Genomic DNA, 72089 nt, shown 5'->3' on the forward strand with positions numbered 1-72089 from the left:
CATTGTTGCGATATCTTGATGAAAACGTTCGCCGTGTTCATCACTAACAATACCACAGTTGCTAGGAAAGAAATCCAAATGGGAATGAAGGAAGTGAATCTTTAGAGACATATTGCAGCCAAGTTTCTTATACTTCATCAACATGTCTTCTACTAGTTCCTTATAGTTTTCTGCCCTAACATTTCCGAGGAAGTTTGTAGAAACTAGGCGAAAAGCATTCCATGCTTGTTTCGCGTCACCTTCCAGCAAGTTGTTGAACCGGTCATCTTTGAAAAGCTCTCGAATCTGAGGACCCACAAAAACTCCCTCTTTAATCTTTGCTTCGCTGAGTCGAGGGAATTTTTCATGCAGGTATCGGAATGCTGGCAAAGTCCGGTCAATGGCTTTCACGAAGTTCTTCATCAAACCTAGTTTGATGTGAAGGGGTGGTAGCAAGATTTTCTGAGCCTCAACCAGAGCTGGGTGTTGGATATTCTTCTCTCCAATGGCTACATTCTGCCTGTGAGTCCATTCCTTCCTCATGTAGTGCATTTCCCTTGCTCGGCTATCCCACTCGCATAAGAAACACATGTATTTTGTATATCCTTGCTGCAGTCCCATTAAAAGGGCAACTACCTTCAAATCACCACAGAGGTGCCAGCTGTACTTGTTATACTCAATGGAATTCAGTAGCTGCCTTAAGTTATCGTATGTCTCTTTCATGTGGACAGCATACGCTACTGGAATAGATGGAAGAATGTTTCCATTGTGCAAAAGCACAGCCTTGAGACTCAGTTTCGAAGAGTCCACAAATAGTCTCCATTCTTGTGGGTCATGAGTGATTTTTAAAGCATTCATGAGGCCCTCAATATCGGAACAGAATATCAGATTACTTTCCTTTCTGAAGAAAGGCTCCAATTGCTGGTGGCGCTTTCGATATGCAGTAATTGTGACATCTTCTTCTAGAAGATTCCATTGTTGGAGTCTTGATCCTAGCAATTCTGCCTTGTTCTTTGATAAGTCCAAATCACGAATCAGGTCATTTAGTTCTTCCTGTGTTATTCTGTGTGGGGTTGATGATGCACCACAGTGAAAATCTGGATCACTGCATGCTGATGGACCAGGAGAAGAACAGGTCGACTCACTTTTGTCTTCGTCAGATGAATCAAGAGAATATTCTGCTGGAGGTTCTGGAATAGGAAGTCCCTCACCATGTGGAACTGGTCTCAATGCAGACGGAATGTTTGGGTAGACTATTCTCGACTTCTTTCGCTTCGTTATTCCGCCGGAAAGAGGAGGAACCAAGCAGAAGTAACAGTCATTTAGGTGGTTGCTTGGCTCTCTCCACACCATTGGGACTGCAAACGGCATTGATGACCTTTTGCAATTCAACCACTGTGAAAGCTGTGTTGTACATGTAGCACAGCATATATGCGGAGCCCAAGGCTTGTCTTGGTCACCAACCTTGCATCCGAAGTAAAGATGATATGCCTTCTTCACTTGAGAATTGATACTTTTCTTCTGGTTGGCAAATGTCACTTCCCCACAAATATAGCAAAAATTGTCCGCGGTATTAACACACTTTCGAGGCATTACTGTTCTTTATTGTACGTAAATGGATAAAATAATAAGTTTTATGTAACAGTAGCTTGAACTGTCTCGCACAACGTCTAAAATATTTTAAATGCTGAACCTATCTGATTGGGCTTTATATAGTACACTGCTTACGTCAGCTTCAGCAGCCGCCTGGCATTAGTATAATAGGCCTACACACGTATAGTACACTGCTGACGTCAACTTACTTCAGCAGCCGCATGGCATTAGTATTGCATTGCATCAGAAAATGATGCAATCAACTGTGGATGATGTGAGCATGATGGTATTATGCAATGTTACATCATTATTCCGGATGTTGCTGCAGTCCTACTGGAGAAATTTACACAGTGAAACATAGAAAACGAGGTATATGAATATCTTCAAAACGAGAGCCAATACAAATTTTTCACGGTTATATTCGTGTTCGGCACACCAAAATACTACAGATTAGGGCCTTTTCAAGTCAGTAATGATTTCACTGTTGACCAGTGTTTTTTATTTCGCCCTCTATGGCTGAGTAAAGAAGCAATCAACACCATAAAATTGAGGTATGAAGTAGTAAGCAATCTAAGATTTGGTTTACGAACGTCTGTAGACCGAATGGGAGTTAAGTTTAACATGCAAAATAAAGATAAACTGAAAACTAAAAGTAGATTTTAAATATTATTTTCAGTTAATCACTTCTTATTATCATATAAACGCTGACTAGTATTTTGTCACACGATGCCGTCAAGTGAATGTTATGAATGAAATTCAAATTGGCGGCTTCCATCCATGGGTCAATCGGAACACAAAGTGCCTTTTCGGTCAAGTCGATAAAGAAACATCGGATGTCATTCATCGCCATAGAGAACAATATTTTGAACTACATTTATTCATATGAAACAATACGTCGGTGGAAGAAGACAAAGTCACAACCAGAACGACCTCGAACTTTGTTGTTGGAACATATGTAGTGCTTTCCGAATCACCAAACACATCCAACTGATGTGCATTCCTAAAACTGCTTCCGAGGTTATTTCACAATCTGACGGAAATATTCGAGTGATGTTCCGATTGATCCTGAAGTTTCTTGTCGCGAAGAAAGTCGAGGATAGTAACGCTGGAAGAAAATGTGCTATTTTTGGCTGCTTATTTATAGTAACAGAATTATAAACACTACCATTAATTGGTTTATGCATATGATATAATGTAAAACGTTTTGCTAAATATTTTTGTCTGATAAAGGGACTAATTTTATTATGGTACACTAAACAAAGAATGCAACCTTATTTTTCTTGCATTTACATAAATTATCGCTAGCATAAGAGAAGTCATTCCAGCGTTTCTGCACATCCAGTATTTTAGGATTCTTTTAGTGTGCAAATACGGAATGAACAGCGTAGACGCTAAAAGCTGTTATAAAATGAGAATTTTCTCCCTCCACCATTTCAAACAGTTAGCTATCATAATTTGTTTCTTTTGCATGAGTGTCAGTTCACCCCACGAAATTAAGCAATAATTCGAATAAATACTATATGCAAAGATCTAAGTTTTATTTTCAAATATAATGATTTTCTTACTACCACCAAACTTCAAAGAGATACTTTACATGAAAATTAGAAAACGTCATGGCCAAGGGCATGGGAGACTATTTGCCTGAAAGCAGTGTATTTTAAGCAACTTTAATTAAAACATACTGGCACACTTAGTTAAATTCTGCATCAGAGCTGTTTTTCATTTTTGTCCATTTCAAATCCTTAACTTAACAAGTTCTTTTTCTGTATACTCTGGTCATTAGATAGATACCAGAACTCTCAAAACCAGAAAGTCCTGCTTATTTGTTACCAGAATTTGGAAGAAAGCCCTTCCTGCATGGTATGTCTCAGACTTGATCACACATGCGCCTAGTGTGTCCTTGATCACGCACATCAAGCATGTCCCGGTCTTGATCATGCGAATAACATGTCCTCGAATTGATTATGTACATAACTTGTCCCAGACTTAGCTAAGTACTCATTGTATAGCTGGACGATACAGGGAATTAATTTTGCCGTGTGTGTGTGTGTGTGTGTGTGTGTCTATATAGAATGTTCCTAACTTGACCAATGTTAAAGTTCATATGTCGACTAGATGCAAAAAAAACCAAAAAAAACAAAGAGAGCATCGTGTTTAATTATCAGTTAAGTTTCGTCAACATCATTAATGCATTTCATTATAAAATGAAGATATAATGTTAACATGAATTGAGAGTCCATCTATATTCTAATTTTCCCTATCTAACCTGTTTGGACAGGTAAGTTGTAGGTCAGTTATTCTAGGATGACAGAGAATCTGTAAATTCATCGTCGTACGCCACGATAAAAATTTCATAACGCTCTGTTTTTCACTCGTTATTGCCAGGCTAATGAATATGCATAGATCCACACACACAGACACACACACACACAAACAACAACATTGTAAGACTAAGTGAAATTTTCTCGGAAGGTTAACCAAACGCAACGTTTCATCCTACCAGAATGTCGACCGCTCCGGTGGTGTAGTGGTTATAGCGCCCGCCTCTGATCCGGGAGGTCGCGGGTTCGAACTCCGACTGAGTCATAGCAGAGACTTATTAAAATGGTAGTAACAGCTGCCTCGATAGGCGCTCAGCATTAAGAGGCTAGTGTTAGGACTGGTCTACCTGGTGTCAGGATAATGTGTCTGGGTGTGACATCATGCTACATGTCTGCGGCATGATGCCCCAGTGCTAGACATCACTATAGACTGCCACAATGCAGACATCATAGTGATATGACTAAAATTGTTAGAGCTCCGTTAAAAATCTAAATCACACACTCACACTACTGCCTGAGTGAGCCATTCAACGCCTATATCCCAGGCAGAGCTACTTATAGACAGGGTCCGTTCGTGATATTAATGACGTATTTTTCTTCATGCAAATACACTCCACTTTATGCATATTCATGTGGAAATCTTGTCGCAGACAGCCACGGGGAAAGAGGAGCGTAGCGTCTTTTTGCTTGCGACGATGAACAAAATATGTTAGATAAAGGACAACACCCCGTGTGCTAGGAAGAAATTGAAAACAAAGAGTTCCATTTTTTATAACAGGTTGAGAATTATTGACCGCGAATAAATTTGTTATTAATCCAAAACTTGGCGATAATAACATAAAGGAAGCTGTATGCACTTGTGTTTGTGTGTGACAGACAGATATAATATAGAGTTTCGTGCAGACATTTTGGCAATATGCAACAGAAACCTAAACATGACACGTGACCCAAAGCATTCCACTCTGTAGTTCATCGATCACTACAGCGATATTAATTTCCTCCTTTTCTGTTTATATATATATATATATATATATATATATATATATATATATATATATATATATATATATATATATATATATATATATATATATTAAAAATGTGCAGTATTATGTTGATACTTTAGTGTTTGTAATTTGTATTTTTTTCAACGTAACTTTAACAATTTTAGTCAGATGGCTACGATGAATGCATTGTGGCGGTTTATAGTGATATCTAGCTCTGGGGCATCATATGAGGCGCCGTAGCGGACAAAATCTGGTCCAATGAGAAAGTTGCAGTTGAAATTTCGATGTCGTATGTCGCGAAATCCAATATGTATCACGTGTTACATCAAATTGCATGTCCTTAAAGTTCCATTTTCTAGATCAAGATTTTAGATTTTATATGCTGAATTATAGAGCGATGGTTTAAAGTTATATTTCCTATATCGATGTTTTACAGTGTATATTTTGAATTACACGGCTGTGGTTGAAATTTCAGTATCATATATCGAGAATCTCTAATTCAGACGTTGAATGTAACTGTGATGAAAGTTCCATTTCATATGGCGAGTATTTAGATTTCACCTGTTGAATTTCACAGCAACGTGAAACAGTCTCCTTGTTTAAAAATAACGCGGTCCGTTCAAGAGAGCGACCTCTAGCGAAGAAATTCATAAAAAAAATTCTCAAACTGTGAATGGAAACTTTCAAACTGTAAATGCATGAAATGTAATGGCGCCTCATAATTGAAAACACTAATGATGTATCTAAATACTCGATATTATTTTGAGTTGTTCAAGGGGACATTGTGTAATGTTACTTTTAACACAAACACATCATTTCACCATATATAAAAATAACAATTCTGACAAGCACAATACAATATGCAATCACCGCTTTGTAATTCAACAGATGCAATCTAAAAACTCAACATACGAAATGGAACTTGCAGCACAGTCAATGTGATTCAATATGTTAAAATGAGAGTCTCGACATATAACATTACAATTTCAACAACCGACGTGCAATTCAGAATATACAATCTAAAACCTCGACATTGGACATCAAATTTTCAACCAACGCTCTGTAATTCAGCAGATGAAATCTTAACACTCAACATATGAAATGGAACTTTCAACATAAAAAAAGCTGTTTGAACCAATAAGAAAATTAGGAACTCTCGACGTATGACATTGAAATTTCAACAACTGCCATGTAATTCAAACGAGACAAACCAAAATGTCGACATAGAAAATATAACTTTCAACCACTACTGTTTAATTCAACAGATACAATTTAAAGTCTAGACCTAGAAAATGGAACTTTAAGGACAAGCATTTTTGATTGAACACGTAAAATTGGAATTCTGGACATAATACATTAATATTTCAACGGCAACGTTCTGATTGGACCAGCTTCTGTCCGCAACGGCGCCTCGTAGCATCATGCCGCAGCCATGTAATATCATGTCCCACCCAGTCACATGATCCTGACACTAGACCAATCAGTCCTAACACTAACCTCTTAATGATGAGCACCAAGCAAGGCAAACCCTTGACCAACAGCGTCCGAGGCGGACGTCTTAGATACTTTATATTTAATATGCTAATAATTAATTGGGCATGCTTGGCTCAGTATAGTTACAGACATATATTGGCAAACATGCTAAATTGTACAGCGATGTTTTTGTCCGTTGTAGCATTTAATACAACATTTAGACATCTCTTTGATTGCAGAGAGAAGATAGCGCTATCTAGCTTACTTATTGCTTATCTAATTAAGTCAAATATTATTATTATTATTAGAAGTAGTAGCAGTAATAGCAGTGGTAGTAGTAGTAGTATTGGTGGTGGTGGTGTTAGTAATAGTAGTAGTAGCAAAAGTAGTAGTAGTGGTGGTGGTGGTGTGTGTGTGATTTGGATTTTTAACGTAACATTAACAATTTTTTAAAGTAGTGGTGGTTGTAGCATTTGTAGCAGTGGTGGTAGCAGTAGTAGTGGTAGTAGTAGTAGTGTCAGTTGTATTATTAGAAGTAGTAGTAGTGGTAGTATTAGTAGCAATAGTAGTGGTGGTAGTAGTAGTAGTGGTAGTAATAGTAGTGGTAGTAGTAGTAGTCCGAGTTTCCTCTGACCCTTGTCACCCCATTTTAGCTATTTGGACAATTATATTTGGGTGTAGGGTCAGAATCCATTGCTTATCGAGAAGTTGGAATTGGCCGACACCATTTGTTGTCGGCATAGGTAGCCGCATTCTAGCCGGCCTAGCAAACTTGAACGACTTTTTATCGAGATTTATCTGCATGAAATCGACAGGAATACGATTCATTTTCTAAAAAATCGCGAGCATATCATTTGTCGTGTCTTTAATCCGCTGACAGAAGAGACGAAATTACATCGTTTGCTTAAATTTGACCTGGATCTCGTCATTTGCATTCCGAGTCACATGACTATACAACTCTCGCAACCTAAATATCAATGACATCAGAGGTCAAGGAGTCACGTGATATTGACAATAAACTTTCCAAAGTTGTTGTACATAGAATTTGAAAATATTACATAGAATTCACGTAATGTTTGTAAATAAATATACTGCACACTTAATTCTCAATATATTTATTCTGTGAACAACGACAAGAAACCTGTCGGTACCGCAACATGGTGGAGAAAACCATTTTCAACCAGTGCTGAGCACGTGTGAGCGATGTTTTTGTTGGTATCACGTGACTACCGCATTGACATGTGCTCTCTGTTTCGTGAATCTGGTTTTCTTCAAGTTGCTGCAACATGTACAGACTTCCGGTCACTGTTCTTAGAATAAATATTTTGAGAAGTCTGTGTTCTTTCACTTTTCTATAAAGATCGCGTGACTTTCATTGATATGTTCGATTTGTTTTCCTACAACAACACTAGCAATGGTTTATTGTTCATATCACGTGACTATATGACCTCTGATGTCATTGACATCTAGGTTGTGAGATTTGTGTAGTCATATGACTAGGAATATTAATGGCGAGATCCAGGTCAAATTTCAGCAACGCTGTAGCTTCGTCTCGATTGTCAGCGGATCAAAGATACAACGAATGCTATGGTCGCGATATTTGTGAAAATAAATCATATCGATATCATTTTCATGCAGGTATATCTCGATGAAAGGTCTTTCAAGTTTGCTAGGCCGGCTAGAAAGCGGCTACCTTATGCCGAGTCCGAACGGTTTCGGCCAATTCCAACTTTTCGATAGGCAATGGACTCTGGCCCTACACACCAGCATAAATGTCCAAATATCAAACATGGGGTGGCAAGGGTCAGGGGAAACTCGGATTATAGTAATAGTAGTAGTGGTAGTAGTAGTATTAGTGGTAGTAGTAATAATAGTAGTGGTAGTAGTAGTGGTGTAATCATTTTCAAGGAATATCAAACTATCGGATATTCATTGAAAGGGTTTGTCATTGACTATCATCATTTTCACACGTGACGGCCAGAACCATCTTATAGAAAGTAATTAATTACTTATATACACATATCAATATATTGCTAACCTTGTTCAATACAATTTTTTTTTACAAACAACTGTGAGTAGTGCAGAAAATATACATTTCCTTGGAAGACCGGACAGTCGATAGACCTTTAAGCTTTAACGCTTCCTCGTTGATGACGTAATATTCGCGACTTTTTCAAAAGTCTAAACCGGAAGTTTCATTTACCTCAAAATGAGTGATGAGCTAATCGAACCACTGGTCCGAATAAGTAGCGGGGGTGTGGCAAGGGCGGTGGTTCAGTTATGGATATCCTAAACACCCACAGATCGAAAACTAGATGCGGAAAGTTTCTTTCGCTATAGCAAGCCCAAAGTTTCAGTTTATTTTGAAAGGAAATAATACACGAAGAAGACACATCTATATATATATTGACGACTCACTGTGTGTGTGTGTGTGTGTGTGTGTGTGTGTGTGTGTGTGTGTGACCTATTTTGAGGAACCCTAGGTTAATATATTTACCCAAATGAAGACATCTTGATCATTCAAAGAAAATAAAGGTTCTCAATGTTTGGACGTAATTCGGTTTTTATCATTATAAGTCTTGCGAAGTAAGAGGGATAAAGGTTGTGCGGTTCTTTGCGGTTTGAGGACGCTGCACAAAGAAGGTTTGATTCTTTAAACACGGTGTTCAGATTTTTCACGAAAACAAAAATAAAAATCTAAAGCAAAATTGGCCAAATGTTTACCCACGCGTGTATAAAAAGGTAATATCAAGAATGCCGGTTCCAAGCGAAACACACGAAAACGGAAATATGCGCAAAAATCGCAATTTCAATAACTAGGGCACTAATTCTCATATAAAATGTACATACTGTCTGTACTCACTTATAAAACGACTCCACCTCCAAACTGCACAGACCCAGATCTGTCCGCGCATCATGCGTCGGCAGATGTGGGCATGTGGAGTTTAGTTAGGAGAGTAGAACAACATAGACTCTGATCTGAACTAAAAACACATTATGCTACGGCATATCAGGATCTTTGTTATTTACAATCGTCTTTTAAGCGGGTATATAAAGATACACTGAATTGTTAGATGTACGCTAACTGTAAACTATGTATGATCCATATATACTATGTCTTGGACTACCATATATACTTATGCATAGGTCTACCATATGTACTTATGCATTGGTCTACCATATTTACTTATGCATTGGTCTACCATGAAAAAAGGATATCACTGGCTTTGCTTAAAGTAAATCAATACATGTCAATGATGAATACTTTATTTAAATTTGAAACGTTTCAAAATTAAGCAAGATGAATCTATCCGTGTCTTTTCTTTGCCTTGATTTTACTGATTATACAGCATAGACAAAGAGATTGGTATCTTCTTTCAAAGAGAATAGTACAGTGACAATGACAAAGAGAACAATGGCTTCTGACAAAGAGAAGGGTGTCTCATGATAAAGAGTATGAAGTCCTCTGACAAAGAGAACAATGTCTTGTGACAAATAGAACATTGTCTTCTAACAAAGAGAAGAGTGTCTCATGATAAAGAGTATGAAGTCTTATGACAATGACAAAGAGAACAATGTCTTACGACAAAGAGAACAGTGTCTTCTAACAAAGAGAACAGTGTCTCATGATAAAGAGTATGAAGTCCTCTGACAAAGATAACGTTGTTATCTGATAACCTGTGATATAATGATAATTCATTATACTAATCCTTCCAAAATTCAACGAATTTAAATGAATTTAATGACAAAAGGGACAACTTAACAACTCCACCCGTCTATGTTTACCTGTTATTTAAACTGGAAACAGTGTAAATAAATAATCCTTCTGCTAAGAGTCCGCACCGTAGAGGGGGAGCGCGGACGGGGTGAGGACTGTCGCTCCTCCTTTTGTTTAGCAAAATTACCAATATTTCTGCGGACGCCTATGGCGCCGTGTTTAGGTCTGCGCGTTGGTTAGGTTATCACTACGTACACGCGTGTGCATTTTGCATCTTATTTATACTCATTTGACCATGTGGTAATTACGTATCCTTACTTTACCAGGTAGGATTTACGTATCCTCATTTGACCAGATGGGATTAAAGTATTCTCATTTGACCATGTGGGATTTACGGATCCTTACTTGACCATGTGAGATTTACGTATCCTTACTTGACCATGTGGGATTTACGGATCCTCATTTGACCACGTGGGATTTACATATCCTTACTTGACCATGTGGGATTTACGTATCCTTACTTGACCAGGTCTGATTTACGTATCCTCGTTAGACCATGTAGGATTTACTTATCATCATTTGACCAGGTGGGATTTACGTATCCTCTTTTGACCAGGTAGGATTTAAGACTCTGCGAAATATAAAAGCTGATGCTGACCTATGATATTCTTTCAGAATAAAAGTTACTTTATAAAATTCGTATCATTACATGATTTTTTCCCTTTTAAATTTTAACAGCTCAAACACACTTGTAATAAAATTGGTCGACAACTAAATATGAAACATTCGTTTTAAATTTCTTGGAGATGAAGATTCCCTAATAAAAACATTTAAAATTGAATCTATACACTTTTGTATCAAATTTCTGTTATATAGACCGCTCCGGTGGCCTACTGGTTAGAGCGTCCGCCTCGGATTCGAGAGGTCGTGGGTTCAATCACCGGCCGAGTCATACCAAAGACATAAAAATGGTACTTAACAGCTGCCTCGATAGGCTCTCAGCACTAAGGGCTTAGTGTTCGGACTGGTCAGCCTGGTGTCAGGATAATGTGACTAGGTGGGACCTCATGCTATATGTTTGCGGCATGATGCCCCAGTGCGAGACATCACTGAAACCTGCCACACTGACTAAAAAATTGTTAAAGCTACGTTAAAAACCAAATCACACACACAGTTTGATATAGTCAAACACGCTACATGTTATCAGTTTAAACGAGTACAAATGTCAGTCATAAGTGGATTTATTTAAAAATATATATACCGATGCGTAATTTTATCTCTCTATATAGTGTAAGTTGAACAGACCGCTGTGTCTTACTTACTATCAACTTAACCGTAGATTAATGTTACTTGACATACTTTGCTATTTTTGAATTTACTACTAATCTTGCTTTTAATTACACATACCAACTACAGTTACTCATTGGTGTCTTTAGGAAACATCGCCTTTTCGTATACTGTCCCTGTGATGTAACATCCACTCTGTACGTACCTAGTGTCTGACTCATTTACGATGACTGTCGATAAAAGAAAGTAGCTCCCCGGTTATAATCACCTACATAAGCCCACTCGATACACCACTGCAATTTCCGCACAACCTATCGTTGATTCGTGTACTAGACACATTTAGGTAAGTACATTTTTCAGGACAATATATTAGATTATGATGTAAATTTTAATTATTTTTCAGAATTATTATGCAGATGAAGTTTTCAGGTTCCATGAGAGAAGTTAAATGATATCTAAACAAACGTTTTAATTAAAGCATACAGAAGATGTCGACGCCATGAAATGAAAATATTTTGTTTCCCCAGTATCATTTAAATTTTGTAAAGCTGCTTTAAAAATCCAAATCATAATCACTTTCCTGATTAAACCTGCGTGTTCCCAATCAGGAAAACGCACATCCAGTTGTGCATGGTGTAATGATTCACTCTCTGTACCGGATGACTGAAGCCATGAATAACCCCAAGGGCACGCATTAACACTTGTCTTCAGCGTAAGACCAATCCAGACAAATAAAAGGAAGCATATCATCGAAATTGCCGAAAACGAGTTTAATATGGGAAATTAATAATCGAGATTTTTGTACCCGGATATTTTAATAGGTTAAATTGCTTGTTGTAGTAAAACCTGTCTTGTGAGAACCACTGCTATGAAACACTACCCGTCTTGAGAGACCAGGTTCTCCATGCACACATTTATTGATGATATAGTAATATGACCAGTCATGAGGGACCACCGGTCTTGAGAGACCATTATTTTTTGGTAGCAGGGGTGGTCTTCCAGTGCATTCTACTGGACTACAATGTGTTTTCACACAACTTAGCAAAAAGGGGTTGTCTTTTTTTGGGTGGGGGTGTTGTTGAGAAGTAATCCATCAAACTGGCGCCCGTCTGTCTGTGCAGTTTGATTGCTTCTTCGTACATGATGGTATCAATGATTATAGGAGAGAATGCCAAAAGACGTTATTAAACTTTAGGGTGGTTGTGCCCATGTCATATGGATTTGTAATGTAATGGGATAACTGGATGAACAAGCACATGAAAGCCTAAGTACAAGTTGTATCGAATCTGCCATGCGCTTGAAAAATTAAAACTTGGACGCATGTTTGTGTCTAAAGAGAGCAAGAGACTGATCAAAAGCAGACGGCACAAAAACATAGAAGAATTAAAAGTCGTAACATGGGTTATGAGGCAGATAGAGTTTCCAATAAGACACAAGTCAAATGACATCTTAATTAAATTTATTAAATTTCATAAGAAATAATAAGTTAATATTCTTTTCATAAATTATGGTCCCATTAATGTAACCAGGTGACCTAAAATACAGTTTATTTGAAATACATAAATAGAAACATATTTCCCACTTCTCCAAATGTTAATTAAATTTGACACCAATAATAAGTTATGGTTGAGACTCTCCAACAATCTGAGGGAAAATAAAGAGCTGCCAAAAATGATAAATTTAAATCAAAATATTCTCCAGCAATGAAATTACACTGTTTCAAGTTGAACTCCTTGGTAATTTATAATTTACCAAGTAACTGTGGAATAAATAACGGAACATTTGAAGTGTGTACTTAATTGATGATATGACATCAGAAAAGATATCAAAATGCAACGGACACTAAATATTTACTTTTCTGAATGGATTTACATGTAAGAGAGTCTCGAGATCAAAACTGCCGATAGATCTATAAGATCACAACAGCATATTGCAACGTGACATATAGTGACTACCTTACAAGTCCCTGAAAAATGAATAACAAGGAAAACACAAAGGCCTAGATTCCTTCCGTCCTCCGAAAATATAAAGTTTTGAATGACAAGTTAATGGAAAAACACTACAATTTTGAATTAAACTTCTCATAATTTTTGTTGATACCGATTCTTAGAGTAACCAATTAATTACAATTTTAAGAAAGGATTACTTTTTTACTTTCCCACAATTTGCATGAAAGGGAAAATTTGCATCCATAATATTTCATCAATCTTTAAAGATTGCTTCAAAATCAAGTTATATACTCCATTTGATAGAGGAGAAAAATAGCTTGATGAAAAATGCGGCAAGATAACTTTGGCAATGTATGAAAGCATTAGGTAAAACTGCAAGTCTTTCATCATTTTAGAAATGTTATAAATGCATTTTTTGGCATACATCTTGCTCTCAGAAGTCAAACAAAAAATACAGTAAAGAAATGATTAAAAAAGGAATAAAACTTCATTTTATTCAGGTAATAGTACACTTAGTGTAACATATACATACATATACACTGAAACAAGCTACTGATTTGCTTGTTAATATCAAAGGTTATTAAATTATTACGAGATCATTACAAAAAAGCCATCATGGATTCTGTTGGTCTACAGCGATGGCATTTACAAGCCATTTCTGCACTTTGTTCAGGGCAAGTGCCTTTCACAAAGATAAGGTCACCCTGCAGATGTGGGTGGGTACTGAACCAGCAACCATCTTATTGTAAAGCCCGACATTAACATTTTTAAACATGACCAAAATTCCTATGCAAACAGAATCCATGTTGCCTATGAAAGTCAGGGGGCACATGAGACTGCATATTCTCTCTTAAATGTCCAGTCCAGCTACAAAGAACAAATCCCAATCTGCAGTCACAAGTCAGGGACCATGTTCATTACTCCCAAAAGACGCCCATATGTCAGTGCATTATGTGACAGTGCAACTTGGTCTGTGCACTTTGCAGCTGTAATTGACCAATAAGGAGCATATTTGGTATGTGCCACATGGACTTTTAATACATTGCACTTTTCCAAGACAATTTTTGACAACCATTTTTAAAACATCAAGCATGTGAAATCGAAGCTTCACAGATCTGCAATGAAAAATGTGTTCAACTGTTTAATTACCATATATGCTTGCATATAATACAAGCCCAACTACAAACTGTGAGATCTGCTGGTACACAATGCTCAGGCAGATCTGGGTCTGTGTAGTTTGTTAGGAATAATCAGTAGAACAAAGACCATGATCTTTGGCACATTGTGATACAGCAGATCAGTTATTTTAATCCACTGGAAAGCAAGTATACACAGTAACATTTGTAGCTGGAAACCAGTATGATCCAATGATTGGGGGGGGGGGGGGGGGCGGGAAAGAGATTTCAGACACGAAACTGTCAAATTAAAACATTCCTCATTTGAACATCAACCTAATGATCAATGTAAAAAGATTTTGTTTTGGCGATTCATCAATGAAACAAAAAGAATTTGTGCTTTTTATTTTAGGACAACATTTGTGACAAATTTTTGCTGCCTGCAAAGTCTATATAATTGTCATTCTTACATACAAAATCTGATTGTGCAACAACAGCAGCAGTCTCAGTAACTGTAAAAAACAAATAAACATGTTTCTCAGCACATGTTTATCTTTTACAGAAGCCATGAAGACCGCAACTGAAACACATGGACTAGAATATGTAACAAATGAAATTAAAGACGCAAACAGTTTTACCAAAATCATTCACATCAATGAAATTAAAGACCCAAACAGTTTTACTACAATCATTCACATAAATGCATGAATTTATTAGCAAACTAAGTGCCAGCTACCAAAGTATTTCCATGGTGGTTAAATTTTGACTGACTAGCTAGCAAACAATATTATCTTGCAAGGTAAGCCACAATAATCTGCAAGGAAAAGTACATTCATGTAAAACTCTACTGAAGCATTTTGCCATGAAAAATACTTTTCTCCACTGCACATTCAGAGGCACCTAAAAGAGAGTACAGTTGTGGTCTTGTAAGAACTTGCCTGTGCTCCTGAACAAAACCACATCATTCACATTTCACTCCAAAAAATGCATGATTTTGCCCCGGTCAAATTGCAAAAGCATTCCTTACAAGGCACCTACAAAATGTAATGTGTACACAAATTAAATACCAGATGAAGCCAAGTCAAAATCGGGTCTTTCACAAGAAATGCAGTTTGATAGGGTTGAATGCCATTACAATATTGAAGTACAAGCTGCAAATGTATCAAGCCACGAGGTGTTTACACACCTGATGAATGAACACTTCGTCAACCTTTGCTTCGATATCACAACAGCATCAAGCTTTGAATATCCGTATCATTTTTAACTTGGGCTCTACAATGTCTATGCAAGAGTTGAAATGACTATACTCTTATTCTAAATTGCACCAATGACAATTATTTGCACGACCTGCATAATATGAAACGAAATACAGAGTTCTCTGGGAGATAAATAATTAAATCCATTTGACGCACCACACCTTTTGACAAATTTTTGCTCAAAATCTTCCACTGATGTACATGTGTAATGAAATCCTGCAAACTGTTTAACACCTACTAACGAGTTGTTTTTCTAAAAACTATTTTTGTCAGTTTTGCTTCATCTTCACAAGCTGATAATATGTATATAAAGTTGTTCAAAAATCTGCAGATAAATAATAAACAACAAAAGACTCAAATTTAATGAAAGTTGGAAATAATTCCAATAATTTAGTTTGCATTTGATCCAAGTCCACAATCATCACATGACTCGGGGGGGGGGGGGGGATAAATCCAAAAATAACAAAATATACATCTGCATGTACATTTCCTATGCCACAAAATCCAGCCAAACAGCTGTTACATTTCATCAGATCCATCATCTTTGTCCACACCGTTTGATGTCCATAGTAACCATGCCAGACAGGCTGAAATCAGCATGAAATGGATCAGTGCTGACCTACAATATTTCCTGCAGGCTGGCAGGGCGAAACGAACAAGAGGGATAGTCAAGGGGCAGCCTGGATAGCTGTCTTCATATACATGCGTCGTTCATGAAGCTCGTGTACCAAATTCTGAAAGAAAAACAAGAAAAAATATTACTCTAAGCGAAATCAATAAGAGAGGGACAAAGGAGTATCGGTAGGAAGAAATTCTTGGAACGGTAAGAATATATTTAAGTATAGAAAGGAAAGGCAAGTCCATTACTTCATTTAGTTTTTTGGCAAACGTCGGACTTTTAGTACCTTCAAAGAAAGCATCAAGAGATTTTTATGTTGGACCCACCTCAACCTCTTAGCTATAGAAGCTAATTACCATCGAAGTCCCTCCCCCCCCCCACCACAACCTAAGTTATTACTGCAAGATCCGAGGTTTAATTATATATGAAAAGACCCAATTTAATATGATGCGGGTTTTTATCTAGAGGAAGAAAGCAGAGGTAATGCTTCAATACTCCAGCCTTTCCCTCGTTCCTAATGAACCTATCTGTCCAAGCTCCGTTGAAGAGTCCCATAGCACACACGTGGCCACATGTGCACAGAATTAGCTTGTTACCAAATATAGCATTCCACTTACACGGTAACCCTGGGAACATTCAAGTCACGTGAACTCTGATAACCACTAGTCTGCATCTGTCCCGGCAATTCACACGCTGGGTCAGGCTTTATGCAAATGATGACAATGCGGCGTCCGAACTAGCGGGTTACTACGCCAGGCTTTTGTTTTGTAAATGGTTACCCCAACTCTTTCCACCAATCATTCCAGAGTCTTTATACTAACACATATTAGATTCGAGTCACTTCATTCGATAGATAACAAGTATTCAGTACAAAAAAATCTATTTAGAGACGAAATCTATCATAATCACGGTGGAGCTATTCAAACTACAAAAATCAACAGCCTGAAAACTACAAACGGATTGTACACAAACGGTAGTAAAATGGAGCTCGTAGAACGTATGACTCATACCACTGTAAACATCGACATCACACCAGATAAACAAGGTGATTTATTTCGCGCAGTTTTACAGTATTTGCACTAGTTTCACTGAAGCAAAAAGGCCATCTACACTAAGCACGTCAGTTTAAATAATTGTTACAAAATTGAGCTTTTCAAGTCAAGTTTAACCCACTTACTCTTATTTCAAGTTCGACTAATGGGACTTGGGCTTTCAAGTATATTTCAAAAGAAATCAGTATTTCATCGATTTTTACCACAATCCTCGTGCAAACTGAGATGGCTTACTCTCTAAACGTGTACTAATCTTGCAAAGATCGTCATGGAGATTGTAAATAAACAAAATCAAACAGCATCACGACTGAGGTTATGTATTGATTAAAGATGATAAAGGTTGATAGTTGCCGAGTGCAAGCTTGAACAGTGTATTTTACACGTATTTTGTTTTTAAATAATCGTAAAACGAACATGTGTTGCTCATGTAAAATGCCATTCTAATGATCTCGAAGGGAACAAATATATCACTGGTACAAAAACGTCCTCACAGTTTCTCCATCAGTTGTTTCTGTATATTGTATTTGTACTTTCATAACTTTAAACATTTATTTTAAGCTTGTAAACCAATTCTAGTTCGAAATAGTTTACAAAAAAAACAAAACAAAAAAACTTACCATAACTCTAATCTGGGGGATTTGGCTGCTCGAACTTGGTCATCGTCTAAATTCAACCTTCTCTTTCTTACTTTTAAATAGTCTGCAAAAAGAAGGAAAAATAGATAATACAAAGAGACCATACAAATATTTCATCTTCACGCCTTTTTACGTGTCGACTGACAGCAAACACAGGACAGCAATTGTGCTTGAATACAAGCATTTTCATCACTGACAAGTTGCGCAAACATTGGACAGACCATGTCCAGTTTAATACATTGATTGATACGACCAAACTGAGGACATCAACATTTGATGTAGCTTAATGCCCGTAGGCCGGCAGGTTAATCAGAAATCGACAACGTTTATACATGACAATGGCTGAAACCGAATTAGCGTCTCTGCACAACAGCCGTTTCATTGATTTTAAGAAAATCAGGTCAAACTTGGTCAGTTTTGTGTTCGTTCGTTCGTTCGTTCGTAAGAGATTATCAAGATTGAGCATTGGACAATTGTAACTGCTTGGTGCGAAAAGGTGACGATTATCTGCAAAGGGCGTTAGGCATTCGACTCTTCTTGACTTGGACCATCGCTAGTATTGAAACTATTAAAGGAAAATTGAAATGTCCATCTTCATTTAATATAGTGCTAGATACGTTGTGAAAAATAAAACTGAAACCTATGATGCTGATAGGGAGTGATCATTTAAATTTCCGTCATGAAAAGTATGAAGTCCGCGATGTTGGTGATTAATTTAGTGATATTCCATCATACATGTATCAGGTAAACTTCATTACAAGCATTACTGATTTGAATATTGGGATTCCTCTTGTTCAACATGATACATCACACTGAATCAAGCATAGTACAATAAATCCTGCATTAAACTGGCAGCTTCAGAAAATGGTACATTTTCCAAGATAAATCTTAATCTCCTGCTTAATTAAATGTGTGCAAAATAAAAATTTATTTTTCTTCTTTCAACTTTAAAATAAATAAAGAAAACGTAGAAGTAAATGAGCCTTTAAAACCACGCGGAAAGCATGTTTTGCAGAGACATGTATGTTCATGAATGAAATAGCGTCTTTGGTCTTGAACCACTCCGAGTACAGTAAACAAACATGTTTGGACAAGTTACGCTGTTGCTACCAATCCCGGTCTTGGTGGGCAATTTGAACAAAGAAATCTGACCTTCCCGCATAAATGGATCAAACTCGATCTAACACGTTGTATTTAAATTCCCGCGAATGTTTGGTTATAAAAGTGAAAACAAAAAGATAATTAACCGCAACCAAACACAAGTCACAACTGATCCGAGTTAATAACCAAGGTAAAATAGGAAAAACAACGAAAAGAATTGTTAGAATTACGTAAAAAAACTAGTCATATTTACATATCACCCAAAATTGGGTCAAGAGAAAACGCTAAATTGTTCGCAGACGCGTATTTGAACAAATCGAACTGGAAATGTTACGAAGTACAAATCATTTTACTATACAAGTTACTGTCACACACGTATATATTTTGATTTTTGATATATATGTGCCGAACAGCCGTGAACTACGACTACCAGAAGTTTGTAAAACGATACAGTGCACCATACGATCTGTGGGTTATTCCTGACAAGCAGTTATGACAATTACGATACAACCAAAAAACTCAAGAAATACGTTTGACGAGCCCCCAAAGGGCTGTGGAGAAACAAATAAAAGGGTCATACCACTTACCTTCTATTTTTGTTTGAACAAGATGTCCTCGGCTACTTGGTCTACTATCGTTGACATCAGAGTCTGGACTTGAAGATTCTGAAGAAAATGACGAGTCTCTAAAAATGGGTGTTGTTTCTAAACGATTTTGTAAATCTCCATTTTGTGCAGACGGGCTAGAATTGCACACAGTTCCATCGACGGGCAATACGACTGGTGTAGACGGTCTTTCGGGAGTATTCAAACCCGAATTAAATGATAGCCGTCGTCGTGTTATAGTTCTGTGTTTATTTGTGTACCCCTTTCGATAGAAGGATGGTACATCATCCGTCTGTTTGATTAATTGCCAATCGTAGCGGCCTTCCAAAGGCTCGTCGTCTTCGGTATTAAAATTGTACTTATCGCTCATGTAACGCATGGTTTCTTCTCTCATCTGTGCCATTTCTGAATCTAAATCCTTTCTCAGTTTATCATGATCAGGCCTTCCGAATAAACATCTACATACTTTAGATTTTTCCATTTTATGCGAATTTAACACACTATCCAAAAGCATTACTCCAGGCATTATATCGCTAATACAACCTTCCTTAGAACTTCACACAACTGACACAACATAGTGCGTGCTCCGCGAGTTAAAGGATTTCTGTGCCAATCATCAAGAATGTAGGCGGGGCTAATGTCACGAGCCGCATTGCGCGTTCTGATTGGATGGGTGTCATGTAATTTATCTGATTATGACCCTGGCAAGGTTTACAGCGCCAGATACGTGTGGTGTCACGCGCGAGCATGTATTGGTCATGAAATGCATTTACCGGCAAATTTTGGACAAATCCGTGCCAAACGAATATATTTACCGCGAAGTTTCACCTTGAGTAAACTTTAGAAAGAAGCTGTAGATGACAGTGCATGTGTATCAATAAAAATTAAATCAGCTGCTATAAATAGCTGTTTATGTCACTCGTGCTTTATATGTAATGAGCCATTCTGTGATGCAGTGTTAAATTATTCTGTTGCAGGCGTTGATATCCTTTCCCGTTAGGCTGAAACGTTCTGTTTCATCCAGAAAGTAAGAATTATGTGTCAACTATTTCTTTTCTACACTATAGTGATTTAGAAATAATTTTGCTTTCCAGTGGGTGAAGCTATCAACTGAACCAGTCACGAAAGCCCGTGATAGTGTAGAGTAAGGGAAGTAACTCGTACCAACTTAAGAACCTGAAACAAATTCCGAAATCTTGCATGTCCTAACTTGATCAATTGAAACTCGTGATGTCAGAATATTTATACCGAAAACGGTAGCTAAACTGGTTCCTGATTTTTTCAAAATTTGTTTTTCCTTGTGCTATTTATGAGCAGAATATACTGATATCATTGTATGTTTACCTAGAGCGAAAAATGGTGATAATTATACTATTTTCGAATTGGTAGAATATCTTTTTTAATTATAAAAAAATAATTAATTGGGGATTTCCACCAAAATAAAAGTCATATTTGCCAAATTATGTTTGCTACAATAGTCTAAATTTTGTTTTGAAGAAAGATTAACATCGTAGTAACATCGTAGTAAGTGCTTACATTTAGAAACATACAAAGTAATAGTAACTATAACTTTCAATGAAATCTTCACGTTATTGTTTTCATGATGAGGATGATGATGATGAGGATGATGATGATGATGATTGTTGTTGTGCTGGAAGTGGTGAAGATGACAAATATTCGTGATGGTTAATGAGAGTGGTGGTAGTGATGGCAACAACCACTCTGAAATAGTCGTACCGATATTTTGATATTTCTCTTTATAAATTAAACATACTTCAAACTAAATTATTTTGAAAATTAAGGTTTTCTAGTAGAATAATCCATACCGAAAATAGACAAGGTAAACGTTTAAAATGTCTTTGCTACTGATATGTTTATAAATCAAATTTAATTTTCTGCACTCTAGTCGGTCTACTTGTCGACTATACATAGACACACCAAAACGTGTTGCTATGAGAAAAATACATCTTTCGGAATCTGATTAAGTAATTCAGTTGTGGCAATTAGAAGGTTTAGACATACAATAACAAATATAATCTAATATATATTTTTCACTTAAGTGAAAGACTGTATTAGGGAAGCCTTTGTCCACTTTTGTCGATGTCCAGGACAATAGCAAACCATACCGTCCGTACTCACCTATAAGATGAGATCATTTAGGAACTGCACATACCCAGATCTGCCGTAGCATAATGCGCCAAGAGATTTGCAATTTGTTAGGAATAATCAGTAGAACAAACATGATAGACCCTGATGTGCAGAGCTTTATGCTACGGCAGATCAGAGTCTTTGTTTTTTGCAATTGGACTCGACTTACAAGCGAATAGCGGCGCTAGTCTTTAATTCATCAAAGCAAAGACGAAAATGGCTCGATTAATGGAGCTGGCTGAAGTGGTAATTCTCTGCGTAAATAACGAAAGAGTATTTGCATGAAACAGTTCTTTAATATTGATGATAGAGTTATAATAATGTTCCATATGGATCTAATATTTTACCAATACACATGAAATATGAAAGATGCTTGTTTAAATTCAAGAAAAGTGAACGAGCTTGTTGTGCCTGATTTAGCTACGGTTGATAATATATCCCATAATTATTTTTTTCCATTGGAACCGATCTTAGCAACTCATTTAGAAATTAAGAGATAAAAATCTTATATGAAGCAGAGATAAAACATTATTTTGAAAATGTTATATAAAGGAAACCTGAAGGAAGATATCTTCATGCCATTTCGTCAAATGGCAATATATATATATATATATATATATATATATATATATATATATATATATATATATATATATATATATATATATATATATATATATATATTGCACTTGTATAAGAAATAATAAAACAAAATTTCACTATTAAATTTCCCTTTCAGTTGAGAGAGAGAGAGAGAGAGAGAGCATAGTGAGGTTTTGTATTGCTGAGACATAACATTTCTTAAAATAGACCTTAGTAGTCAAAATAACAGTCTGATTTGCATATGCAGATTATTTGGGTGCATTGTATCTTAATTAATGCTTTGCATTAGGTGAGTTCTATCGCCATAGTTACTCTTTGATCCCTCCAACTGATAGCAGACGGTCGACCAGCCTTAGCTCTTTAATTGAAATTAATTATGGAACAGATATCGTAGAAGTTTAATATTCATGCCCGTGCCGACCGTCTAATTTAATCAGTTCACTAATGTTGATGTAATCGCGGGAGTAAACGATGCAAGCGATTACTTAGTCCTCCTTGGGATGTACATCTAGTTATATGAGCACTATTGTATTCCTAGAGTTTTGAGTATCCTCTATATATCCCAGGTCCTTGCTTAGATAAACATCGAACTAAACATGAAGGTATGTATACTAATAATAAGAATCACATACTTAACGTATTTGTTTATCTGACGGATTTACTTCACACTTACAGCTTTGAAAATAAATTCTACATTATTAGTAATACTATGACTCTGGGAGTGAAGCTCTTCTGGCAGTGCCATGTTGTTTGCTTACCCATTATACTGGCGGGTTGGATTCTAACATTTATTTCTAGTATGTTATAGTTTATTTTTCATAATTTAATATGTGCAAATTTTGTAAACTGAATATTAAAACAAAAACAACGGCCTATGTGATCTCTTTTTCAAGGCTGTTTGACTGTTTTAAAGGCAAGACTTTAAACAAAAAAAATATCATAAAGCGATTACGAATCGACTGATATCGTACAGGCTTATCTGTGAATTGTACTGGTTCGATTCTGAGACGGGTGGTGGTGGATGGCTTTGCTTTAAAATGATCAGTTTAAAAAAAAAAATACTTTTTAAAAATTGCACTGAATTGTTCTATTTTCCCTGGAAAATTGGGTAGTGATTCGACTGGACCATTCGCCATGTCTACTGATCAGCAACTTAATTCAAAGTTTTGATTCAAATTGGAAATACGATACTTTCATTGTGGTCAGTTGACAGAGTGGACAGGCAAGGCTTTATTTACTGCAATCTCATCAAACAGGAAACTGGACCAAATAACCTAATATTTCCGAAAATTGTATTTTTTCACTCAGTGGCTATTTTGCGGATTTCCTATAGGATTTTAACTTTATGGAGGTTCATTATACTAGTTTGAACACATTTCGATTGATTGATTGATTGATTGATTGATTGATCATTAACTACGATAATTTATATCTTGTTTGTTATGTATGAATTGCATGTAGATTTTGATATTTAGGTTTATTTAGATATTAAATTCCATTTGATATTAAAGTTCATTAGATATTAATGTCCATTTTGTTATTACAATCCATTCTGACACTGAAGTACATTTTGATATTAAAGTCCATTTTGACAAAAAAGTTGGTTATATATTAATGTCCATTTTGTTATTACAATCCGTTTTGACACTGAAGTCCGTTTTGATACCAAAGTCCGTTTTTCATTAAAGTCCATTTTGATACTAAAGTCCATTTTGACATTGAAGTCCATTTTGATATTAAAGTTTATTATATAGTAATGTCCATTTTATTATCAATTAAAGTTCATTATATATTAATGTCCATTTTGTTATTTCAATCCATGTTGACACTGAAGTCCATTTTGATAATAAAGTCCATTTTGATACTAACGTCTATTTTGACCAAAAAAGTCCATTTGTACAGTTGACATGTCAAGTCAATACGTTTTGGAGAATATGAACTTGCCTTGCGCTACCGCCCTTAAAGAAATATTTTCACGCGCAGCTAAATTTCAGAGTTTTTGTACATTGTGGATTCTGGGGTAAAAACAGATGGAGGATTTCTCATAAAATGTTTCTAGCCATCCTGTATTTCGTTGGCCTTGACTATATAGTAAATTTATGTAACAAAGTTGATTTGGCATGGTTTTGTTGTATTGTATTTAGTACGAATTCACAGTATTTGAAACTTTTGTACGAATTTACTGTATTTGAAACTTTTGAACCAGTTTACTCTGTTTCAAACTTTAATACGAGTTTACTCTATTTGAAACCTGTACTTTATTTGAAATCATTTATAGACTATTAAACTCATTTTAAGTACCGATGCTGTTAAAACTTGTCCATAACTGTTAAAACTAAAAGTCTCACTGAAACGGTGACGTAGCAACCGCCCAATAAACCCTCGCAATTGCTGGGGCATGACCTTTCTGAGGGGTGGGTGGCCAAGTTTTTGCTATGACACCGAATTGAAATATTTCAACACGATTGTCTTTTCCACCGACTTAGCATGAACACCGTATTGTGTGTTTCGCCATTTAAACCGAGTATAATATTTTGTCTCACTTTTGTCTCCAACCTGACGTTAATATTATCCCATGTTTTAAAATAAATATGGTTATACTAGGAGATGCAGCGCCGTTATAAATATTATTATTTGACGTTTTTGAAAATGTAAGATGTTATATTTGTTTTATATCAACGAGCGGATGTTACGCTTTTTCGGGGGGGGGGGTATAGTCAGCAATGATTTTAAGAGAGAGAGAGAGAGAGAGAGAGAGATTATCAAGTACGACTATTGAACAATTGTTTGGTCACCTACATTGTGCGAAAAGGTAAAGATTATGTGCAAATTGGCCGATTTTATGTTTAGTGATGTCTCGTGTAAAAGGGCGTTAAACAGATTTGAATGTTCTTGACTTTGATCTTTGCTAGCATCGAAACATAGGTGGAGGGAAACTGTGAAATGTTTAACTCTGTTTAACACAATGCGAGTGAAGTTGTGAAAAATAAAACAGGGAGACCTATGATGTGAATAGAGAGTGATTATTCACATTCATTTGAAAAAGAGACAAGTTCCTCAACCTGTGAACGAACACGAGTCGAAATCAAGACTCATCATCAGTACCCCGCATGGACTAATTTTCACTTTCTGTGTGAGGTGGTGTGGCCGCCCCTTGAAACAGGTGCGCAGGACGGTCTTTGTTCTTTTCTTTTTTTCACTGGTGCATCTTGTGATACAGGCAGATGCGCAATAGCAGACAAAGGTTCGTTACAACGAAACTGTAAATTAAATGAATTTTGGGTGGTTACTGTTTACACACTCACTCACTTATAAGCTTATAAAAATCCCAAAGTACACATAATTATAGAGATCGATACATTCAAAGCAGGTATAAGATAACGGTGACACATGTTAAACAGTTCTTCTTTCTTCAAGGAACAATGAAAAATCAATTTCTGTGTGGAAAAAATACTGTACGGTATTAGGCCCTATCATCGACGAAATTTGGATGTTTTGGAAGAATTCAAAGGTTGAGTTGATTTCATTTCGTTATTATGTGAAAGGTATGCAAATATCCACTACACATTATATACAAATATCCACTACACATTATGTACAAATATTCACTACACGTTATGTACAAATATATACTACGCATTATGTACAAATATCCACTACGCATTATGTACGAATATCCACTACACATTATGTACAAATATCTACTACGCATTATGTACAGATATCCACTACACATTATGTACAAATATCCACTATACATTATGTACAAATATCCACCACACATTATGTACAAATATCCGCTACATATTATGTACAAATATCCACTACACAATATGTACAAATGTCCACTACTCAGAAGCTAAAACCATTAAGTACATGAGTGATTTTGAAAACGTTTTACTACACGGTGTTTTGCAATTTGAATCGATAAATGTCACATTTTCAAAATATGCAACTTGATACTTTAAGAAATATAACAATTTGATAAATAAATGTGTAGTGAAATGGATCAGATGAAACATTCATTGTATGTTTAGCACTAATACAATTTTTATAGCATGCATAGAACCCATACATGAAAGAAAGAATGAATGAGTAAAATTGGGTAGAGAAAGAGATACAAATGACAAGCGAACACGCCAGATAAAGAAATGTAATGTCAGTCAAGATTATTCTATGAACAAGAAGCAGTTAAAAAAGTAGTTATATTGTTGTATTTAATTTTATTCAGATCAAAATCCAACATAAAGGGAGTAAACCTTCACCAAGTCAGCAGACAAAGGAAACAGCAACGAATGTGTGGATCCCTCCTACGTGAGCCGGCCCCCCCCCCCCCCGCCACTAAACTTCCGTTGGCCACTGGAATAAACCCGGATGTTCTAACCGTACTGCGAACAAAGGATATCCGCCGATTGTTTTAAAGCATCTCGGAAATTTCACAATAGTAAAATTCTCTACTATTTTTATCAATTACAACGTCATAATTGACAAATCACATGTTCCTCAAATGTATAAACTGAATAAATAATTGCTTCCTCTCTTCCACAATATCTTGTAACAAAGTGGTAGCTGCAATTTACGTATGTGTGACTATCATATTAAGAACGATTTAAATGCATATTATTTAAAAGTTCTTTACCATTGCTCGTCAGTCAGTTAATTATAGCATATGGAAATAACCAATTAGTCAATTCTGTTTGCCGAATATCATTGTTTACCTATCTATTTCTTCGAGTTTTATTTTCAATTTTACGTAATATACAATCAGTCAAATATTGAACATTGGCACGACACTTGAGGGGAAGGAAACAAACAGAAGCATGCGAATCAATACCTGTCATTTAAATATCTTTCCGGTGTGTGTTTTACCCACCCACTTACGGTATTGACTACAGACATTTTAAGACTTCGATGCTGAAAATAGCACACATCTACATGTCTGTTGCATGTAGGTATCAAGTATACATACTGAGTAAAAGTAACAGTCTTTGTTTTGTTTAACTTTGCTCTGTGCTAATCGGGAAGGAAAGATTTTCTTTCTTTCTGTCGGCTCTCATCAGAGATTATCTTAATTCGATTTCACCGAACTGGTAAGAAACGGCTTTTCTTCGGTTTTGCTCACTCTTCAAAAGAGGAATTGCTAAAAAAAAATGTATTGATCCAACATAATTTGGCAAGCCTCTATTTATGACAAAATTGGATTAAAGATTATCCGTCTCTTGCTATATTCTTTCTTTTCTATCCACACGCTGTTAGGACAATTAATCCTCAGCCGTTGGGTGGAACTTAACTAGCCATTGCAGTTGTTGTCTATAGTCGCTGTAGTGCAGTTGTTGTCTATAGTCGCTGTAGTGCAGTTGTTGTCTTTAGTCGCTGTAGTGCAGCTGTTGTCTCTATAATGACCATTTGCGAGATGGGTATCATTACTGGGCCCTGCACATGGGGTTCCAGGAGTTTGTCAAAGGTAAAGTAAATATAACACAAATGTAATGACATATTCAGATATGTTTGCGACCAACTTCATGTATGTACTATACCAGGAACACACACACACACACACACACACACACACACACTCTCTCTTTCTCTCTCTCTCTCTCTCTCTCTCTCTCTCTCTCTCAAAATACAGTAAACCAAATGTATCATCTGTACATACATTCAATCAGTACTGAAGATACACACACAGAAACACACGCACACACGTTATTGTGTGTTCAATCACATGCGTGCGCTGCTCTTAATTGCACGCCCTTTGCTCTTAATTACATGCCCTTCGCTCTTAATTACATGCCCTTTGTTCTTAATTACATGCCCTTTGTTCTTAATTACATACCCTTTGTTCTTAATTACATGCCCTTTGTTCTTAATTACATGCCCTTTGTTCTTAATTACATGCCCTTTCGGGAGGAAAGCCACCACCTCATTATATTAGCAGTGTACAAAATGTTTTCCTCATTAAGGCTGGGCTTTTCTGCACAACAACACAATTAGGTTATTAAGTGTAGGACAAATGGGTAAAGTGTGATGCCCAGTGATACACCATGGTTCCTAACCCAGGCTGGTCCGAAAGTAGGATCCAAACCAGCACCCTTTCGTAGGTGAGTCCGGTACCCTAACCACTGAGCTACCGTGGTTTTTTGTGTTATCATAAGAACAGTGTACATGAAATATGATGTATAGTAAAACATAGTGAAATGCAGATGAAATGAAAGTAACGGTGAACTTAAGAACACAATAATAAATAAATAAATAAATAAATAAATAAATAAATAAATAAATAAATAAATACATAAATAAATAAATACATAAATAATTACGTTATTAAATTAAGTAATTTTAAGTGTTATTCGTCATAATATTACGTTCAATTAGTGCTCTATTAATAAAACTCACCAGATTCTAACCTTTGTAGATTTCGTGAAATTTCGAACTTCATTAAATTTCAAGATACGTGGGACTTCCCTCCACCCCAAAACAGAGTTGATATACTTCTTTCATAGAGGTAACACTGGTATTCTAATACAAAGTGATACTCATCTTCCAGACGTTTACAAAATTACAAGTACTTTGATTTCTTCTGGGTACATTGTTTTCTCTTCCATATCCCAGATGCGGTTTATAAAGTATGGAAAGTCAGCCTTAGCTTTGAAAGGGCTTTTCTAAATTGTGTCACTGTTACTACATAAAAATAAATCAAACTCTGATGACATATTTCTATATAATCTAGCTCCTGAAGATATATATGGTGGATTTTGCATTACGACCTATGGGTTAATGTCGAAGAGGAGCAGTATAGGACCGGGGAGATGTTAGTTTATAATATATGCTGTGAAGAAAAAAACGTGGGTATTTGCAATGATGCGTCATTGTAGTTTTCAAAGTTCTGCCTTGTTTTCCTTAGTTGAATTATAAGTATTTATATACTTTCCTTTTAACTCAAAAACGGTGATATTTGTAATATACTTTTCCACTGTTTAATTCATATTTATTTATTAATTTACTGTTGAATTTAATTTATTCCCTCCACGTTCGCGTAATCAATCAATCAATCAATTAATCAATCGGTCGGTCAGTCAGTCAGCCAAATCAGTCAGTCCGTCCGTCCGTCCATCCATCCCCCACCCACGCACCTACCAACCCACCCACCCATCCACCCATCCATTCATCCATCCATCCATCCACCCATCCATCCATTCATCCATCCATCATAGGTTCACTCTTTCATGTGTTGTTTCTTGAAATACTGATTATTACTGTTAATTGAATGAGTGAGTTGATATCAGTGTGTGTTTCTAGTTAATGTGGTAGATCAATTAGTTATGGACTAGTTTGGGCAGATCAATTAATTATGGACGAGTTTGTATAGATCAATTAATTATGGACGAGTTTGGATAGATCAATTAATTATGGACGAGTTTGTCGAACCGGTCATTTGTTTATTTGCATATTTTCCTTGTTTTCTGGAGTTTATATTTATTTAATTATTCGTGGACTAATTAATTTAGTTTAGTTATTATTACATCACTGTTTTAATTTTCCCATTATGCATTGAGTGAATGTCAGATCATCCAGAAAACTGATGGTAATCGACTGCTGTCATTGTGTCTTTTCTTTCTTGTAATGGGTTTTCTATTTAAGTGTTTATCATAGCATGCAATAAAGTGTTGTGTTGTGATGTGATTTGAATTTTTAACGTAGCTTTAAAAAAAATTTCAGTCATATCGCTACGATGTCTGCAATGTGGCAGTTTATAGTGATATCTAGCACTGGGGCATCATGCCGCAGACATGTAGCATGATGTCCCACCCAGTCACATTTTTCTGACACCAGGCTAACCAGTCCTAACACTAATCTCTAAATGCTGAGCGCCAAGCCAAGCGAGGCAGATGTTAGTACCATTTTTGTAAGTCTTTGGTTTGACTCGGTCGGGGATCGAACCCACGACCTCCCTCATCCGAGGCGGACGCTCTAACCACAAGGCCACCAGAGCGGTAGGATAGCAAGATATTACAAATGTATGTCAAATGTTTTGTCCGATCATAGTTGATTTTGCTACGTGTTTAGGCTCTAATTAAATAGTAACAAAAGAAAGAGTGTAAACAACAAGCTTTGAAAAACTTAACAAATAATTCATTTCCCTGGATAAACAATGTCAAAATGAAAAATTAAGAACTTACGGTTTTAAGAAATCAAGTCCAAAAATAATCCAAGAATAATCCACGAATTAAATTTTAAAAGTCCAAGTATTGAAATGTTCTAATGAATTCAAGTTCGAGTCCCGACGAAAAATCATAGATGGAAGGCGATGACGTATACTGTAGCCTTTATATTACCAGTTTATGAATTTCCGAATAAAATTAAAGGAAACGTGTTTGTCCAATAATTCTATATGAGCACTCAGTTATTTCCAGGAAAAAAAAATAATCTTTAAGAATCCAAATAATCTGAATAAAAATTAAAATGTAACTTCAAACTGGTCACAAAAAACATTTTTCCGGTGTCCAAGGTAAAAGCCGAATATGACCTTGATAAAACTCAATCATTTTACTCCTAGAATAAAACAAAAATAGAAAGTTATTTACTTGTCTCAGTGATTTTTGAATCAAGGTAGGAAACTAAGTCAAAAATAGAAACAGTGTTTCTATTATTAGGTATTTACGAGAAGAGTCAGGTCAAACTGAATTTTCGGGAAAATATCAAATTCCTAGTAAACAAAATTACATTACTTTGACATGTAATGAAATTAAAAATCAAAAGATTTAAAACTTAAAAACAATTATTTTAAATCATATATAAATTAAATCAAATATACCTAGCAATTTTTAGATTCATGTCCCTGATTTAATTTTCTAAGTATTCTATTCCAAACTTCCTCAACAGAAAAATTTACATGGGCGTGTTGCTATTAATAAATCCTGTTCCAGCTGGTTAAAATTTTCCGAGAGACGGTACATTTCGATATTTGTAAATGATTTGGAGCAGACTGTTGAGCACGGGTTCCTTCTTTCTTCATTCCTTCTTCATTCCTTCTTCATTCAGCGAATGAGCAAATAAATACACATTGACTCATTGTACTGACAGAACATCAATGAGACCTTCGCATCTTCCGCCACCCAAAAAAAAAGTAAAATAAATTGTCAAGTGCAATTAACTTATTATTTTTCTTTTGGTGCTAATAAATTTTTGACTTCACCCTAATTTTCTCACTAATGTAATATCATACGATAATCAGTTACTTTTATAACAAAACACGGAAATTATTTTTTCCTGTTACATAAAAATTAAACATCCTCAATGATAGTAGATTTCATTTACCTGACGAAACGTGTATTTTCGTGGAAACTTAAATGGGGATTTATCTGAAAGCAGAGAATATTTAGTTAGCGGTACTGCGAGAGAGAGAGAGAGAGAGAGAGAGAGAGAGAGATGTACACTTACTGAGCACATGTGGGATAAACAGGGCGATGATGACTTATTTCCATCTCAATAGGTAGCTTACTGTTGATAATTTTATGTAAACTAAATAACGTGATGACGTTTGTTTCCGTCTCAATAATCGGCTTACTGCTGATAATTTCTGCACGTACGATATTATTAAGGTCCCCAGTTCAGGTACGATTGATCTACGAGAGTAATGGGATTATTTTAAGATAAATAGATATACCTGAATAGCAAAGTTACCTGAAGCGGTAGATCATAGGTTTCTTTGTAGCACGAGATTATTAATTAACTATAAGCGTAACATTTTTTTTTTTTTTTTACATATATATCATATATATATATATATATATATATATATATATATATATATATATATATATATATATATATATATATATATATATATATATATATAACTAGCCTGATCGCTTTCGACTCTTAATGAGTCTTTTTCAAAGACAAATAAAAAGCATAGACAAGACAAAGAAATAAAACAGAAAAACCGTGGTGTGTGCATAACTTTACATGCCTTTTGCTAGCGGAATTACACTTTTAAATGTATTATGTTTCGACAAGCTTATTTCAACTTGTTGTGGATACTGGAATATATATATATATATATATATATATACATATATATATATATATATATATATATATATATATATATATATATATATATATATATATATATATATATATATATATATATATATATATATATATGTGTGTGTGTGTGTGTGTGTGTGTGTGTGTGTGTGTGTGTGTGTGTGTGCGTATGTGTGTGATTTTCATTTTTTAACGTAGCTTTAATAATGTTTCAGTCATATCACTACGACGTCTGCAGTGTGGAAGTTTATAGTGATGTCTATCAGACATCTAGCATGATGTCCCACCCAGTCACATTGTCATGACACCAGGCCGACCAGTCCTAACACTAACCTCTTAATGCTGAGCGCCAAGTTCCATTTTTGTAAGTCTTTGGTATGACTCGGTCGGGGATCGAACCCAGGATCTCCAGCATCCTAGGCAGACACTCTAACCATTAGGCCCCCAGAGCGGTATATAATAATATATAAATAAATAAAATATTGTCCAGCATCCAAAACTTTAGTTCAGTCTTATGCGGGCTACATAATCCACAAAATCTCTGATTTCGGAACATGATTTTCTTTTTTTTTTTTTTTTTTTTTTTTTTTTTTACATCAGGACATATTACAGCAATATTATGTGATACTGTTCGAGAACTGTAAAAGTTATTCTAAATTTTATAATTATACACAGGTTTAGTTCCTACTCAACTTTTTTTTACATAGCATGATAGGTAACAACCTAGAAATGGAAATGGCATAAAGTGGTCATATAATTTTTAAAAAAAATTCTACTATAGTGTATAGCAACATTATGATAATATAGTTTAGTTCTGCTTCATTTAGTATATGTTTGATTTGATAGGCCAAGTTTTCTCTATTGTACGTTTGATTGAATAGGATCAGTTTTCCCTATTATCAGTTTTATTTTGTAGGCCCATTATTTCTATTATAAACTTAATTCGGTAGGCCCAGTTTTCCCTATTATAAGTTTGATTTGGTGGGTCCAGTATTTCTATTATAAGTTCGATTTGGTAGGTCCAGTGTTTATATTATACGTATGATGTGGTAGACCTAGTATTTCTATTATACGTTTGATTTGGTAGGCCCTGTTTTCCTTATTATAAGTTATAGCAGATTCATTTTAAAACACTAAATAGGTTTTAGACAGCAAAGGAATTACTGTTTTAAGCAAATTCCCACCAAGCCTTATATTCCTCGACTCCCCCCCCCCCATTACTTTATGAAGTGGAACTTTAGCAATCACATTAAAATTGTATGCATATTTTAACTTTCAATATATTTCTACAGAACTTAAATTTGATATTATCTAAATGCGTTGCTTGATGAGCTTCAATATGTCCCCACAAAACCCATACTTCCAATATATTGAAACGAATCCCAAACTTCTTGTGATTTGTCCCATTACCAAACTTTTAATCGAACGGTAACCACAACCTACGTTTGAGATGTATTGTTTAGAAACTTGGTTTTCTTTAACGCATTATCTCCCTCTTCCTTTCATTGACGTGCCCAGAGTGACCGAGTGGTTTAAACAGCTCGCCTTTATAGTTCACTGGTTCTTCCCGTGGTTTTCCCGGTTCTTCTTCTTCCAGCTATATTGGGCGCCATATATCATGCACTGAAAATGCGTTCAACCCCACAAAAACAAACCTTCCATGGGCATTCTGGGCGTGTGTTTCGGATTTATATGTTTAGTGCATTCTAAGCCACTTAAGCCGTTTACAAGATCAATTAAGGACCGGATTCTTGTAAAATTTAAAATGTGGTTACAGTAGAAATAAAAAGTGTTATAAAACAAGTGTTTAAAATTATTGTCCAATATCGCTGTCTTGTATTTTGTCTATATATATATATATATATATATATATATATATATATATATATATATATATATATATATATATATATATATATATATATATATATAAAAGCAATATATCTGCTCTCTAGTGGCAAGGCTCCTGGTTCAGACTCAGTCTCAGCAAAATTCTACAAGGAAGGCGGTGCAGCTCTGACTCAAAAGCTCCATCAGTTGTTTCATCTCATGTGGCAAAAAGAGATGATTCCACAGGAATTCAAGGATGTAACTATTATACACCTGTATAAACGCAAAGGAAATCTTCAGGCTTGTGACAACTACAGAGGTATCTATTCGCTCTCAATCGCTGGCAAGATACTCGCCATGATTCTCCATAACCGTCTTACATCACACCTTGACCATAGACTAATACCAGAAAGCCAGTGTGGATTTTGAAAGGAGCGTGAAAACATCGACATGGTATTCGCTGCCAGACAGTTGCAAAAGAAATGCTGAGAGCAGAATACTGACCTTTTCTCTATCTATGTCGACCTGACCAAGACGTTCGACACTATTAGCAGAGAGGGCCTGTGGAAGATCATAGCCAAGTACTCATGCCCAAGGAAATTCATCACCATGGTGCAGCAATTCCACGACGGTATGGATGCTAGAGTCCGGAACAATGGCGTGACATCAGATCCTTTTCCTGTCTCAGAAGGAGTGAAGCAGGGCTGTGTATTGGTGCCAACACGTTTCAGTCTCATGTTCTCAGCCATGCTCACTGATGCCTTCAGAAATGGTGACATGGGACTCAGCATCAGGTACCGAACTGATGGCAAGCTGTTTAAACTCATTAGGCTTCAAGCAAAAAATAAGGTCACAACATGTATCATCAGAGACTTTCTATTTGTTGATGACTGCGCCCTCAACGCTGACTCTGAAGCTGACATGCAACGCATCATCGACAAGTTATATGATGCTTGCACAAATTTCGGCCTTATGATCAACACAAAGAAGACTGAAATAATGTATCAGGCAGTCCCAGGAAAACCGTATGCTGAGACAATAATCACAGTCAACGTTTGCAAACTGAGCGAAGTGAACAGGTTCACCTATCTTGGAAGCACTTTGTCCCAGAATGTCGTAATGATGACGAAGTTAATGCCAGGATTGCAAAGGCCAACGCAGCATTCGCCAGACGACACCCCAAGGTCTGGACCAGAAGAGGCATTAGTCTACAGACAAAGTTGAAGGTGTACAGAGCGATAGTACTCCCTGGAGAGTGTACCAGCTCCATGCAAATAAGTTGAACCACTTCCACTCTACCTGCTACAGAAGACTCTTTAACATCAGGTGGAAAGACATGATCCCGGATACTGAGGTCTTTTCCCAAGCGAGACTTCCCAGTATCTACACCATCCTGATGCATTCACAGTTGCGATGGGCAGGCCATGTAGCTCGCATGCCAGGCCACCGGCTTCCAAAAAGCTGTTTTATGGCGAGCTTGAACAAAGTAAACGCAACAACTGAGGACAGAGAAACGAAACAAGGACACCTTGAAGACGTCATTGAAGAACTTTTGCATTAGCTATGACACGTGGGAGCAGACTGCCCAGGACAGGGTCGTGTGGCGCTCTTCCATCTCTAAAGGTGTTGCAGCTTGCGAGGCCAAAAGGACAGCCGCGGAAGAACGATGGAGGCAGGCCAGGAAATCCCGAGCCAGTAACCCCACGATCAGCATTGCTACCATCCCATGTCCACAATGCCACAGAACATTCAGGGCGCACATCGGCCTCATCGGTCACCTACGCACCCACAAACCATTTGTTCCCGATAAAACACTAGATGACTATATAACACGTCGTTACGAATTCCCAATTTTCGGATTTTGAAACCATTCATACAGGAGTCCCTGAAGATCTAGCTTAGGACCATTGTTCTTTTTAGTATATGAACCATATACAATCATCATTTAAGCTTTTCGCCTATGTTACTATGCTATACATATAATCATTCAAACTTCACAGGAGGCATGTGGAATTCTACATTCTGATGTCTGGAAAGGAAAACGACTGTCCTGTCAGTGGCAAGTGATGTTTAACCCAGGTAAAACGGAGTCAATGCTTATAACCCGAAAACATAATGTAAATAATCCGTCACTGTTGATGACGAACAAAGATAGACATGTTTAGGAAGTTTCCATAAATATTATTCACGTATTATATTGTCCAGTGATTCCACTTGACATGCACTAGTCAATAATCTGTAATAAAAGGCCTGCAAAAAAATGAATACTTCCAAGGAATTAAAATATAGATTGGATGTTTGTTCTTCGAAAGAATGTTTAAATCTTGTATGCTTGACTACGCTGATTGTATCTGAGATAACTGTAATATGTAAGAAAAATACTCATTCTGGAAAACAATCTTAGAAGCATCAGGTGCAACCAAGAGTGTGTCCTGGACACTGTTATATGAGGAAACCGGACAGGGGAGCTTGATTTATCGACATTACAATCATAAACTAATTCAGCTGTTTAAATGTAACACTACACAACCCACCATTTGTGTTGAAAAACTCTGTATCAAAATTAATCTCTGCACATATATATCAGATGTGTAACACTTCACTAAAAGAATAATATATATATATATATATATATATATATATATATATATATATATATATATATATATATATATATATATATATATATATATATATATATATATATATATATCTTCAAACTATCAAAATTTACCTAATTTGATACAGGCTTGTAACTCCAAGTCATTATTATAATGTTCGTCGCTTTTTCAAGTATACACGACTGAGAAGAAAAAATTTACTCGTTAATAAAACTTGTAGGTATGGACATGCGGACACATCGAAAGGGCTGAATCCCTCCTATTAGAATGACTACAATACACAAGCGTGATCATGTGACATTATCTTCTCTATTCACAATTAACAAGTTATAATTATATGTACTCTGATGAAACGAATACACTGATGTAATTGGCAATGCAAACTAATACACGGCGCACAGCCACACACATATTTTAAATTAGGCATAGTTGTGTGGCAAATACCAGAAGTAAATCAGTAGACAAATAATCATTGCAAGCTTTACGATTTAATTTGTAATAGGGCAGGCAGCTTATAATATGCACACAGATCTGGGAACAATATGAACTATTCGAGTTTAATAGGAATTATTCTTGTTTAATAGGAACTATTCTAGTTTTAACAAAAATAGTACTTGCGTGCCACGACTCAAATACACGTTCTGAAGCATGCTGTAGAGTATGCATGTATGCACGTATGTATGTATGTATGTATGTATGTATGTATGTATGTATGGATGCATGGATGGATGGATGGATAGATGGATGCATGCATGGTTGCATGTATGTCAATCCATGACTGATCATCTGATCTGGTTTAAAATATCTCTCTCTCTCTCTCTCTCTCTCGATCGACATTATTAAACTCAGATAGTTTTAAATCAGAACACTTTGTACCCCGAGAGATGGAATATACGGGAGATGTAAATCCGTCCAAACTAGCCTGAATTGGCTGCCTCAGTGTGTCCTTGGGGACGAAAATTAACTGGCATTTCCCCCAGCATGAAAAAGCCATTAACGAGTTTAAAGTGACGCTAAAAACAAAAGAAACACACTCACACACCCATAACCCAATAAAAAAGTTGTCAATCATTTAGAATATAATGATAATCAATGTAAAAATTCAAACAACGCAAGCAAGTGCATCAAGTTCAAGATTTCTACCGAATCAGGGGCGTACCAAAAATATTTTGGCATCTCTCAAATAACTTTAAACTGTAAAAACATATAAAAATATACTATGTTTGCAAGTATTGTTTCTTAAACAGTACAGTGCTATTATAAACAATCTGAAAATAACTTACTTTGGCGAATTTTTAATTTGGTTTGAAAACTTGCACTGGTATTTCAACTATTCAGATGGCACCTCCCCCCCCCACCCCGATCTGCTTGTCACCCGGAGCGGACCGCCCCCGACTCTATCACCCCCTTAGTACGTCACTGTACCGAATTTCAATATATTGCATTGTTTTTGAGTTCTATATAAAATGTTTTCTTTGATAAATATTTTATACATGTTATTCCATTTTCGCGAGAAGTCCAGAAAAGAGAATTTATATTAATTGCAGATAAGGTCGGGTTTATCAGTGTCAGAATAACAAGAAAAACGTAGGAATCGTTCGAGAAAAGTATAATGATAGATGGTTGATGGATGGAAGAAGCCGAGAGAGAAGGATTAGTTGAGGACGAAAAGATATACAATCTCTACTCCAGTACCAATCCACTGCCGTTACCACCAGCATCAACATTGATCGTGAGCGCCTTATTCGTTCACCAAAATATCAGAATTCACAGTATGATGTGTTGTTTGTTATGAACCTATGGTCTGAAAGTATGTACCAAATAACAGTTTCTCGTTAAATGTAATTTATTTATACAAATACATCATAATTTGTTTAACAAGGACATTTTAATGCTTAAAAATATCTATATTATTGTATAATTAAAATTAGTTTGAAGTAGACTTCAAACAAACTCTCTTTGAGTAATAGAAATACTGGTCCTACCAAGTCAAACCTTTAAATTTACCGCCCTTAACGCTGGTCCGTCCGATTGCATGGATGACATTGGCCGAGAGCAATTTACAGTCCCTGTCACGTCAAAACGATGTTATGCATCTGTTTGATATGCATGTCCGTAGAGCTAGGTCTATCAGCAGGTGATAGTGGTTGTCATACATACCAGATGTACCTACAGGGTATGTATACCAAACGTGCCATAGATGTAAGTGACAGACACATCCATCATTTTTAGATATATGAAACTTATTGTGGTTAAGAAGATTGTTTCAAAAATATAGTAACAGTGACCTATAAATAACGCAGCAAGGTCATTAACATACTAAAAAAAGCTATACGGAAATCGTTCGCAAACAGTTGTTTCTACAAAACTGCATTTCAAGGTCAGAATCACAACAACCAAATCTAATGATAAATAACAACAACATTAATAATAATAAAGTGACGATTTTTATGATCGTGATATACATCGTACAACAAACAGATCGTAATATACATCGTACAACAAACAGATCGTAATATACCTCGTACAATCGTAATATACATCGTACAACAGATCGTTTCCTTTTCATTCATGCAATATTTGGTAAATTGTTTCTTATTGCTTTTTGTATAAAGAAAAATCTTCGGTGTTTGAAAATATTGTATGATGTAATGATTAATTATGATAAAGACAATAACAATGAGAATGATAAACCACTACATTTCTCCGCTCTTTCATTAACAATTTCTCCAGTGATTTTCTTTAAATGCAGATCTTGTTCATGAACTGTGCATAAAAGGAAATACAATTTGCAAAATCTTTTTGGTTATCTATAGTTATAACAACAAATAAACAGCAACAACAAAAACAACAACAACAACAACAACAATAATAATAATAATAATAATAATAATAATAATAATAATAATAATAATAATATAGCTGTCATCATCATCATCACGAGGTCGCAATATCATATACTGTTCAGATGTAAAGATAAGTAAACTACAATGGTGTCCCTACTGAAAGTCTCAATTCATATTGGAAATACCCCTCCCCTCCAAAACCCCGTCCCTTCTGAAAGTCTCAATTCATATTCGAAATACCCCTCCCCTCCAAAACCCCGTACCTACTGAAAGTCTCAATTCATATTCGAAATACCCCTCCCCTCCAAAACCCCGTACCTACTGAAAGTCTCAATTCATATTCGAAATACCCCTCCCCTCCAAAACCCCGTACCTACTGAAAGTCTCAATTCATATTCGAAATGCCCCTCCCCTCCAAAACCCCGTCCTTACTGAAAGTCTCAATTCATATTCAAAATACCCCTGCCCCTCCAAAACCCCGTACCTACTGAAAGTCTCAATTAATATTCGAAATACCCCTCCCCTCCAAAACCCTGTACCTACTGACAGTATCCGTTCATATTCAAAACACATCCCCCTCCACACACCCGTCCCCATTGACAATCTTTATTCATATTCAAATTAACGCACCCCAACCCCCCATATCCTCGTGCTCACACTCACCCCCAGAAATTAGCCCAGTGGTCATTTTTCAACATCTGATAGCTACACATGGCGACCAGCATATCTAATCGATGAAGTTCCTAGGACAACCCAGGAAAGAACCACCGACCCACGGGATGGTATTTGAAAGCTTTCTCACATACCCACGTTGACCGAGTCTGATACTGGAACACAGGTTTATTGAGGTGATATGTCAGGGATATGTAAAGGCTAGCGCATTAGACACTCTTCCAGCCGGGGCCCCACTTTGAAAAAAGTAATTGAAATTGAAATTGCGTGTAAATCTGCCCTTTTAACCCTTTGCTAAAATGACAATAAACTAAAAGACGGAAGAAAGCAAAAGAGTAAATGGATATGAAAGAACTTTGCATTCATCCTGTTCCGATTTCATTTCGAAATGGTATACATGTACAGTTTAGATACTCTGCTTGATAGAAACAAACAAAAATAAAAATGCCCTCTCTTTCTCGTCTTCAATTCAAAAAGAGGTCACGAATCTAGCCTGAATTCAGATGGGAGAAGTCATAAGAGGGAATTAACTTGGACCTATAATTTTCTCCGCAACGAAACTTTGCGTTTCGGTTTCCAGGATTTGATTGTGACTCGACGTTGACGGGTCTTTGTTTAAATAATACGTTCATGCAATATGGTTAGATAACGGAGACGCCCGTATGTCAGCTTTTACAGGTAAAGGAATTGCACAATCTAGATTAAACAACACCTGGCCAAGCCAAACATGGCTAACCTGTGTTCATTAAGTAATGACACTACATAGAATTCCACAAAAAAGAACAAAAAAAAAAAAACAAAAAAAAAAACAAGCAAACAAAAAGAAAACTAAGCAGATGGGCTACGAGAAAAAAGACTATCAATTATCAAACATCCATGTTTTTCATGCCCCATTAACTCAGTAGAAGGAGCATACGGTATTATCCTTGTACGTTCATAGACTCGTCACTCCATCTGCCTCTTGCCTCTTGGTTAGGTTCACGCTAAGACTCGTTTTCAGGTACTATAGTGAACTTAAATGTTCCAGGAAAGCATTTATTTTTTGTCTCCTTTTTAGAGGGATCTTTAAAAAAATTGAGTTTAAAAGACTATCGCGCATTAACATCTAGTGGTAAACAAGACATATACCCAGTGAGATGGATGACAAAGCATGCATAATGTCTTAAAACTTTTGAGTATGTTGTTTTACACCACAGTTGCACAGGAGGGATTTATAGTACCTAGGCAACTGGAGTAAAGCGACTTAAGAGTAGGACACCATGGTGGCTGACCTGAGGTAGGATCGAACCCTTCTAATAGACAGTCAGACGCTGTTGTTGTTGTAGGGTTTAACGCCATTTTTCAGCACAAGATTGCCTATACATGGCGGACAGTACAAATGGTGGAGGAAGAACCCGGGAAACCCCCGGAAAGAACCACCGACCCTGGAGAAGCTACCGGAAAGCTTTCTCACATATCCACATTGGCCGAGCCCGAGACTCGAACCCACGCAGACAGGTGATGTGGTACTGATCTGTAACGGTGAGCAATCAGACACTAACCGTTAAGCATGCGTGTATCCATGTATGTATGTATGTATGTACGTATGTATGTATGTATGCATGTATGCATGTATGCATGCATGCATGCATGCATGTATGTATGTATGTATGTATGTATGTATGTATGTATGTATGTATGCATGCATGCATGCATGCATGGATGTAGGTATGTAGGTATGCATTAAGAGGTTAGTGTTAGGACTGGTCGGCCTGGTGTCAGAATAATTCAACTGGGTGGGACATAGGCTACATGTCTGCGGCATGATGCCCCAGTGCTAGACATCACTATAAACTGCCACACCGCAGACATTGTTGCCATATGACTGAAAAAGTGTTAAAGCTACGTTAAAAATCCAAATCACACACACACACACATCATCATCATCATCATTATTTATTTATTTATTTATTTATTTATTATTATTATTATTATTATTATTGCTGTTGTTGCTTTTGCATTAATTCGGCAGTTGCCGGTGAACGCATTTAAGAATCTAGTATGGCTTGGTGTCAGGACAATTCAACTGGGTGGGACATCAGACTACATGTCTGCGGCATGATGCCCCAGTACTAGACATCACTATAAACTGCCACACCGCAGACATTGTTGCCATATGACTGAAAAAGTGTTAAAGCTACGTTAAAAATCTAAATCACACACACACACACAGACATCACCATCATTATTATTATTATTATTATTATTGCTGTTGTTGCTTTTGTATTAATTCGGCAGTATGTATGTATGTATATATATATATATATATATATATATATATATATATATATATATATATATATATATATATATATATATATATATATATATATATATATATATATATATATATATATATATAATCCTTAGGTCCTGGACAGCTCCATTAATTTATTACCCTAAAGTATCGATCCCTGGGCCAGTCACCTAATTATTCAGCCTGTTTGTTGTTGTGTTTTGTTGTTTTGTTTTTTTTTGTATTTTGTTTTTTTTTTGGGGGGTGTGTGTGTGTCTTTTTGTTATGAAACGTTTGTAAAAGAAAATGAATATTATGTATTGCAAACATTATCTTGGCTAGAGGTCTCAGTACTTGCTTCCTATGACAAGCTGATCGACAGTGGGTTTTTTTTTGTTGTTGTTCTTTTTTGTGCAAGTGCTCGCAGTAACAACAATGATTTTACCCAGACTATGACAGAAGATTTCGTAATAGGAATTTCCGTAAATACATGAAGGATCAAATAGTCATTGACACTCTATGCTTCTTTGGCGAGTATGACGATTTCGTTGACTTGGGTCAATAGATCGAGGCAGAGCTCATCAAATTTGAAGACGGAAATGCACATACATCACCGCTACGTTTTTGTTGATGTCGAGAGCCAGCCACGAGCTATTTATGATACTGTAGTTGTTATTGCAAGCAGGTGCCCAGACCCCCTCCACAAAAAAAAACACAAAACAACAACAACAACAACAAACAAACAAACAAACACTGGTTGCTGTCTTGCCTTGGAAAATATTTAAGATTACACGCAGGCACAATTACATCGCTCGCCAGCCAGTCTATGGCAAAACAATACAGAACGCTGTGTCAAAGATATTATCTACCACGCGCAGTTCTTTAACAAGGTCGTCATTACAGTATTTGGTCCCCCTCAAGTCATAGATTTTTGTAGGTAATTTTTGTTTGTTTGTTTGTTTGTTTCTTATTTCTAGAATCAATATTTTTCTCAGTTAATTTATATTGTTTTCATGCTGGTTTCGTAACTCTTAAATTTGAGAAAACCAAGACGTAATTATGTAAGAAACTTTGTAGGTACAACTAGTGTTTATATATATTTTAATTCGAGAAAGAAAAAAAAACATAATTGATAATTATCTGAAGCTATCTTGAATAAATGATTAGTAAAGCGTTAATTTCTTTGCCATATAACAGAAACGCTGAGAGCGAAGCGACCAAGTTCTTGAAAGTAATACTCAACAAACATCAGATGTTCCTAGATGACCAGAGAAGGTATGCTTTGCAAAGGATGAAAATTACTCGTTGCAATTGAAATTGGAAAACATTCACAAGAATTTATAAAAGCAAAAGCAGAAAAATTAAAAAATATAATGACAGATCCAGGCAAATGTCATCCAGACGTGATGGTGTTAAAATAGACTACAATAATTTTTACTTGGTATCTAAGTTGTTTCCATAGCAGTGTGCTTCATACATGTATAATCTAAACACAAATTAACCTGAAAAGGATCCTCGACGAGGACGGGGTTGAGCACATATCCTCCAAGAGTTAAACATAGTTAAGTAAATCCAGTTCAAAAATAGTGTATATTAATTATCGAGTTAATAATCCAAGAGTATTAAAGCAATATGCGATAATGAAATGGATTTAAGATGTTTTTTTAGGGAATGCAACAAATGTTTGGAATAACGTAACAGGGAAGGAGTGGATGCAAGTGGCCGAGTGGTCTAAAGCGCTCACAGTTCCAGAGCACTACCATCTCACCTGTCTGCTTGGGTGCGAATACGTTAGAAAGCTTGCCAGTAGTTGCTCGTGGGTTGATGGTACTTCCAGGGGTTTTCCCGGAATCTTCCTCGATCAGCTATACTTGCCGCCATATTTAACCTATCCTGTGCTGAAAATGGCGTTGAACGTAACTGGGGAGGTCAGAATTATTAATCAGGGTTCCAACTACTTCAATGGCGAGGCCAGGTTACATAGCGACAATGTTAAATTATATTGCTGTGCGAAAACAGGCTGAAAAAATATATTTGTTTAAATCTGATAAAACAGATATAGCAAATTACATATTTCGTTACATTTTGCAGCTTGTTATTGCAATACTTCAAACTATAACAACATTATTTTCGAAAACAATTTATTATACTATATAATCTATAAGAATGAATCAAGGACAATATCAATGGTTGATTTTTTCCAGATTTGGATTTGGATATTTTAAATGTAGCTTAACAAATGTTCAGTCATATCACTACTTTGTCTGCAGTGTGGCAGTTTATAGTGATGTAAAGCACTGGGGCATCATGTAGTCTGATGTCCCACCCAGTCACATATATCATGATACAAGGCCGACCAGTCCTAACACTAACCTTTTAATGCTGAGCGCCTAGCGAGGCAGCTGTTACTACCATTTATATAAGTCTTTGCTATAACTCGGCCGGGGTTCGAACCCACGACTCGGCATGAGCATATTAATCTAACACATAACTACACTACATATACCCCAACTAGCATAAAACGTAATCAACACTTGCAATTGGTTATACAAAGGTTGATTTTTAAAAAAAATTGTAATTGGACCAGACGGATTTTTTCCTTTGCTTTTTATCCTTTCATATACAGGTTTATTCACAGGCAAACAAATCAGTTAAACTGAATGGTGGCAACATTTTCATGACGTTTAAAGTCTCGTGGTTAGCAGTGTCAGTGAGATACGTACAGAAATGGAATTTCTTTCCTTCATGATTATACCATAAGAAAGAAGATCGTTGATATAACGGATAATTGACAATTGTAATACTTGATGCACAAAGAATGAGTCTCACAGGAAATTTAACAATGTGCAGAAAGGAGAGAGAATCGGATCCAGAAAGGTAATACTTACCGGGAAAGGATTATATAACACGTTTTATGTACAAGCGTAAAGATAGATCAACAATTTACGGAAGTATGTAATTTATTTCCAATGCACAACAAAAAAGACACTCATTTTAGTAATTCTAGTGTAAACAATTTTTTTAATACTGATATATATATATATATATATGGAATGACGTGATAAACACACACAATTATAGACTGCAGGCAACAGGGCATATATTAGCAACTCTTCAACAAGTAATACACCAACAGATAAACAGAAAAGGAAACGAAGATGTACACAACATATTATTTGTTCTATTAATATGCATGGGGAAATATTCAGAACAAACAATTAAAATATATTTTCTTCCAGACACGGCGAAGCCAGATAACGTGATTGAACAGTCAATGATTGTGCCAAAATGAACCTCATAAATAACGAAATCAAGGGCGTATTGTCGAAAGACAAAACTTGCAGTAGATTTGAGTAAAACAGAATTTAAATTTGTATTTTTATTTTATTATAATTATCTGCATAAGCCATATGTACGAGAAGGTTTACAACAGAACACTACCTTTCATGTACCGTTTGATACTACTAGATCCTGGTGATAAATTAGACAAATGGCTCGAATTTCATATTAGTGTATACCAGAAAACTAATACTTTGTTTCATATAGACGATTATGGGAGTGTAGATGGTTTAAAGAAAATGAAAACAACAAATTTAAATCACTTGCATTCTGTGTTTTGCATTATGAAATATTCTTGTATGGGTGGTAGTACAAAAGTATAATTCTGTCATGAAAGGTCTTCTGGAAATTGCTAGATTATTTGTAGAACTTTGCACGAAAGATAAAAGGTCTTGGAAAACATTTTTAATGACAATGATGTAGTGCAAACAGTCATTAATAGATGCAGAAAACAAAAAATAAACCTTTATTAAAACTTAAAATAGCTCTTTGATTCCAAACCAGAATGATATTAAATACTTAATACGCTTCAAATTAGACAAGGTCAAGTAGTGATTTTATCAAGTAAATAGCTTGCATCATAGCATGGTAAAAGAACATTTATCGTGATATTTTATAACTCGTGATGCTGTGATCTAATTAATTAAATTCATTTCTTGGTGATGCTTAAGATGGGGCTGTCCATAGTGATTAAGTTGTTTTTTTCATATGTCTTATGCACGGGAAGATGCTTTCGGCTGCAAGATGGGCATTTAGCAAACTTTATCATGCTTAGTAAAATTGGGGTGATAGGCGCTGGGATTTTATTATATAGCTTGTTACAAATGGGTGGGGGGTCAGGACTGCTTCGCAAGCCTGGGTCTGTAGGAGAGTGACCTGGGATTTTCAGTCAGAATTTTATGGATGGGAGGCAGGGGTGGGGTGGCGCCCTTAGATTTAGGACCAGAATTAGACGGTAGATCCTTAAGTTAAACATATGCATAAAAAAATCTTTGAAGCAGTTTCTTCAGCAAAACTTTCTCAACTCGACCAAAATCTTAAAAATGAGACCAAAAGTTAGTTGGACTTTAAAGAAAAAGAATTAGTCAAGTTGATTAGGATCTAGGGATTATACAAACCTGAATATATCCAACATGTCTTAATGTTTACCTCAGTAATCCTACAAACACTGGTTGTATTCCCTCTAATGGCTTTTTTAATACCGTAATTTGCTTCATGGGTATAAATAAATCAACTATAAAAATAAATACAAATACATAAATAAATAAATAGATAAATAAATAAAATACATAAATAAATAAAATACGTAAATAAATCAATTATTCTTACCATATTTTATACATAAAAAGAACCAGATGCTTAAATAATTAGTCTCAGGATAAACTAATTATAATTTAATTCATAACCAGCTGTAATTTCTAGGAAACTATAATGGATGTAGATCATTGCTACATCACAGAGTATCATCCATGTACTCAGATCGAATAAGTATCAGTTAAAACCGCTACAGCGGGTGCGATGCACGTTAACGTTCTTGCTCTCCTTTTTTTTTGGCCGACAATCGGTGTTAATACATCTAACAGAACGAAAGAAGAGTAGAGTAAATTCAAGACAGTGGCTGAGAAATAGATCATGGGTAGATCGGCATAAATATAAAAACTAAATATGCCAATAATAATAATAATAATAGAATCATCATCATGATTAGCATCATCATCTATCCAAACCAAACCTATCAATGGATAAGCGCTTTTCTCTTTCTTTTGATGATAGAATTTAATTTATATTTCTAATAGTCCGAGTTTCCTCTGACCCTTGTTACCCCACTTTTGATATTTGGACATATATGTTTGGGTACATACATATCCAAATATCAAAAATGGGGTGGCAAGGGTCAGAGGAATCTCGGACTATATTTCTAATTTAAAATCCGCTTTCCTATCGACTGAGAGTTCTCGTGAACCTATCATAAGAATATTCTTATCCTCTATATCTCTTTCTTTTCCATTTCTGTTGATCGATTAGTGTGTAAATTTTACCAACATTAATCGGTCCAGAGACATTGTTGCATGATACAGGAGAGAGAGAGAGAGAGAGAGAGAGAGGGGGGGAGGGGTTGGGGGGGGGCGGGGTTTGAGGAGACTTACCATAAAGTTACTTTTATCATAGTCCATCTATATGGTTGATTAGTATGATGTTTGACCAACCAACACAATGAGAAAGGGTGGGGGAGCGACCTTCAGACATTTTAATATTTGATGAGATGGTTTAAATAGGTTGCTAAATGTGTCATTCCTAACCAAAGAAACTTACAATACAGTCTAGACAGGCTGTCGCAATTTGCTATTGTCAACATGGAAGATAAACCCCATTTAAACTGTACACATACTGATACGACTATCCAATAAAGAACTTGGTGTAAGTTCAACTTCAAGCGTTTCATCAAGCTCCAATTTTTCTTCTCTCGCACTCCATAGATTTTCACGCGTGTTGTCCGTTATGCATGAGACAGAGAGAGAGAGAGAGAGAGAGAGAGAGAGAGAGAGAGAGAGAAGACTGAAACGCAAAGCAAACTGTGTTGTTTCAAATATTTAAACATCAATATCTTTGAGAAATTATACCTGTACAATCTCTAACCTCCTGATCCTTACATGTAACTTCGCGTGCATAATAAATATTTTAGCATATGAAATGGTGAATAATATGAAGAATGAAAAAAGTAAAAAGAAATGCGAGTCTTTGGTTTGAGTATAAAGGTATCGTGGCTGCTCGTTAATGTTTTTCTTGAAGCACTGCTGCTCTTCCATCAATGAAATCCGACAGCCGCTTTTATGTTATGCTCATTTTTCTTAAATAACAAATAAAATCAATTTTGTGAGGATTGTTATCATTATTAGTTTGTATATTCAATATAAATGCCGATATTGTAGAAGCTTATTTGTTTGCACGGCGATTGATTGTCTACAACGTCTCATTTGCATAAAAAATTAAAATCCTTTTCACGCTTCTTTTTCCACAGGACTATTGAGAATCAGCAAAGTCAGTAGTCTTTTCGTTTCGAACGATAGCAGACATTTATGACACGCATCACATCATTGAACTATACCAGATGATATTTTGAGTGCTTGAGACATTGCTGGGATAAAGCGATAAAATATTCTCCATTTGCGTTTTGCGGTATACAGTTTTTTTTATGGCGTGGAATGCCTGTCTAAATTATGCCTTTTAACTTAAACAGGAGTCGATTGTAGCTGAAGCAAAAATAACTTAGTTTAAATTAAAATCTTTTTTGCTTTTGCTATAATATTTTAGCTTAAGAAATTTTTTTTGGGGGGGGATTAAAGAAACAAATGTTTGATGGCTGATATGAATATATGCTGGAGCAAGTTGATGGCGCGTGCTTGAGCGCGACCGCGGAGGAAATTGTGTCTGATACCAATAAACATTGTAAAGGAGGAGGAAATTCGAAATGCTGACACACGAAAGGATTAATCAAACCTGTTTATTGGTTTGCGGTCTAGAAGTCTCTGTGCTCGCTTCAGTTTTGTGAGAGTGTGATTTCAACTGTCATGCCCCACATGCTAGATGATAAGGTATTTCGCGTTAGAACAGTCGATACTGTACTTCATGGGTCTCGCTGTTATATTGATCTTGCGTAGTTCGTTGAACAGGCTGATGAAGACGCTAATATGCTCTTCCCAGGTATGTGTAAATGTATCAGAATATAATCAACAGATTGTCCAGGTTTTCCTTGCCTTTGAAGTTTCCGCAAAAGACAAAACCAAGACACCCGAGCGTTAACCAAACGGAAAGATATGACTTTACGCTGTTAGTACCCGGGCATCATCAGCGATGAGTACCTGCTAATATCCTTTGGTGAGATCTAATTTCGAAATATACTGATGACCTGCCAATTTTGAAAGCAAACCCTTGATATCTGACATGCGTCAGCATTGAACACGGTAATTTTATTCAATTGGCAAATTATGAAAAGGTTCATTCCTTCTTTCTTTATGATGGGTACCACAGGGGACGAATAAGGGGAATTTTAGGGTTTAATCACAAGTCCAGCTTTTACTTCCTTCGACAACGAAGGTCTCCCGTACACTAAAAGGTAAACGCGACTCTGCATCTAAAGATAAGGAATGTAGAGTTTGTATACGTATTTAGAGTTTGTATAGGTATTTAGAGTTTGTATATGTATTCTGGTTAACTCTGATCAAATTATTATGAGATGGTCTATCTGTAAACACGACTCGACACTCATTTCAAAATCTCTGTGATTTTTGGATGCTGACCTTCACGTGAATATGAACAGGTGCTTGACTTTATCTATTCCTTATTTTCCCACCATCGGGGTCCTCCATATTTAGGCCACGTGATATGTCTACGATGCATTAGTTACTGCATTCAGAACCCCTTTTAATATCGTTTCCTCTACCTCTGACCCCTGCTTGACTACACACGGCTGTTTCCAACTGACCACTAGCTTCTCACTAGTCGGCACCAACGCTTGATCAAGTTGTTGTAGTAGTGTTTAACGACATTTTTCAGCACACGATAGGCTATACATGGCGGCCAGTATTAATGGAGGAAGAACCCGGGAAAACCCCGAAAAGAACCACCGACCCACGAGAAGCTACTGGCAAGCTTTCTCACATACCCACATTGGCCGAATCCGAGACTCGAACCCACGCAGACAGAGGTGAGATGGCAGTGATCCGTAACGGAGAGCGCTTTAGACCATTCGGCCACTCGGGGCCCTTCGCTTGATCAAGTACATCGAATATCCTATTTCGCATTCCGCGGTTGCATTATTTTTTCAAACTTACGACCCGACTTTGTAAGCTCGTCGTGTGCCATCTGACACGTACTCTCTGATCTTTCGGACAAGTCGACAACATATTTATTAGGACCGAATTGTTTAGTAAAATAAGATTGAAATTTTCTCTAAATTGTATTAAAAGTATTTTATTTAAAAAAATATGTTGAAAGTAATTTTCTATTAAAATATATTGAGGTTTAATTCATTTATTTCGGTATTACAGTTATATACTATTTGATAAATATTGCGCCCTTATGAGCAAAAAGCAAAACTCTCTTGCACTATACATTTCCGTTGTATCGCAAAGTCAGCAATAAAAAAATTCACTAAGTTGTGTAAGTTGCTGAATTAGACGATTCCTAAAATTCTGACTGACTAAGCTATAAGTTCCAAGCGCTGATGTGGCAAAGTTGTCTGCCTAAAGGGAGTCTGAACTTCTTCTTCTTGTTTTCTCTCTCTCTCTCTCTCTCTCTCTCTCTCTATATATATATATATATATATATATATATATATATATATATATATATAGTCATGGAAAACACCACTGCTAAGACTTATATGAGAAAAACTTTCTCATAAAATATTGATAGGTCATTTTAACTCCTTGACCACGACATGACCCGACCACAGTTCGCGCATTATCCGCATATAATCACGAATTGTTTTAATATCAACTCGAATAACTAAAATTCCGAGCTTTCCTGTGGTTCCTCGCAATACCCGAATAAAATCGCATTTAAATCTCGGTCCCAATCGCGCGATCTCTGCACATAAAATAGGACGAAACAGCTTTTCTAACGTTCCGTTAAATCGTTAAATATCTTAACCTGGCCATTTTTCTTCCGCACTGTACGACCACTCCGGTGGCCTAAGTGGTTGAAGCATCCGCCTCAGATGCGAGAGGTCGCGGGTTCGAACCCTGTCGAGTCATACCAAAGGCTATAAAAATGGTACTAGCAGCTGTCTCACTTGGCGCTCAACATTAAGAGGTTAAAGTCAGGACTGGTAGGGCTGGTGTCAGGATAATGTGACTAGGTGGGACATAATGATACTTGTCTACTGCATGTTGCCCCAGTTCAAGGCATCATTATAAACTACCACACTGCAGACATCGTAACGATATGACTGAAACATTATTAAAGCTACGTCAAAAATCTAAACACACACACACACTGATCAAGCTTTGTAAATGTCCAAACCAGAACAAATGCTTGCATTAGTTTACCGTTCTTAGATCCAGTAAATGTACCATACATTAGATGCTGGCATAGCAATTCGTCTTCGAAGATTTCTGTATTATTACTGCTAAAGTATTGTAATCTTATTTACGTTGTTTTTACTGAGCTACGGAAACACTCGTCGAATTTTCATTCATTCAGTGTACAAAAATGAGCATTGCCAAAATAGGTCAGCAACTCATTTGGTGATGTCAAGAACACTTGAAAAGCACTCGATATAAGTTCAGTGTTTTCAAGAAATCATGGAAACATGGTTCGGAGGGCATGATTATTGTTAATCTACCAAGGAGCAGAATACCTTGTTTGTAATCTTGTTATTCATCGATATTTTACAATCCAATTTGCGTGCTCTAAATAAAATGACATCACGATCGTATCTCATAAAAGCTTCAAGGCACAGTATTTTAAAATCTTGCAACACGACAAAACGTTGATCATAATTGGAAAAATATATAAGAACATATCTGTCAGTCTTTGGACATTTAAATGTCAATAAAACGCAGACATTGCAACATGTTCGTGTTCCTTTTCACATGCAAAATACAAAAGATAAACTGTAAAGCTACTTTTGTTCCCGTGATGATATCTTCGCCCAGGTACCACGTGACCAATTATTAAAATGTTGCTAATTTGTAAATTAGCAAAGTTTCATTCATTCGCACATTCTGGGCATTTTTTTTATCCTGATGAGAAATAGGATGTTCTTTTGTGTCAAATAAAGGTGACTTAATTTCTTGGATATTCATTTGTATTTTTTTAAAAATGTTAGTTGTGCCGTTTCAAAGATTTAAAAAAACTTTCAAAAAACTTAAAATATGAGGATAGATTAAGTATGTAAAAACTTTTGTCGGCGTATAATGGTAAACGTTTAAGTCTCTAAAAGTATGTTTAATCAGTTTTAGGATATAACCTGAGCAAAACCTTCTATTGTCAAATTTGCAAATTTCTAATACAGACAATCAAACCAAAAATGTTTTCCAAATGTATTTGCTTAGAGATGGTCTGCGTCCTTTCTAAATTGCGAACATTTATTGTGCGTTGGACATGAGCAAGATGAGCAACATTCGTGGATGTCGAGTTGTTTGCTTTTGGATGTACTCTCTCTCTGCTCCATTTGGTAGTCACTTGCTTAATCAATCAAAAACTTTCTGATTATTTTCTTATAATCGATATTGCTCAGTACAGATAACGCATCATCTAAATCGATATATCTACCGTATCATTCAAAATAAAATACAGAATAAATCTTACTCGCTTTTATCAGCCCTAACTTGATCTGTTTTTTAACGTAGATACTACTTTCTTCCTTTCTGTGATTTTTGCATAGATTTTACTTCTTAAAATGCATGTATAATTTACAACAAAATAATTAAACCGATTTCTAAGAATTCTATTTCAGTCAAGCGCTACCAGCTTGTGACGCCTGGTTGTATTCCGGGTCTGAGTGCATCTCGTAAATTGCCATTTGCGTAAAGGAACTCGGTAACTGCCCTAGGGGGATTATTTCGCAACATTATTTTGCCTTATCTTGAACTAACAAATGGAACTATCTTCTTAATAATAGCCCCATCCAGATAAAACTAATTAACTTGTCATTAAAGGTGATTTCGAATCGATTTTAAATACTGCTGAATAAGGTACAGTATTTCGACGTCACAATTGAAGCACTTAAGCGGGATGTTAAGAGTCCACCTTGGAATTCTATCAGACAACCACATTTTCACTCTATTTTGCTTCAATCAACTTCTACCGTATTGATTTACAATGATCGCAATGATGATGGCATAGCTGGCAGAGAAAGATCAAGAGCTCATCATAAGTGGTAAAGGGACGATCTCTGATGTAATGTGTTTAGTTCTTTCATTATATTAGGCTTGCTTTCTGTAACTTTTGTTCATATTGACCTAGGTTAAGTGGACCAAGTAAATTAGATATAGTAAATGCCGAGGCAAATGGAATAAAGTCCCTTGCCCAAGGACACATCCACCGTAGGATAGTGGAATTCGAACCCACACCCATTCAGTTGTGAGCCCGGCGCGTTAACCATTTAAATTAAATCTAAAGGAATGGCGAGCATTTCGCTGATGTAAATATACCCAGCCTCTCACGTGTCCCACCCGCACAAAATTAGGAATATTTAGCAGAAAGATAAGGGCAATTTGAAAATAGTTTGAGTTCAATGATTTGTCAACATGCGGTTTATTTGTGATGTGTATTGTAAGGGGCCATCTATTTAGTACGTACGCAAAAATCTGGCAAAGCTTGACCCCTCTCCCCTGTACATTTGCGTACTTTTCCTCACCCACACCTGCGTACGTACGCTTGACGCGCCCCCCCCCCCCCCATTATATAGAATGGCCTATATTTAATCCACGCAGAAACGATCAAGGATTAATAATATTAACGTGTTTAATAAGACAGAAAATCCACTAACTCTGAATGTCTGGCTGCATCAAAGAAATAAGCTGCGTAACTTTAAAAAGTTTGTCTAGTGCCCGCTAAAATTCAAACGCCGACCGAACCCAGTCGAACAGGTTACGTATTAGACAAATTATTATCTAGGTTTCACGCCACCCGTTTCCTATGCGTACGTACATTATTAGTACACACAACCCTTTACGCAAGCGTATGCATTTGGGTTAACCCCCCTCCCCCTTCATGCGTACGCACTAAATGAACGGCCTCTAATATGTACAATGTTTCGCAACAAACTACTAAGCTCGGCAAGAGTAGATGCATTCACAAAATTCTCTCACACATCCTGCTGAAGTAAAACAGGACAACGACTAGGTCAAAAATTATGAAAGTACCAGTATTTGTCAATATGTGCAACATTAGGTAATGACTATGATACATACAAAGTTCCGTAGCCGTTCTATAAATTTTTTAAGACCACCTAGTGGATTAGTTATGGTAATAATGTCGTGTCATACACTGCATTAGGCTACAAGTAAAAACGGGTCAATAAATCACACAAAAGTGCAGAAGCAAATCGATTTCAAGACATGCGCATCTTCATAACTATAATAGTTACCAAGTTTCGAGGAAATCCATTGAAGAATGCGGGTCTAGTTGTGTTCACTAGACCGTGTCATACACTGTTAGCAAAAACAAAGAGCAATAACTCTAACAAAACATTTATAAGCAAAGTGGTTTGTCGTTGTGCGCATCATCGGTTGATGACAAGAATAACCAGGATTTATGGCAATGCACACACACAAAAAACACAAATAATAATAATAATAATAATAATAATAATAATAATAATAATAATAATAATAATAACAATAGTAATAATAATAATAATAATAATAATAATAATAATACAACAAACAAACAAACTGCGGATCTATTTGTGTTTACAAGATGGTGTCATACACTGCCTTACATGACAAATAGGGCAGTGACCTTTAAAACAATTGCTGTGGTAATGTGGTTTGTCGATACCCCCATCATCGCTTGCTGAGCATGTCATTTTCCAAATTTCATCGAAATCCATAAAAGGAACTGATGGACTAGTTGAGTTAAAGATACTGACAACTGCAAATTGACGAACGGATATGAAAATTACTATATATCCCCGCCCTTGGAGGCAGACCAATTACTGTTACCAGTGTCATCATGAGTCATACTAAAATCTGCTTCCAGTTTCAAAAGTTAGCAATGATGACATTCAAAATATCCACTTTACTACAATGAAGTAAGCAGTGATCACATTCAAAATATCTAATTTAATACAATGAAGTAAGCAGTGATCACATTCAAAATATCCACTTTAATACAATGAAGTAAGCAGTGATCACATTCAAAATATCCACTTCAATACAATGAAGTAAGCAATGATCACATTCAAAATATCCACTTTACTACAATGAAGTAAGCAATGGTCAGATTCAAAATATCCACTTTATTACAATGAAGTAAGCAATAGTCACATTCAAAATATCCACTTTAATACAATGAAGTAAGCAGTGATCACATTCAAAATATCCACTTTAATACAATGAAGTAAGCAATGATCACATTCAAAATATCCACTTTACTACAATGAAGTAAGCAATGGTCAGATTCAAAACATCCACTTTATTACAATGAAGTAAGCAATAATCACATTCAAAATATCCACTTTAATACAATGAAGTAAGCAATGATCACGTTCAAAGTATCCTCTTTAATACAATGAAGTAAGCAATAATCACATTCAAGATATCCACTTTAATACAACGAAGTAAGCAATGATCACATTCAAAATATCCTCTTTAATACAATGAAGTAAGCAATGATCACGTTCAAAGTATCCACTTTAATGCAATGAAGTAAGCAATGATCACATTCAAAATATTCAATGTAATGCAATGAAGTAAGCAGTGATCACATACAAAAATAACCTTTTTAATACAATGAAGTAAGCAGTGATCACATTCAAAATATCCACTTTAAGACAATGAAGTAAGCAATGATCACATTCAAAATATTCAATGTAATGCAATGAAGTAAGCAGTGATCACGTACAAAAATAACCTTTTTAATACAATGAAGTAAGCAGTGATCACATTCAAAATATCCACTTTAATACAATGAAGTAAGCAATGATCACATTCAAAATATTAAATGTAATGCAATGAAGTAAGCAGTGATCACATACAAAAATAACCTTTTTAATACAATGAAGTAAGCAGTGATCACATTCAAAATATCCTCTTTAATACAATGAAGTAAGCAATAATCACATTCAAAAATATCCACTTTAATACAATGAAGCAAGCAGTGACCACATTCAAAATATCCACTTTAATACAATGAAGTAAGCAATCATCACATTCAAAATATCCACTTTAATACAATGAAGTATGCAGTGATCACATTCAAAAGCAATGAATATAATCATTAAATCAAGCGCGTTCTGACAAAAAAAATCATTTTAAGCTCAAAATACAAATATACCTAATTTTCGTTCTTTTTTTGCTTAATTTAAGCCGTTATTGGCAGAACTTGGGTAGAAAATAAGAAATGACAAATCATTTATAAAACAAAATCATATAATAATATTAAAATATTTAAATGGGATAATCATCAGACCGTGTTTAGTGAGATAGATCTCAGTGTCTTGTTTGATTTTACGGAATGGTCTTACGTTTGGATATATCGCAAATATTTCAAAAAATAAAATATTACATCGACACCTTTGTATATTTAATAGTTTGACTGAGGATATCAACGTAGATATCATCTGTATGATGCAAATTAAGACTGAATCGATTTCCATATGAATACATTGAATAGAACAACCACTCGTTTTGTGGATGCAGAAATTAAGTTTTGTAGACTGAGAGACACATGTCCAAAACTTTGTAACATCTTTCAACTCGGATAGGTTTGTATTACTCTTACTTCATTATTTATCACCGTCTAGATACTAATTTCTTTTTAGTGAAATACATACGAAAAAGTCGTATATTCGTGACATACCAAAGATTGACCTCGCTCAGACCTAAACACATTTTGGCATTATATATTTTTGTTGCTATTGTGAAAGGCATACAATGCTATATTAAAGGTGTGTGTGAGTGTGTGCGTGTGTGCGTGTGTGTGTGTGTGTGTGTGTGTGTGTGAGAGAGAGAGAGAGAGAGAGAGAGAGATTTGGATTTTTAACGTAGCTTTAACAATTTTTCAGTCATGTCGCTACGATGTCTGCAGTGTGACAGTTTACAGTGATGTCTAGCACTGGAGCATCATGCCGCAGACATGTAGCATGATGTCCCACCATGTCACATTATCCTGTCACCAGACCGACCAGTCGTAACACTAACCTCTTAATACTGAGCACCTAGCGAGACAGCTGTTAGTACCATTTTTGCAAGTCTTTGGTATAACTCGGCCTGGGATCGAATCCATGACCGCCTGCATCCGAGTCGGACACTCTTACCACTAGTCCACCGGAGCGGTGCTATATTAAAGGCAACAGGTGGGCTAAATTATAATCTGCATTCAGTCGGTTAATTTTTTTAAAGCATACTATTTATTCAGTCGGTAGGGTTGATATTTTAAAGCATAATATCTATTCAGTCGGTAGGGTTAATTGTATCCGTATCATCAATAAAAAATTGTGCACAATCTGTCTGTCAATCTAGGAAAAAATTATTACATATTTTGTTAAATTTCTCCAACACGGAAAGTTCTTGTATAATTCGTCTTTGATGAGGAATCTGAGTGTGTGTGATTTGGATTTTTAATGTAGCTTTAACAATGTTTTCAGTCATATCACTACAACGTCTGTAGTATGGCAGTTTATAGTGATGTCTAGAACTGGATCATCGTGCCGCAGACTTATAGCAGCATGTCCCACAAAGTCACATTATTCTGATACCATGGTGACCAGCCCTAACGATAACCTTTCAATGCTGAGCGCAAAGCGAGGCAGCTGCTAGTACCATTTTTAGAAGTCTTTGATATGATTCGGTCGGGGTTTCGAACCCGCGACCTCCCGCATCCAAGGCGAACGTTCTAACCACTTAGGCGATTGGAGAAGGATTAACCCGTATGTCCGGTTAATGTCATGCTAGCGGGGTGTGTGTGTGTGTGTGTGTGTGTGTGTGTGTGTGTGTATTTGTGTGTCTTTGTGTCAGACCTACAGACCTATGTACACTAGCATTGCAAGTTTGCAAGTGCTAGTGAGTTCGCCGCCTTTTCAGTCACAAATTATCCGATACATTGTTTTATAAGAAATAACAAACAAGATGTAAAGAATGAGCAATTGTCATTAAGAATTTAATATAATTGATAGCGAAAGTGATCATTAAAAAATGAAGTTGTACGTTGCTGTGAAGGGCATATGACGAGAGTTGAAGGAAGTAATACTTTACACCCCTTATGAGTCTACTGTGCGAGGTGAAAGGAGCACTACTGCATAATATATATATATATATATATATTTTTATATAGGGAAAACTGTATGAAATTGTGGTCCTTGTAAAGGCTCAGTTTTCTGATCCAGAAAACATTAAAACATTTAAGTATACAATCGAAGTCAAACATTCAGATTTTTGAAAAGAGTTGAGCAACGTTTTTGAATTTATAGTGTGGAATAGTGTACCAAAATGACTCTGTTTGTCGATCTGTCTGTTTATCTGTCTGTCTGTATGTATGCATGCATGCATGCATGTATGTATGTATGTATGGATGGATGGATGGATCGATGGATGGATGGATGGATGTGTGTGTATTAGTGTTTAACGGTATCTCAATATAACAACGGTTATGTGGTGCTAAATGAAAGTCAAATTTACATTGCAGAATCTCACCAACACTTTAGGAAGATATACCTTTCCAAATAAGCTATACTTCCACTACGATACTATGAAAACATAAAAATGCTAAAATTCTGTAACAAACGCATTTAAAAAAATATAAAATCGTCAAGTTTCGCATTACCCTTTTGAAGAATCATCTGTAACTGGTAACATCTTGCTCGCACAATGCACGAAACAAAGCAGGAAGAGAACAACTATACTCAATATAATCGGATCAATCCATAAAATATCTGCCTTGTCCTTCTCTAGTCGGTGATTATCAAATAGATGTGTATTACATCATAACCGTATTTGTCCCCCCCCCCCCCTTTGCTGGTAGACGCAGATGAAGTAAATTCCGTACCAATCAGCAATTCACGGTGTTTTAATGCTTCACAGAATTTTCGATACAGCTTGTTTACTAATCCTTCTGCGCGTGAAAATCGTTACATTTGCTCAATTTACCGTACTGATTTTGGCTTTCTTCCCTAATGCTGTGAAGAGGTAGGGTATAATAAACAGAATCAGAGAGAAGATTTGCAAGTTGCCGATGCGGTCTTGTGCAAAATCTGGGATTAAACATTGTCGTATTTTATTTGGTGTCAACACATTTTCAGGGCCCCGCCATACCCTTAGACCATCCGTCAGAACTCAAGTCTGTACACGACATTCATTCACCTGAGAAAAGCCTTCGTCACAGTCATCTGTGGAACCCTTTGGAAACTCGTGGCAAATTTGGTTGAATTCATCGTGATGATTCGTCAGTTCCATGTTAGAATGTTCGAATGCATCGTGGACGACGGCGGATAATCTGAATCATTCCCATTCAAAATGGAGTCATGGCAAGGCTGTGTGTTGTCACCAGTCTTTTTCTTCAGTGTTTATTGAAGAATAGATTGTTCTTAAAGACCCAACTTCGCCGTTACGTGCAAAAAGTCATAAATGCCAAATCTGCTGAATAATACTGAATACACATTGAAGGATATTGGTCCTAAACTTCGTTGGGTTCCATTCAAACCATGGAACTGAATAAACCCGGCCATTTTTAACATGTGTACGAATTAATCCGAAGTCGATCGACGACATCCGTAGGTCAACCGATTTCAGTTGAAATCTGGAACACTGGATTTGGTGACGTCACCGTTGTAAGCCCACACCGAGCTATGTTGGATACAGTAGGTGATCCTTATGTGATACGTAATTTTTATTTTCTGTTTGATAAGATGCAGTACTATGCCTAGATGATGCATTTATGTGTATTTTATCTTTACAAGGACAACTGTCTTATGCTGTGTTTTTCTTCAGCCCAAGGTTTCCCTTCCTAGCATTCCAGAGCCCCAGTTCATCACCAATATTCCCCCGAGTATTAGTTTTATTTTATGCTCGCTTTTTCTTCTTGTTCGCCAAGTGCAAATGTTATTAGATTAGTCAATGACGGAAATTTTCGAATGTGCCACATCACTACATTTGGGGCACTCCCGAAAAAGAACAGAATTACAAGTGACTTCGGTGACTGAATTAAGGGGTGGTACCTTTTAATTCTAAAATGAATATCTGAAAATCATTTAAACCCAACATCTTGATTATTTCGAAGAACAGTTTATGACAGATAGCATTTTTAAGGAATCATTTCCTTCTTTCCAAACTTTAGCCAGGTTGGAGAATATTGAAATTTATGGAAAACGGCGGCGTTGTGGTTTAAATGAGATCCTCGTTGATATACATGTACATAAAACAAGAACTAGCATCATTCAATACAATGTTATTAGTCCAGACATTCAAGGCCCCCCTCCCACCACCCACCAACAAAGTAAACTGTAACAAAGAGAGGAACAAGGAAAGAATTTATATAGACGTGTAGTAGCTAATGCAATGTCCACTAAAACCGAATCTCATGAGCTAGTCATATACTTTATAGTTTTATTTGCAATGCCCACTAAAAACCGAATTTCATAAGTTAGTCATCTACTTTGTTGTTTTATTTGTCCTATTTTAAATCGTGTATCATGTGTTCTTGTCTGCGAATGTACCATGTGGGCAGTAAATGTACTCGTGTGTTCTTGTCTGCGAAAGTATCGTGTGGGCAGTAAATGTGCTCATGTGTTGTTGTCTGCGAATGTACCGTGTGGGCAGTAAATGTGCTCATGTGTTCTTGTCTGCGAATGTACCGTGTGAGCAGTAAATGTACTCGTGTGTTCTTGTCTGCGAATGTACCGTCTGGACAGTAAATGTGCTCGTGTGTTCTTGTCTGCCAATGTACCGTCTGGGCAGTAAATGTGCTCGTGTGTTCTTGTCTGCCAATGTACCGTGGGCAGTAAACGTGCTCGTGTGTTCTTGTATGTGACTGTATTCTGTAGGCCGTAAATGTCCGTGAATGTAGGGTCATTTGTGACACTTCCTCTAAGTTTCGTAATTTGACAACTCCCTAATTTTTTAAGGTAGAAGGCATGTACCTAAGCCTAGCATTGATAAAGTCACACCGAAGCTAAATCTGTAATGTGGTTTACATTTACTTTGAGTTAGGTTTGAAAATGGGTTGGCTTGTTTGGTTGAAGGCTGATGAAAAGTTTGATAATTTGTAATAGCACAGGTGATCATTATTCATGCATAAGGTGCATACTGATTCTTTTAGCCGCCTTGTCACCGGAAAATATTAAAAATAGCTCTTTCCTGTCAGAAATGAACATAAAAATAGGGGCTGCTGGCAGTGTCAGTTAAGAATCAAAGCCACAAATTGTATAAGGAATTAACCTGATTGCCTCCGTCGAAATCTCACAAGAATGCTTTCTTCAAAAAATCATTATTTAGTTTTTATTTGTATCGTCAGTGTAAAATTATACTCGTTTTTCTGCAGTAGGTCATTGTTAGATAACAATTCACCAAACAAACTTTTCAGTGAGACCTACTGTGTGTGCAGTAAGTGCTATCGTCTGTTCATGTCTGTAAATTTGCTATGTATGCATTAGCTGTTCGTGTCTGTAAATTTTGATATGTGTGCATTAACTGTTCATGTCTGTAAATTTGCTGTGTGTGCATTAACTGTTCATGTCTGTAAATGTGATGTGTGTGCATTAACTGTTCATGTCTGTATACTTGCTGTGTGTGCATTAACCGTTCATGTCTGTAAATTTGCTATGTGTGCATTAACTGTTCATATCTGTAAATGTGATGTGTGTGCATTAACTGTTCATGTCTGTAAATGTGATGTGTGTGCATTAACTGTTCATGTCTGTAAATGATATTGTGTGTGCATTAACTGTTCATGTCTGTAAATTTGCTGTGTGTGCATTAACTGTTCATGTCTGTAAATTTGCTATGTGTGCATTAACTGTTCATGTCTGTAAATGATATTGTGTGTGCATTAACTGTTCATGTCTGTAAATTTGTTATGTGTGCATTAACTGTTCATGTCTGTAAATGTGATGTGTGTGCATTAACTGTTCATGTCTGTAAATGATATTGTGTGTGCATTAACTGTTCATGTCTGTAAATTTGCTGTGTGTGCATTAACTGTTCATGTCTGTAAATGTGATGTGTGTGTATTAACTGTTCATGTCTGTAAATGATATTGTGTGTGCATTAACTGTTCATGTCTGTAAATTTGCTATGTGTGCATTAACTGTTCATGTCTGTATGACATCGTAAAGAGCAGTCCCTCATCATGACATTATAAAGAGCAGTCCCCCATCATGACATCATAAAGAGCAGTCCCTCGTCATGACACCATAAAGAGCAGTCCTCATCATGACATCATAAAGAGAAGTCTCTCATCATGACATCATAAAAATCAGTCCTCCATCATGACATCTTAAAGAGCAGTCCCTCACTATGACATCTTAAAGAGCAGTCCCTCACTTTGACATCTTAACGCGCAGTTCCTCATCATGACATCTTAACGAGCAGTCCCTCACTATGACATCGAAGAGAGCAGTCCCTCATCATGACATTATAAAGAGCAGTCCCCATCATGACATCATAAAGAGCAGTCCCTCATCATGACACCATAAAGAGCAGTCCTCATCATGACATCATAAACAGCAGTCTCTCATCAAGACATCATAAAAATCAGTCCTCCATCATGACATCATAAAGAGCAGTCCCTCACTAAGACATCTTAAAGAGCAGTCCCTCACTTTGACATTTTAAAGAGCAGTCCCTCATCATGACATCATAAAGAGCAGTCCCTCGTTATGACATCCGAAAGAGCAGTGCCTCACTATGACATCATAAAGAGCAGTCCCTCAGCATGACATCATAAAGAGTAGTCCCTCATCATGACATCATAAAGAGCAGTCCCTCATCATGACATCCGAAAGAGCAGTCTCTCATCATGACATCTGAAAGAGCAGTCTCTCATCATGACATCTGAAAGAGCAGTCCCCATAATGACATCATAAAGAGCAATCTCTCACTATGACATCATAAAGATCAGTACTCCATCATGACATCATAAAGAGCAGTCCCTCATTATGGCATCATAAAGAACAGTCCCTCACTATGACATCTTAAAGAGCAGTCCCTCACTTTGACATCTTAAAGAGCAGTCCCTCATTATTGCATCATAAAGATCAGTCCTTCATCATGAAATCTTAAGGAGCAGTCCCTCATCATGACATCCGAAAGAACAGTCCCTCATCATGACATCATAAAGAGCAGTCTATCATCATAATATCATAAAGAGCAGTCCCTCATCATGACATTATAAAGTGCAGTCCCTCATCATGACATTATAAAAAGCAGTCCCTCATCGTATTATAAAGAGGAGTCCCTCATCATTACATCATAAAGAGCAGTATCCCATCATGACATCATAAAGAGCAGTCCCCCATCATGACATCATAAAGAGCAGTCCCTCATCATGATATCATAAAGAGCAGTCCATCATCATGACATCATGAAGTGCAGTCCCCCATCATGACATATAGCTATAATTCATGGAATTCGAAGCTCCTTCTTCAAAGATGGAACATGTTGAAAGTTCAAGTCTTTATGGATTGCAGCATTTCCATTACACAATGTAACACAACAATCTTTTCAGTTTTGCTTCTTGATGTGTTCAGTGGTAGACATCGATATTCCAACTGTTAATGCAAGCACCTGGTTCATCCTCATTTTCGACTGAATGACCAAAGTCAAATGAATACATGCATACATTCTACGAAGGACCTTTTAATGCAAGCAATTTTTGCTTTGCCCATGATTAGCTTACACTGAGGATTTTGTGGTCGATTAAATGGTCAGATTATTTACGTGGCACTCAACGATTTTTAATATACAACAAGCAACAATAACTGTATGAGCATATGGATGACGCATTTATGAAATCAATATTTCTGCTCCAAACACTTACCCATCTCATTCTATTTTTTTAACCAATCACTGATTGTTTTAAATTTAGCATAAATGAGTGAAAACTACATGAATTTAAAAAGGAACAATAATACATTATAGTCATGAGAAGAAGAATACATGGAATTAAGTCGTTGACATTATAATGGATGTTGGTAAACGTCACACCTTAGAACAGTAGTTTCAATTTTATGTCTAAACAAATAACGAGTGTCAGGTACCTTGTCATATATCCAGTGATTACAAGATGAAAATATTTACTTTCTTCAATATATAATAAATTAGGTGATAAAATCTTTCTATAGATAAAGTACTGCAAACAATCGTAATTGAAACAAAACTGTATCAATGAATCGCTGTCCTGAAACGAGAGAGAGAGAGAGAGAGAGAGAGAGACTCTGTTCCTAGTGTAGCACTAATCCAATCATAATCATCGGGATTTAGGTATGTGACCTGTGATCACTATAAAGACAAACATATATTCTTAACGAACCATAACTTTGCCTCTGTTCTGTCATTTTCTCCCTAAAAAAAACATTTGATAATCTATGGCCCTAGTGCAAACAGATAAGTTTGTTTTGTATGAGCGACAGTTATATTGTGCCATACATAGATCGCGTAAAGATTAAAATCTCAAGGGAATATACGTTTCTGTTGGTTCTAATGTTATGTTTATTTTATTTTATTTATTTGTTTGTTTGTTAGTTTCAAATTTTTTTATTCTCTTACATGCTATTGTAATGCTTTATTTACCGGATTTGACATTTTTCAGAAATTCAGTTCAGTTTGACCTGGCTGTTTTTCGTAAACACTAATAATAGAAACGTATCTAATGATGCCCTAGTTCCTGACCTTGATTTAGAAATCAGTGAGAGCTGAAGCAAGCAATTTGTAAAAAAATAAATGAAAAAAATAATTACCCAGAGTACAAATCTTTGGTTAGTCAAGGCCATGTTAGGCAAGTAAAAAGGGTAATACGTTGTTCTAGAAACATAATCATGTGACCCTTATACGGGAATCTGTTTTGCCTCTTAAATTAGTGTATAAATGTATTCTTTTTGAGAATTTAGTCAGTCTAGCTTTAAACCATTGACATTTAAGGGTGTTTTGTTGTGACCAGTTTGAGACGAATTTTTATTTTTTCTTCAGGTTATTTGGCTTCTAAGAGATTATTTTTCCCTGGATATATTTGTGTTCTAAATTAATTCTTTGACAAGGACAGTTATCGAAATTTACACAGAATTCAGACAGTGGAATATTATTTTTATGTGAGTCAACACTGAACTGCTGACTCAACAGTACAACGCTGACCACATCATACGTCACCGGCTTCCATTTTTTGGGATTTCATCGGAATTCGAACTCAGTTTCATTAGGACTTTTTATTACTAGGACTTCTGTTGGATTATTTTTGGATTTGATGGGTAGAACCGTAAGTCCTTTTCTCATTTTTACCTTGTTCTTTTCTCTCTAGGAAAATAAATTATTTGTTAAATTTTTCAAAGCTTGTTGTGTTCACTCTTTTCTTGTTACGTTTTGTAAGAGCCTAAACATAACACTAAAAATAATTGCAGTTTTGTTACCCCTTAAAACCCTCCCGTGTCCAACTGCTCCTGCAGATCTGGGTCTGTGCAGTTAGTTACAAGTAATCAATAGAACAAACAACTTAGACTTTGGTGTACGGGCTCATTATTATATGGCAGATCAGGATCTTAGTTGATTGCCGTTTGATTCTACTTATGAGAGAATTATATACGGAAGTGGATGCAAACTTTGTGCTGTAGGATGTTTCCATCGATGATGTTCCATGCAAGACTATCTTGGACGTTTTTCAAAATTATCCCTTGACTTTTAATGATTTTACCCCTTCTGAGGTTTGTTTGTTTTGGGATACATAAACTTATTCGGCACCGTATATCCTTGATTGTGATGATATGCCTTTAAACCATACAGATCCTCGTCTCTCCACGTTCCCCCCCCCCCCCATTCACACTTTACACTACATTTAATTGTTCTGTCCTTTTTGGCATGATGCCTATGTTTGGCTCAACAAACTTAGCAAACCCTGATATCTACAGTATTCAACGTATGAACTACCGTATGTACTCGCTTATAAGTTGAGTAAAACTGCAAACTACAACGATCCTGACTTTATATAGCATAACGCGCCTGCAGACCATGGTCTATGCCATTAATTCAGCTGATTACTCCTAACAAACTGGACAAACCAGATCTGCCAGTGTCTTATGCAACGACAGATCTGTATATGTAAAGTTCGCAGTTCGACTCGACTTATTAGCGGGCAACAACGGTATCATTATACAATCATATAATTTAGTGCACCACTCTGTTGATAATCGTTTGTATGTTTAAAGAAGATGAAATTAATAAATCATTGGCTTCGGTTCTAATTTTGGTTTCTCATTGTCTTTTAGATTTAGACCTCTAAATGCATCAAACGAAATAATTGGCGAGAACAAATGTGAGTCTACAGTTGTCTGCTTACCAAATATACTCGCATATAACTCGAGACAAACTGCAAACAATAAAGAACTTGATCTGCCGTAGCACAATGAGCCTGTAGATCAGGGTCTATGTTGTTTTTGTTCTGCTGATTACTCCTAACACGCTGTACAATCTCAGATCTGCCAGCCCATTATGTGACGGTAGATCTGGGTCTGTGTTTGTTCTACTGATTACCCCTAACACACTGTACAATCTAAAAGCTGCCTGTATATTACGCGACGGCAGGTCTTGATTTGTGCAGTTTGCAGTTGGACTCGTAAGTTCGCATAAACGGTATTTTATGTGGCTCGATCGAGCACATTGTACATATTATGTTAGTAAATACATCCAACCACAGCTAGAAACGTATGGTGGCTGCACACAATAAAACTCGATTTCCGGTTGTCCCATGAAATTGTTATAGAGCGTCCTCTTCCCCATTAGGATAAATTTTGTCTCAAATGGCAATTATGGAGTTGCTGTCGCCACTACCTACTGATAATTAGTTTAACCCTTTTACGAAACCAATACTGATCTTTAGAAAGACACGCCATTGTTGATAATGGAAGATCACACCTGTGGCAGTAAAGGTGATGGCACTAGTGGGGTGCCATACATAGCTGAATTGTTTCACAAGACTCTTTCTATCTGGTAGAGCAAATAACGATCAAAATGTCATCCACAGGGTAATGCAACCTTTGAAAAGGATAACTTCTGTTGGAAAAGACAAATATCCAAGTATATATATATATATATATATATATATATATATATATATATATATATATATATATATATATATATATATATATATATATATATATATATATATATATATATATATATATATATATATATATATATATTTATATATATATATATATATATATATATATATATATATATATATATATATATATATATATATATATATATATATATATATATATATATATATATATATATATATATATATATATATATATATATATATATATATATATATATATATATATATCCTTACCTGGAAGGCAATTTATACAACGCCCTTTTTTGGAAGACAGTGTATACAATCGCCCTTAGTTGGAAGAAAGTTTATATAATCAATCGCCCTTAGTTTTAAGAAACCTTATAAAATCGCCCTTATTTGGAAGACAGTTTATACAATCGCCCTTAGTTGGAAGACAGTTTATACAATCGCCCTTAGCTGGAATACAATTTATAAAATCGCCCTTAGTTGGAAGACAGTTTATAGAATTGCCCTTAGTTTGAATACAAGTTATAGAATCTCCCTTAGTTCGAAGACAGTTTATAGAATTGCCCTTAGTTGGAATACAAGTTATATAATCGCCCTTAACTGGAAGACAGTTTATACAATCGCCCTTAATTGGAAGACAATTTATACAATCGCTCTTAGTTGGAATACAATTTATAGAATCGCCCTTAGTTGGAATACAATTTATAGAAATGCCCTTGTTCATACGAGGGTGGATGATATAAAGAGGATCTGACACGAGTCAATCCTCAAATAAAACTTGCAATGTCACACTCATCTTCACAAGGACTTTTGCAAGTTTTGGAGAGCAAAGGATTCAAATTATTCGACGTGTTTAATAATTTTCATTTCAAATAAGCACAAGTGAAGAGTATCTCAATCACATGACGAAACACACTGATTTTGTTGGACCAAACTACAGAACAGTGCATTGATATAATTTTCCAATTCATTATGATGCATCGATCGTTGCTCCTACCCCTTGCATGACGTTATGACGCTGTTTGTGACGTCATGAGACATTATTAGACGTCTATAAATTATTGGCTGAGTATTAAAAATTTTGTCCCTAGGTAACGTGACAGAATATGCCCAATCTGTAGCCAAAGGGACACAACAAAATAATAATATTAGGAGAATATGACGCAATACATGCTCTCAAGCAACATACGTACGTATGTACGTATGTATGTATGTATGTATGTATGGTGCCAATTGAAGTAAACTTAAAACTATGACAACGAAGAATTGCACAAACACACTTTCAATTAAATGCAAATATCAAGTACGGCAGGATACAATAGGTAAGGTAAAGATGTTAATAGTTTTCCAAATATATACAACAATAAAAGGTAACACAATATAAATAAAATCCTTCAGGCAACCAGTATCTGTTGAAGTATCGTCTATTTGCTATCAGGAAACAGATCCAGTTTGCTTGTACATTTCACATTCAAAGCAAGGTAAGAAAACTACTCAATGCAATTCATACAATACCTCACTTGTCCTTTCTCGCCCGTGATGATCAAATAAATGTATATTACATCATGGCCGTATTTGTCGCCTGCTGGGAGATGCAAGTGAAGTAAATCTCTTGCCCACCTGCAAGTCACGGTGTTTTATAACTTCAAAGAACTTTCAACACAGTTTGTTTACTAATCCCCCTACACATGAAATATCTTTACTTTTGTTCAATTTACCGTACTGATTTTGGCTTTCGTCCCTAATCCCGTGAAAAGGTCGTTCTTTATTATGTTTGTCCACAGTAAAATCCTATCTATAAAACCTACAAAAGCTTTACTTCAGTTAAAAGGAAATGAATCCCGGTGTGGCAGATTTACTTTAAGCTTCCTAACAATTTTTCACCTATATTTACTGTATAGAGTCATATTACGCAAAGCTAGTTAATGACATTGTGTACCCAAGCGTCCTTTTACCGACGGCACATTACTCGGTGAAGTTGTCTTCGTTATATTTAACGCGTGAATCTGATATTGAGAGAATGAGAGAGGGAAATTATTAAATCTTCTTAGCAATACTTATAGATGTAGCAAACAATACGGGATATTACTTGGAATTAAATCTCGTTTGAAGGGAGTAGATGTTGATCCCTTTGTTTTTGTTTTAAACATATTTTATTTTATGGCAGCATGATACAATGTGATTGGGCACAAGTTCTAACAACTTTAATTTGCCCTCTCCATACACGATACAAGTATTGCAAAATATTGCAAAGTATTACAAAATATTCAAGAAGACAACATAATAATAATAAAAATTGGATGGGGGGGGGGCATGCACAATGACAGTAATCACGACTTAAGTTATTGAAATAGTCCAGTAGCGGTGATATGTTTGCATACATGATGTACACTTTTATATTTTTTATTTGCATCACCCTTTCCCCTAAGCAGTAAATCTAAGCAAATAGTTGCATATGACACTGAAAGTAAATTTCCCATCAACTCAGCTCGGTGTCAACTGTACTTGGGACAGAACATGAAAAAAAGCGCTTAGTGGTTTCGATTCCACCACGTGTACTTAAAGGAGTTTCAGGAAGTTGAAAAAGGAAAAGACCAGCTTTAAACGAACTTACATTGTGTCCTAATCTAATATGGATACTATCCAGTGTTCGATTAATAAAACTTGGTTGTTCCGATTTTGGACATAAACACTTGTTAAAATCACTGTAAGACATAAACACTTGTTAAAATCACTGTAAGACATATATCCTGTTCGCGATTGTTCTACAGAGGTACTGTTGAAGGTGTAACAGATGATTTGGTAGAATTTAGCCTGAAACTAAAATGACCATATTGTTTGAAAGTCGAAGGTTATAATTTGTTTGTTCGGACACAGGGGGAGGGAGTAATTCAAAGATATAGTCTGGAGTTTGCCTCATTTTAATGTTGTAAAGTGTTAGTAATATTTGTCTTCTTCTTCTAGACTGCAGACTTTCCCACCCTGATTCAAAACAGAGTTTGCATACTAGTGTATTTTGGAAGTCCTGTAACAATTGTTGCCACTTCAGGCTGTATTTTGTTTTCAATTTTTCTGATTCGATCAAGGATCATCCTTCCTAGACTTCACTGGTATATTCCAAGATAGACCTGATATAAGTTCTACACAGTTTTGATGCAATTTGTCTAATTAGTTGCTATTCGACATGATGCCGTTTTTCAAATACAAGTCCATTTGGTATTTGATGAAAGTATTAATCCTAGATGGCGATGAGAAACCACATATTTAAGTTCGATGTTATCAAAAAAGTTAGGATTATTTGTTTCGTTTTTGTTCGTGAAAAACATAGCCACTGTTGTTTTTCTTGGGGGATTAAACTTAAGAGCCATTTCTTGAACTAGTTATGCAGATTTATTAGGTCATTATTCATGACAAAGCTTTATTTCATCACAATAAGAGGATTAATAGTGCAGATATTATTCATCTGCAAAACAAAAAAAACGATTGAGAGATCTCATACCACCGGCGATATTGTTTACATTAAAATCAGGAATGGCCCAAGCACTGATCCTTGCGGCACACCAGCATTTATAATCATTTCCCCTGCGTTTTCTATAACTTAAATAACTTTCAACCATTTTATCAGATTAACTGAAATTCTATAGTACTTAATTTTAAATAATAAGCTTCTGTGTCAGACCCGATCGAAAGCTTTTGATATATCACAAAATACAATACAAGAATTTAGGGATTGTTCAAATAATGAACTGCAAATACTATTATACATTTCAATAAATTGAAAAACAGTGTAGTGACCAGGAAGTAATCCTGATTGATACTGATAAAAAAGCCCGATTGTATGAAAGTAATTATATATAGTATAAGTTTTTAAATGCATGTTTCAAAGATTTTTGCGACAAAGCTAAGTAGAGAGATTGGTTAATAATTGACAGTCTCGTATAGATCACATTATATCTTAGGAATGGGAAGAATATGCGCAAGTTTTCATTTGTCTGGAAATTTGTTTTCCTTCAATGGTCGATTAAAAAGCAT

At 36.0% G+C, this 72089-nt stretch overlaps 1 protein-coding gene and 1 long non-coding RNA gene across 2 annotated transcripts; one reads left to right on the plus strand and one right to left on the minus strand.

Annotated features, from left to right (window-relative positions):
* Positions 1 to 12822: 12822 nt before the first annotated feature.
* On the minus strand, positions 12823 to 20294 carry LOC149801142 (cyclin-dependent kinase inhibitor 1-like). Its single transcript, XM_089955164.1, has 3 exons — positions 19693 to 20294; positions 17987 to 18068; positions 12823 to 16432 (listed from the first exon to the last, which is right to left on the minus strand). Coding segments are annotated over exons 1-3 (627 nt in total). The 5' UTR covers positions 20237 to 20294; the 3' UTR covers positions 12823 to 16431.
* A 2506-nt stretch (positions 20295 to 22800) lies between these two features.
* Positions 22801 to 27182, plus strand: LOC149801143 (uncharacterized). Its single transcript, XR_016420444.1, has 2 exons — positions 22801 to 23063; positions 26693 to 27182. It is a non-coding gene; the product is annotated as an uncharacterized LOC149801143 (long non-coding RNA).
* Positions 27183 to 72089: the final 44907 nt, after the last annotated feature.

The sequence above is a fragment of the Sinohyriopsis cumingii genome, chromosome 4, assembly GCF_028554795.1.
Source record: "Sinohyriopsis cumingii isolate HCF-2022 chromosome 4, ASM2855479v2, whole genome shotgun sequence".
NCBI classification, from domain to species: Eukaryota; Metazoa; Mollusca; class Bivalvia; order Unionida; family Unionidae; genus Sinohyriopsis; species Sinohyriopsis cumingii.

Coding starts and splice junctions, on each gene's coding strand:
- LOC149801142 (XM_089955164.1), bottom strand. CDS start 20,236: ATGCCTGGAGTAATGCTTTTGGATAGTGTGTTAAATTCGCATAAAATG. Junction 18,069..19,692: donor TGTTCAAACAAAAATAGAAG/GTAAGTGGTATG, acceptor TTCTTTTTGCAG/ACTATTTAAAAGTAAGAAAG.